The sequence below is a fragment of the Heterodontus francisci genome, unplaced genomic scaffold (genome assembly GCF_036365525.1).
Source record: "Heterodontus francisci isolate sHetFra1 unplaced genomic scaffold, sHetFra1.hap1 HAP1_SCAFFOLD_480, whole genome shotgun sequence".
In the NCBI taxonomy this organism is placed as follows: domain Eukaryota; kingdom Metazoa; phylum Chordata; class Chondrichthyes; order Heterodontiformes; family Heterodontidae; genus Heterodontus; species Heterodontus francisci.
In genome coordinates, this window is record NW_027141172.1 from 302,353 (window position 1) to 373,431 (window position 71,079).

Below are 71,079 nucleotides of genomic sequence, written 5' to 3' on the forward strand. Positions count from 1 at the left end.
CTGACACATCAACCACCTGCCCAGCCTGATTTCCCAAGAGGAGGTCGAGTGTTGCCCCTTCTCTAGTAGGGCCATCCATATACTGCTTCAGAAAACTATCCTGGACACACTTAACAAATGCTTCCCCATCTGATCCCTTAGCACTAAGGCAGTCCCAGTCACTTTGGAAGGAGTAACAGCAATGCAGAGTACTGGGCTAATGGGAAGATTCTTGGTAGTGTAGATGAGCAGAGAGATCTTGGTGTCCAGGTACATAAATCCCTGAAGGTTGCTACCCAGGTTAATAGGGCTGTTAAGAAGGCATATGGTGTGTTAGCTTTTATTAGTAGGGGGATCGAGTTTCGGAGCCACGAGGTCATGATGCAGCTGTACAAAACTCTGGTGCGGCCGCACCTGGAGTATTGCGTGCAGTTCTGGTCACCGCATTATAGGAAGGATGTGGAAGCTTTGGAAAGGGTGCAGAGGAGATTTACTAGGATGTTGCCTGGTATGGAGGGAAGGTCTTACGAGGAAAGGCTGAGGGACTTGAGGTTGTTTTCGTTAGAGAGAAGGAGGAGGAGAGGTGACTTAATAGAGACATATAAGATAATCAGAAGGTTAGATAGGGTGGATAGTGAGAGTCTTTTTCCTCGGATGGTGATGGCAAACACGAGGGGACATAGCTTCAAGTTGAGGGGTGATAGATATAGGACAGATGTCAGAGGTAGTTTCTTTACTCAGAGAGTAGTTGGGGCGTGGAACGCCCTGCCTGCAACAGTAGTAGATTCGCCAACTTTAAGGGCATTTAAGTGGACATTGGATAGACATATGGATGAAAATGGAATAGTGTAGGTCAGATGGTTTCACAGGTCGGCGCAACATCGAGGGCCGAAGGGCCTGTACTGCGCTGTAATGTTCTAATAGTTTCTAATAGTAATACTAGGGAAGTTAAAATCATCTACTATTACAACCCTATAATTCCTACACCTATCTGTGATTTCCCTACATATATGCTCCTCCACTTCCCTCTGACAATTGGGGGGCCTATAGTATAATCCCATCAAAGTGATCACCCCTTTCTTATTTCTAAGTTCTACCCATATGGCCTCGCTGGACATTCCCCCCGGGATATCCTAAGTACTACCGTGATGTTCTCCCTAATCAATAGTGCAACTCCCCCTCCTCTCTTACCTCCACCTCTGTCACGCCGGAAGCATCGGTACCCCGGAACATTGAGTTGCCAGTCCTGCCCATCCCTCAACCACGTTTCTGTAATAGCTATAATATCACAATCCCATGTACCGATCCATGCTCTGAGTTCATCTGCCTTACAACAAAGAACAAAGAACAGTACAGCACAGGAACAGGCCATTCGGCCCTCCAAGCCTGCGCCGATCTTGATGCCTGCCGAAACTAACACCTTCTGCACTTCCAGGGACCGTATCCCTCTATTCCCTTCCTATTCATGTATTTGTCAAGATGTCTCTTAACCGTCACTATCGTATCTGCTTCCAGCACCTCCCCTGACAGCAAGTTCCAGGCACTCACCACCCTCTGTGTAAAAGAACTTGCCTCGCACATCCCCTCTAAACTTTGCCCCTCGCACCTTAAACCTATGTGCCCTAGTAACTGACTCTTCCACCCTGGGAAAAAGCTTCTGACTATCCACTCTGTCCATGCCGCTTATAACTTTGTAAACCTCTATCATGTCGCCCCTCCACCTCCGTCGTTCCAGTGAAAACAATCCAAGTTTTTCCAACCTCTCCTCATAGCTAATGCCCTCCAGACCAGGCAACATCCTGGTAAACCTCTTCTGTACCCTCTCCAAAGCCTCCACGTCCTTCTGGTAGTGTGGCGACCAGAATTGCACGCAATATTCTAAGTGTGGCCTAACTGAGGTTCTGTACAGCTGCAGCATGACTTGCCAATTTTTATACTCCATGCCCCGACCGATGAAGGCAAGCATGCCGTATGCCCTCTTGACTACCTTATCCACCTGCGTTGCCACTTTCAGTGACCTGTGGACCTGTACGCCCAGATCTCTCTGCCTGTCAATACTCCTAAGGGTTCTGCCATTTACTGTATACTTCCCACCTGCATTAGACCTTCCAAAATGCATTACCTCACATTTGTCCGGATTAAACTCCATCTGCCATTTCTCCGCCCAAGTCTCCAACCGATCTACGTCCTGCTGTATCCTCTGACAATCCTCATCATTATCCGCAACTCCACCAACCTTTGTGTCGTCCGCAAACTTACTAATCAGACCAGCTACATTTTCCTCCAAATCATTTATATATACTACAAACAGCAAAGGTCCCAGCACTGATCCCTGCGGAACACCACTAGTCACATCCCTCCATTCAGAAAAACACCCATCCACTGTTACCCTCTGTCTTCTGTGACTGAGCCAGTTCTGTATCCATCTTGCCAGCTCACCTCTGATCCCATGTGACTTCACCTTTTGTATCAGTCTGCCATGAGGGACCTGTGAGGTTTCTTGCATTAAAGTAAATGCAGTTTAGCCTATCAGATCTTCCACACTCCCTGTCCTGCCCCTGCCCAGCCTGCCTACTGGACTTGCTTGATTTAACCTCTACATTTGCCTCAACTATCTCATTGGAGAGACTACTACTTTGGGTCCCACCCCCCTGCAAGACTATCTTAAACCCTCCCGAGAAGTACTAGCAAACCTTCCCGCAAGGATATTGGTCCCCTTCCAGTTCAGATGCAACCCGTCCTTCTTGCACAGGTCACCTCTACACCAGAAGAGATCCCAATGATCCAAGTAGCTGAAGCCCTCCTGCCTGCACCAGCTCTTCAGCCACACATTCATTTGCCTTATCCTCCTATTCCTACCCTCACTGGCACGTGGCACAGGGAGTAATCCTGAGATTACAACCCTAGAGGTCCTGCTTGTTAACCTTCTACCTAACTCCCTATATTCACTTTGCAGGACCTCATCTCTCTTCCTGCCTATGTCGTTAGTACCAATATGGACCACGACCTCTGGCTGCTCACCGTCCCCTTTCAGAATGTCCTTCAGCCGCTCCGAGACATCCCTGACCCGTGCACCTGGGAGGCAACATACCATTCGGGAGTCTCGTTTTCGACCACAGAACTGCCTATCTACTCCCCTTCCAATCGAATCCCCTACGACTATAGCCCTTCCACTCTTTTTCCCGCCCTTCTGAACAGCAGAGCCAGCCACGGTGCCATGAACCTGGCTACTGCTGCCTTCCCCTGGTGAGCCATCTCCCTCAACAGTATCCAAAACGGTATACTTGTTTTGGAGGGAGATGACCGCAGGGGACACCTGCGCTGCCTTCCTGCTCTTTCTCTGCCTTTTGGTCACCCAGTCCCTTTCTCCGTCAGCAATCCTAATCTGCGGTGTGACCAATTCGCTAAACGTGATATCCACGACCTCCTCAGCATCGCGCATGCTCCAAAGTGAGTCCATCCGCAGCTCGAGAGCCGTCATGCGGTCTAACAAGAGCTGCAGTTGGACACACTTCCTGCACGTGAAGGAGTCAGGGACATCAGCCATGTCCCTGAGCTCCCACATTGAGCAAGAGGAGCATGACACGGGTCTGAGATCTCCTGCCATTTTTAATCTTCAGCTTAATTTAGTCTTAAAACCAGGGCCATCTGATCCATGATGGGAATATCTGAACAGCATGTCAATTTAATGGGATATTACAGGGAAAGTCAGATTGCATCTTACCTGCAATTCCACTCAGCAAGGGAAAAACTAATCCCAGAGTCATGATCAAATCATCCATGGTCACTGAGCATGGGAATCCCAAGTTATCCTGAAAGGCAAAAAATCCATAGGTAACAGCCTGCTCCTTCCAGACTCATCCACCCCCTCCTCACACGCTCAGGGCTGAAATTTATCGAGCAATGGCTGCTCGCCTGCGTGGGCTGCACATCATGGAGCTGCTGCAGTATTAAGCACGGCAGCTCATTTAAATAGCCGGTGTCGGCCACCACCTGCCCCCCCGATCATGTGGAGGGGGTGGGCTATCCATCTGTGGCAATGGCGTCAGCTGCCTTTGTGCAAGTGTTGACACCATTTTTAAAGGGCTTTGAGCCCGAATGTTCCATTTAAATATTTAAAGAAACACTGAATAAAAAATACATTAATTTTGCCCCTCTCCCAATGCCTATAGAATTAATGACTTGTCCTCTCCCTCCCAAAACACTCACCTTGTCCATCTGACCTTCCCCTCCAAACTGTATAAACTTTAACCCAAAACCCTTCCCACCATCCCCTTCGTTGCTTTTCTTTGGCCTCCTTGTCTCGAGAGACAATGGGTAAGTGCCTGGAGGTGGTCAGTGGTGTGTGGAGCAGCGCCTGGAGTGGCTATAAAGGCCAATTCTGGAGTGACAGGCTCTTCCACGGGTGCTGCAGAAAAATTTGTTTGTCAGGGCTGTTGCACAGTTGGCTCTCTCCTTGCGCCTCTGTCTTTTTTCCTGCCAACTGCTAAGTCTCTTTGACTCGCCACACTTTAGCCCCGTCTTTATGGCTGCCCGCCAGCTCTGGCGATCGCTGGCAACTGACTCCAACATCTTGTGATCAATGTCACAGGACTTCATGTCGCGTTTGCAGACGTCTTTAAAGCGGAGACATGGACGGCTGGTGGGTCTGATACCAGTGGCGAGCTCGCTGTACAATGTGTCTTTGGGGATCCTGCCATCTTCCATGCGGCTCACATGGCCAAGCCATCTCAAGCGCCGCTGACTCAGTAGTGTGTATAAGCTGGGGATGTTGGCCGCCTCGAGGACTACTGTGTTGGAGATACGGTCCTGTCACCTGATGCCAAGGATTCTCCGGAGGCAGCGAAGATGGAATGAATTGAGACGTCGCTCTTGGCTGACATACGTTGTCCAGGCCTCGCTGCCATAGAGCAAGGTACTGAGGACACAGGCTTGATACACTCGGACTTTTGTGTTCCGTGTCAGTGCGCCATTTTCCCACACTCTCTTGGCCAGTCTGGACATAGCAGTGGAAGCCTTTCCCATGCGCTTGTTGATTTCTGCATCTAGAGACAGGTTACTGGTGATAGTTGAGCCTAGGTAGGTGAACTCTTGAACCACTTCCAGAGCGTGGTCGCCAATATTGATGGATGGAGCATTTCTGACGTCCTGCCCCATGATGTTCTTTTTCTTGAGGCTGATGGTTCGGCCAAATTCGTTGTAGGCAGCCGCAAACCTGTCGATGAGACTCTGCAGACACTCTTCAGTGTGAGATGTTAAAGCAGCATCGTCAGCAAAGAGGAGTTCCCTGATGAGGACTTTCCGTACTTTGGACTTCGCTCTTAGACGGGCAAGGTTGAGCAACCTGCCCCCTGATCTTGTGTGGAGGAAAATTCCTTCTTCTGAATACTTGAACGCGTGTGAAAGCAGCAGGGAGAAGAAAATCCCAAAAAGTGTGGGTGCGAGAACACAGCCCTGTTTCACACCACTCAGGATAGGAAAGGGCTCTGATGAGGAGCCACCATGTTGAATTGTGCCTTTCATATTGTCATGGAATGAGGTGATGATACTTAGTAGCTTTGGTGGGCATCCAATCTTTTCTAGTAGTCTGAAGAGACCACGTCTGCTGACGAGGTCAAAGGCTTTGGTGAGATCAATGAAAGCAATGTAGAGGGGCATCTGTTGTTTGCGGCATTTCTCCTGTATCTGACGAAGGGAGAACAGCATGTCAATGGTCGATCTCTCTGCACGAAAGCCACACTGTGCCTCAGGGTAGACGCACTCGGCCAGCTTCTGGAGCCTGTTTAGTGCGACTCGAGCAAAGACTTTCCCCACTATGCTGAGCAGGGAGATTCCACGGTAGTTGTTGCAGTCACCGTGGTCACCTTTGTTTTTATAGAGGGTGAAGATATTGGCATCGCGCATGTCCATCTGACCTTCCCCTCCAAACTGTATAAACTTTAACCCAAAACCCTTCCCACCATCCCCTACACCAATGATATTACTCTGACCCTGTTTCCCCACCCCCTCCCCTCTCCGACCCCACTCAGTATTCCACCTCTCTTCCCTGGACGGGGATCCGAAGGTGCAGGAGTGCCGGCCTGCGACTAGAATATCACAGGGATGGAAGGCAGACACGCAAGTATCATTAATGCATTAATTTTAAATGTATTTGCATATGTAAATGGGGGTCCCGTTGGCGGGCGGCGGGGGGGACATGGGTGCTGCCACCAGCAATATCAGGCCGATCCCTCCCGGCGTCGCGATTACTGATTGCCCTCCCCCAGAGACATTTTCCAGCACACCCCCCCCTCCCCTCTTCCCCCACCCAACCACGGACCCCGACCGGGGGATCTTTACAATTCAGCCCTCAGTCTGTAGCTCACACTTAGAGCTGAATTTAGTGAGCCTGCCTCAGGACCTGGTGGCAGACCCAGAAATGGGCCCCATTCCCACTGGTCAGCTGGACGACGATCCCACTGTGATCACACGGCTATTTTGCACATTTTTATTCGTCTGTGGGATGTGGGCTTCGCTGACTAGGCCAGCATTTATTGCTCATCTCGAATTGCCCTTGAACTGAGTGGCTTGCTAGGCCATTTCAGAGAGGAGTCAACCACATTGCTGTGGGTCTGGAGTCACATGTAGGTCAGACCAGCAGATTTCCTTCCCTAAAGGATGTTCATGAACCAGATGGGTTTTTACAACAATTGACAATGGTTTCATGATCACCATGAGAAAGATGTGCAGGGTTACAGGGAGAAGACAGGGGAATGGCACTAGGTGAATTGCTCATTCGATGAGCTGGTGCAGACATGGGCCGAATGGCCTCCTTCTGCACTGTAACAATTCTGTGATTCTGTGATTTATTAATTGAATTCAAATTTCACCATCTGCCGTGGTGGGATTTCAACCCATGTCCCCAGAGCATTAGCCTGGGCTCCGGATTATTGGTCCAGTGACATTATCACTGGAAGGTGTGGGGCCCATCCAATCACGTAGCAGGGCAGGATACGAGATGCTGAATATGGCGTCAGGTAACTCCGGAGTGGGTGCTGGCACCATATTAAAAGGCTGTCAGTCTAGCTGGATTGTTTCCTGGCAGTCACTTGATGCAAGCTCACCAAAACAGAGAGCCGTGTTGCAGTGACTCTGGAACTGCACCCCTCCACCACCGCCCCCCCCCCCCCCCCACCGAGGCTGACCCCGCAGGATGGCTCAGCTAAGGCACAGGGTGGTCCGACAGTTTAGCAATGCCTCACCTGAGATTGTCCTGCAGGCTGTAAGGGAAAGGCAAGAGGTCCTTTTCCCCAGCGACAGCAAGAACAGGTCCTCCCGCCTGACCAAGCAAGCCTGGATGGAGATCGCTGAGGAGGTCAACAGCCATGGGGTCAACCCTCCCCCTACTCCCCCAGAACTGGGTACAGGGTCACAAGAGTATCACTAGTCCCCTGCGTTCTGCCAAGGTGAGTGGTACACACCTCTCTTTCAGTGATAGCAAGTGGCTACACAGGGGGAACGAGGACATAGGAGGGAGGAACTACCACAGCCATGGCAGAGGGCGTTAAGTATCACCTCATCCTGACAGATGCATGGCTGCATCTTGATCACAGGCCACCCTCTTTCATAGTTCACCCCCATTAACCTCCCTGAGAGCCGACAGGAGGATGAGCTCAGGTATCAGTAGGACAGCATTTAGGGGATAGTGATCATTCTATCATAGGTTTAGGTTGACTATGGAAAAGGACAAAGAGCAATCCAGGGTAAGAATTATTAATTGGGGGAAGGCCAACTTCAGAGGGGTAAAAATGGAGCTGGGGTGAATAAACTGAAGTCAAATGCTGGCAGGAAACCGGTAACTGAAATACGCAGGATCACAGAATTGTTACAGCACAGGAGGCCATTCAGCCCATCGTGTCTGCACCAGCTCTCCAAAAGAAACATTCCCTCAGTCCCATTCCCCTGCCTTCTCCCCATAACCCTGCACATTCTTCCTTTTTATATAACTGTCTAATTCCCTTTTGAATGCTTCAATTGAATCTGCCTCCAACACGTTCTCAGGCAGCGCATTCCAGACTTTAACCACTCATTGTGTGAAAAAGTTTTTCCTCATGTCACTTTTGCTTCTCTTACCAAATACTTTAAATCTGTGCCCTCTCATTCTCGATCTTTTCACGAGTGGGAACAGTTTCTCTCTATCTACTCTGTCCAGACCCCTCATGATTTTGAATACCTCTATCAAATCACCTCTCAGCCTTCTCTTCTCCAAGGAAAACAATCCTAACTGCTCCAATCTATCTTCATAACTGAAATTCCTCATCCCTGGAACCATTCTCGTGAATCTTTTCTGTACTCTCTCCAATGCCTTCATGTCTCTCCTAAAGTGCGGTGCCCAGAACTGGACACAATACTCCAGCTGAGGCCGAACTAGTGTCTTATACAAGTTCAACATAACTTCCTTGCTCTTGTGCTCTATGCCTCTATTAATAAAGCCCAGGATACTTTCTGCTTTCTTAACCGCTCTCTCAACCTGTCCTGCCACCTGCAATGACTTATGCACATACACACCCAGGTCTCTCTGCTCCTGCACTCCTTTAGAATTGTACCCTTTATTCTATATTGTCTCTCCATGTTCTTCCAACCAGAATGAATCACTTCACATTTCTCTCCATTGAACTTCATCTGCCACCTGTCTGCCCATACCACCAAATTGTCTATATCCTTTTGAAGTTCTACACTATCCCGCTCACGGTTCACAATGCTTCCAAGTTTCGTATCATTCACAAACTTTGAAATTGTGCCCTGTCATTAATATATATCAGGAAAAACAAGGGTCCCAACACTGACCCCTGGGGAACTCCACTACAAACCTTCCTCCAACCCGAAAAACATCCATTATCCACTACTCTTTGTTTCCTGTCACTCAGCCAATTTCGTATCCATGTTGCTACCGTCCCTTTTATTCCATGAGTTACAAGTTTACTCACAAGTTTGTTGTGTGGCACTGTATCAAACACCTTTTGAAAGTCCATGTACACCACATCAACAGCATTGCCCTCATCAACCCTCTCTGTTACCTCATCAAAAAACTCCAGCAAGTTAGTTGAACATTATTTTCCCTTAAGAAATCCATGCGGGCTTTCCTTAATTAACTCACATTTGTCCATGTGACTATTCATTTTGTCCTGAATTATTTTTTCTAGAAGTCTTTACACCACTGAAGTTAAACTGACTGGTCTATAGTTGCTGGGCTTATCTTTACACCCTTTTTTGAACAAGGGTGTAATGTTTGCAATTCTCCAGTCCTCTGGCACCACCCCTGAGTCTAAGGAAAACTGAAAAATTATGGCCAGTACCTCTGTGATTTCCACCCTCACTTCTCTCAGTATCCTTGGATGCATCTCATCTGGCCCTGATGCTTTATCCACTTTCAGTACAGACAGCCTATCTAATACTTCCTCCTCATCAATTTTAAACCCCTCTAGTGTCTGACTTACCTCCTCTTTCAAAGGACATAGACAAGTTGGTGGAATGGGCAGACAGGTGGCAGATGAAGTTCAATGCAGAGAAATGTGAAGTGATTCATTTTGGTAGGAAGAACATGGAGAGACAATATAGAATAAAGGATACAATTCTAAAGGTGGTGCAGGAGCAGAGGGACCTGGGTAAATGTGTATAAGTCATTGAAGATGGCAGGACAGGTTGCCCTGATCATTGTCTTTAGGTTGTGGTGGTACCGCTCCAAAGCCCCTTGTGACTGTGGATGATAGGCTGAGGACATTAGCTGGGTTATGCCCAGATTACCCATGACCTTTTGAAAAATAGTGGACATAAATCTCATGCTCTGATTGGACTGGATCTCGGCAGGCAGCCCATATCGAGTGAAGAATTGGGTGAGCTCCACCACCACTACCGAGGCAGAAATCGTTCTTAGAGGGATAGCCTCTGGAAAGCGGGTAGTCACATCCATAATAACGAGAAGATAGTAGTAACCCCCTTTTGCTTTTGGCAGGGGCCCTACACTATCTACCAGTACTCTGCTGAACAGTTCCTCAAAAGACGGAATGGGAATTAGGGTGCAGGTTTTATTGCAGGTTGGGCCTTCCCCACAACCTGGCACATGTGGTAAGTTTTACAGAACTCCACCACATCCTCGTGGAGTTGTGGCCAGTGAAGATGCTGTCTTATGCAGGCTTGGATTTTTCTGATACTGACATGTCCAGCCATTGGAATCACCTGGGCTATTCTCAATATTTCCCTACTGTACCTCAACAGCACTATCCATTCTTCGTCCACTTCCTCATCAGCACCTCATTCTTTACAGAATAGCTCTCTAGAACTCCCTGTGCTTTTACTTCAGTTTGGGCAGTTGTAACTAACCTCTTGAACCCTGGGTCGGCTTGCTGAGCCTCAACCAAGGAAAACCTGCTTAACACTTACTTTACCTCCATTACCCCCACCACCTCGTCCCCGTCCCAGGGCACCTTCCCTTGCAATCACAGGAGGTGTAATACCTGCCCATTTACCTCCTCTCTCCTCACTATCCCAGGCCCCAAACACTCCTTTCAGGTGAAGCAGCGATTTACTTGTACTTCTTTCAATGTAGTATACTGTATTCGCTGCTCACAGTGTGGTCTCCTCTACATTGGGGAGACCAAGCGCAGACTGGGTGACCGCTTTGCGGAACATCTCCGCTCAGTCCGCAAGCAGGACCCTGAGCTTCCGGTTGCTTGCCATTTCAACACTCCCCCCTGCTCTCATGCTCACATCTCTGTCCTGGGATTGCTGCAGTGTTCCAGTGAACATCAACGCAAGCTCGAGGAACAGCATCTCATCTACCGATTAGGCACACTACAGCCTGCCGGACTGAAGATTGAGTTCAATAATTTCAGAGCATGACAGCCCCCCACTTTACTTTCATTTTTAGTCATTTTTAGTTATTTTTTCTTCCTTTTTTTTTTTGCATTCCTTTTTACATTTTTTACAATCTTTTTTTTGCATTTATTTCATTTCATCTTAGTTTGTTCAGTTTGCTTACCCACTGTTTTTTTTCAGGTGGTTTTTCTTCAGGTTTGCACTTGCTGATGTTCAATATTCAGTATATTCACACCTAATCTGTACTAATGCTTTGTCTTTCAACACACCATTAACATATTGTTTGCCTTTGCTCCGTGACCTTTTGGTCAGCTATGTGGCCTGGTCCAATCTGCACCTTCTCCTTTGTTATCTCTTGCCCCACCCCCACCTCACTTGTTTATAATCTGTGACTTTTCTAATATTTGTCAGTTCCGAAGAAGGGTCACTGACCCGAACCGTTAACTCTGCTTCTCTTTCCACAGATGCTGCCAGACCTGCTGAGTGAATCCAGCATTTCTTGTTTTTGTTTAACACTTACTTTGGTTCCTCTAAATTCCTGAAGAAGCTTTCGGATAATCAGACAGCAGGGTCATCTGTCTGCAGTGTCAGTTCAACCTCCTCTGATGGAGCTTGTTTGGCCATGGACTGGGTCACCACACAGTCAGGAAAACTGTCAGGGACCTTCTCCTGTAACTGCTCTGTCTCCCTGACCTCGTTCAGTCTCTCTAAAACCACTGGGGAAGCTACCACCTTCGCCCCGGTCAGATCATTACCCAGGAGCAGGTCAACCCTGTCCACAGGTAAACTAGGGACAATCCTCACGGTTACCGGTCCTGAAACAAGATCACACTCCAGGTGCACCCGGTATAAAGGTATGGGCATCTACTTTCCCCCAATACTGTTTACTAGCACTCTAGCATTCAATGCATTCTCTGGGGGAAAGGTCATGCCTGTTCCTAGCAGAAGGGATTGGGTGGCTCCTGTATCCCTAAGTAAGACTATGGGCTTAGCCACCTCAGTCGAGGGTATGGGGTCACTTTTCCTCTGGACACAAGATCCTGGTAACTCTCTGGGATTTTGTTAAGTTTTCCTGCACTCTCAGCAGTAGGGTTACTGGGTTTTACGGCCGCAGTTAAAGCCACAATCTGATCTGCTGTGCTTTCCATTAGGGCCCCTTTTCCCACACTTGTCTGTCTTCGGGTCTGTTAATGAATGTTAGTTCAAGGTAATTGGGCAAACAGGTGTTGGGTATTAATTAGTCAGTTGTATTCAATTATGTATATATAAAGAGCCAGCCAGTACTGGCTGCAGGTGTTGTTTGAAGAGCTGAAGAAAGATCTGTGGTAAGTGATAAACAATCTCCACCAAAGCATCCTAGTCTCAGTGTCTTCTTCACAAACAGGCTTGCAGATTTCTCTAACAGTCTGGTGTATCCTGACTAAACCTATGGGTTTTCCCTGTAACTTCCAGCTCGGAGATGATCTGCCTTGTTACAATGGAAACATACAGGCTTCCAGTTCTCAGCATCTTCCTTTTTGGCCTGAGGAGGCCCCACTGTGTTTCCAGCTCTCCCTTCTTGCTCATGGCTGTTCATCCTCCTATTTCCCTCCCACCTTCTATCGTTTTTGGAGGTGACTTTGGAAGGATTTCCCTTGGGGTAAAGGCTTGTGGATAAGCAAATTCATCAGCCAGGGTTGCTGCCTGCCTGACTCTTGGAACCTTTTGTTCCTCCACATGGGTTTTTGTGAAAAGAGGAGGATTGCCTCTCTGAGGTTTTCATAGGTGAACTCTATCTTAAATGCCTGTATCCATTGGTTGAAAGTGAGTTGCTTAACCCTTTCAAATTTGATGTTAGTTTGTTCCAACTGCTTTTGGAGAGTTTGGAGTTTTTGGTGGCACACCTCTGGTGCCAGCTCATATGTGCTCAGGATTGCATTTTTGGTCCTCTCATAGTCTGATGAGCTCTCTTTAGACAGTAGTGAATAAACCTCATGGGCTTTTCCTGTTAATTTTCTTTGCAGTAGCAGAGTCCAGCCCTCTGCTGGCCACTTCAACATTTTGCAAGCTTTTCAAATGAGATGAAAAATGCTTCCACACCCCCTCAAGTGAACTTTGGTATCAATTGGGAGTTTAACAGCTCAGCATTCTGTCCTGAGCTAGGGGTAGTTCCCTCGCTAGTGGTTCCTTCACTGGGTACATTGGCTCTTCGCCTATTCAGTTCGAGCTACCTTAACTTGAATTTCCTCTCTTCTGTCTGTCCCTGGAATTCTCTTTCTTTCTCCCGTTCCTGGAATTCTCTCTCTTTTTCTTTTTCTTTGAATTCTAGCTACAGTCTCTGCTGTTCCAGCTCTATCTTGGCTAATGTTGTTCTGTGTTTCAGATTCAAAGCCTTTCTCTGGTTCTTCAGTGTCAGTTTTAAAATGTCTGGCCACAAGTTTTAGCACTTCTGATTTCCTAGCTTTTGGATGGATATTTAACTCTAAGTGTAGAGCTATACTCCTTAACCCTTCAGCGGATAGGGCTGTTAAATTGTCCCAAGTTACTCAGTCTGTTGTAGGAAGGTACTGGTCTCGAATGTGGATATTTTAATACTCTAGCACTGAAAACCTGTACTGATGTTTTTAAATTATTGATATGCATCAATATGGTTTCCCACTTCCAATTTCTCATTTGTCTTTGGGTTTGATCCCAGACATGAGCGCCCAAATTTCTGTTATGATCAAGTGAGGAGGGGTCGAAGGGCCTTTTCCCTCTTTTCCCCCTCGTTGTTTGACGACAACAACAGGTTTAATTCTTTTTTTAAAGTGGTTGTACTAGCCAGTTCAGTGTGTTTTTGATTATTTGTATGCTATGATCATAAAAAGAACAAATTGGACAGGTTTTCTTTAGTTTAACAAAGAAAGAGGTTAGCTTTATTGTATTTAAACTGATCTAAGTAAAATAATAAACTACACTCCAACTTTCACTCACACTTGAGGTTTTCTCACACACACACAAATAGGTTCAGAATGGGGAAGGGTAGATTGGTCAAATTAGAGTCCATAGAAAAAATGGGTATACAGTCTGTGGAGTTTGGTGATTCGGCTGGCTTCTAGCTGAATTTGTTGGTCCTGAGGCTTCTGGTTTGAAGAGATAGATGGCTGATTTGGTAGATGTCTTGACGACAGTGATGCGGATGATTTCCTTCAAGGGGTCACTGGTTTCAGCCGGAGTACGCAGAGGTGGTCAGTCAGCAGGCAGGGTTCGAAGCTTGCAAGCTGGAATGGAGAGACCCTCACTTGGGTCTGTACTTGTCAGAGTCTAGATGCTTGTCAGCCAAGGTGGAGTGGCGTGGGGGAGAAGGACTAGTCACATGACAGTCACCCAGTGATTGATGCACGGTAGTTAGCAGTGTGTATTTCTTCTTGCAACGAAATCAGCCCATGTCTGGGGATTCCTTTCTCATAACCAGAGTCCCATTGTTTGTTATAGTCTTGATGCCTTGCTAATGGGAACAGGCAGTTCCCTAAAATTTCCCAGGTCATGGCTCTTGCTGGGAAGGGGCAGACATGTTGGCTCCACCTTGCAGGCCTTGCAATGTAGGATACAGTGTTGAAAATTAGATGGCCATCTTAAGCTGCAGAAAAGTCACCTTTCATCTATTCCTTTCCAATGTCTTTAAAAAAAAAAAAAAAATTCAGGTCTCCAGCCGGTGGATTAAAAAATTATCATTCAACATAGCACATTGGTGTGACAATGGGGAAAAACTGTTCCCACTCATGAAAGGATCACGAATGAGGGGGCACAAATTTAAGATAATTGACAAAATAACCAGAGGAAAAGATGAGAATTTTTTTTTTTTTACAGTGAGTTGTTGTGATCTGGAACACGCTGCCTGAAAGGGTGGTGGAAGCAGATTCGATAGCAACGTTCAAAAGGGAATTGGAGAAATAGATGGTTCTCGCAGAGACACAATGGACTTCTTTCTGTGCCTTAAACTTTCTATGATTCTAATAAACACTTGCAGGAACATGGGGGAAAAAACTGGGGGGGGGGGGATTGGAACTAATTGGATAGATCGACAAAAGTGATAGCACAGGCATGATGGGATGAATGGCCTCATTCTGTGCTGTATTGTTCTTTGGTTTCATGCTCTTTGTAGGATCTAAGCAGAAATTGGTTGCTGTGTTTCCTACATTACAACAGTGACTACTCTTCAAAAACACTTCATTGGCTGTAAAACTATTTGAGACATCCTGAGGTGGTAAAAAGGCGTTATAGAAATGTAGAAATACAAGTCTTTGTTGGCTCATCTGGAGGGAGGGGATATAGAGGTGGTGGATATAGCTTTGCAGCTAGCCTGGGTAGTGCTGTGATGATGGGAAATGTCACAGCTCCTCACTTTGGGTCAGTTTGGTGATACAATCACCAGTATTCTATCAGTATTGATAAGACAGTGATAGGAGAGAGAATGGACTTTGTACAGCTCGGAGAAATAGCCGAACAGAAACTGAAACAAAATAACGGACTGAATCTATTCCTGATTCAGCAGAAATGAAAACTGAAAAACATTTATTCACATGACAGAAATGAAAATAGATCATCATTAATAAACTTGTTGGACTAACTGGACTCTGCAAAGAGCTGACATGGACTCTACAGGCTGAATGGCCTCCTTCTGTGCTGGAAATGACTCTGACTCTATTTCCTCAGTAATATGACATATCAAATGAACAAATCTGGCAAAAATCTCGAGACACACATGGCTGGATTCTATTGCTACCCTTTAAACCTCAATGTATCCAAAACTCTGCTGCCCATGTCCTAACTCTCCCCAAGGCCCGTTCCCCTGTCACCCTGTGCTCGCTAACCTATATTGTCTCCTGGTCAAGCAATGTTCTGATTTTCAAATTCCTCCATAGCCTCACCTCTCCCTATCTCTTTAATCTCCTTCAGCCCACACCCTCCGAGATATCTGCGCTCCTGTAATTCCCACCTCTTGTGTCCCTGATTTTAATCGCTCCACCATTGGTGCCTTCAGTTGCCTTGGCCCCAAGCTCTGGAATACCCTCCCTCCACCTCTCCACCTCTCCATCTCTTCACCTTGCTTTCCTCCTTTAAACCTACCTCTTTGACCAAGCTTTTGGTCTTTGCCCGAATATCTCTACACATGGCTCACTGTCTCCATTCCTGTGGATCCTGAGGATGCTTAGTGAATGCTGAAGGGGTTGGGGAACTGACAGTTTCTTTACAGTGTGGCTGACCAACTCAGAGGGAGGGCAGGAGGGTTGGATAGATTTGTGATAGATTTCCAGCTGGAAAGGGTAAATAGGGCACATAGGGAGGTGGCAAAGGCTTTAAACTGGTGAGATCGGGGAGGGAAACATAGAAAATAGGAGCAGGAGTAGGCCATTCGGCCCTTCGAGCCTGCTCCACCACTCATTATGATCATGGCTGATCATCCAACTCAGTAAACTGTTCCTGCTTTCCCTCCATACCCTTTGATCCCTTTAGACCCAAGAGCTATATCTAACTCCTTCTTGAAAATATACAATGTTTTGGCCTCAACTGCTTCCTGTGGTAGCGAATTCCACAGGCTCACCACTCTCTGGGTGAAGACATTTCTCCTCATCTCAGTCCTGAAAGGTTTACCCCGTACCCTTAGACTATGACCCCTGATTCTGGACTCCCCCACCATCGGGAACATCCTTCCTGCATCTACCCTGTCAAGTCCTGTTAGAATTTTATAGGTTTCTGAGATTCGCCCCTCACTCTTCTGAACTCCAGCAAATATAATCCTAACCGACTCAATCTCTCCTCATATGTCAGTCCCACCATCCCAGGAATCAGTCTGGTAAACCTTCGCTGCACTCCCTCTATAGCAAGAACATCCTTCCTCAGATAAGGAGACCAAAACTGAACACAATATTCCAGGTGTGGCCTCACCAAGGCCCTGTATAATTGCAGCAAGACATCCCTGCTCCTGCACTCGAATTGTCTCGCTATGAAGGCCAACATACCATTTGCCTGTTTTACCGCCTGTTGCACCTGCATGCTTACCTTCAGCGACTGGTGTACGAGAACACCCAGGTCTTGCTGCATATTCAGATAATAATCTGCCTTTCTGTTTTTGCTACCAAAGTGGATAACCTCACATTTATCCACATTATTTTGCATCTGCCATGCATTTGCCCACTCACTCAACTTGTCCAAATCACCCTGAAGCCTCTCTGCATCCTCCTCACAACTCACCCTCCCACCCAGTTTGTGTCACCTGCAAATTTGGAGACATTACATTTAGTTCCCTCATCTAAATCATTAATATATATTGTGAATAGCTGGGGTCCCCATCCTCAATGATCCTCAATAACCTGCCCAGTGACGCTCAGTTGGTTTCCGCCAGGGCCATTCAGCCCCTGACCTCCTTCCAGCCTTGGTTCAAGCATGGACAAAAGAGCTGAACTCAAGAGGTGAGGTGAGTGTGATTAACATCTTCTTGTTTGGCCTCCTTGTCTCAAGAGACAATGGGTAAGCGCCTGGAGGTGGTCAGTGGTTTGTGGAGCAGCGCCTGGAGTGGCTATAAAGGCCAATTCTAGAGTGACAGACTCTTCCACAGGTGCTGCAGATAAAATTGGTTGTTGGGGCTGTTACACAGTTGGCTCTCCCCTTGTGCTTCTGTCTTTTTTCCTGCCAACTGCTAAGTCTCTTCGACTCGCCACAATTTAGCCCCACCTTTATGGCTGCCCGCCAGCTCTTGCGAACGCTGGCAACTGACTCCCACGACTTGTGATCAATGTCACAGGACTTCATGTCGCGTTTGCAGACGTCTTTAAAGCGGAGACATGGACGGCCGGTGGGTCTGATACCAGTGACGAGCTCGCTGTACAATGCGTCCTTGGGGATCCTGCCATCTTCCATATGGCTCACATGGCCAAGCCATCTCAAGTGCCGCTGACTCAGTAGTGTGTATAAGCTGGGGATATTGGCCACCTCGAGGACCTCTGCGTTGGAGATACGGTCCTGCCACCTGATGCCAAGGATTCTCCGGAGGCAGCGAAGATGGAATGAATTGAGACGTCGCTCTTGGCTGACATACGTTGTTCAGGCCTCGCCGATATTGATGGGTGGAGCATTTCTGATGTCCTGTCCCATGATGTTCGTTTTCTTGAGGCTGATGGTTAAGCCAAATTCGTTGCAGGCAGCCGCAATCCTGTCGATGAGTCTCTGCAGACAATCTTCTGTGTGGGATGTCAAAGCAGCATCGTCAGCAAAGAGGAGTTCCCTGATGAGGACTTTCCGTACTTTGGTCTTCACTCTAAGACGGGCAAGGTTGAACAACCTGCCATCTGATCTTGTGTGGAGGAAAATTCCTTCTTCAGAAGACTTGAACGCATGTGAGAGCAGCAGTGAAAAGAAGATGAACATTAAGTACCACATAAATGGCTGGTTAACAAAATTGAGGCTCATGGAATGGGAGGGTCAGTGTCCAATTGGATAAAAAATTGGCTTAAAGACAGAAAACAGCGAGTTATAATAAATGGTTGTTTTTCAGACGGGAGGATGGTAGATAGTGGTGTTCCCCCAGGGTCAGTGTTAGGACCACTGCTTTTTTTGCTATATATAAATGAATTGGATCTTGGAATACAGAGTAGAATCTCAAAATTTATCAATGATACCAAATGTGGAGGTGTGGCAAACAGTGAGGATGATATGAACTGCCTGCAACAGGACATAGATAGGCGAGCAGAATGGAAGAGAGGTGGCAGATGGAATTGAATACTGACAAATGTGAGGTGATGCATTTTAGCAGAAGGAATAGGGAGAGGCAAAATATACTTAATGTTACAGTTCTAAAGAGTGTGCAGGAAGAGAGGGGCCTGGGGGTTCATGTGCATCGATCTTTGAAGGTGGCAGGCGGAGGGATCATGCAGCGAGGCAATATGGGTGGAGCTCAGGAATAGGAAGGGTGCAGTCACGATGTTGGGGGTTTACTACAGGCCTCCCAACAGCCAGCGGGAGGTAGAGGAGCAGATATGTCGACAGATTTTGGAAAGATGTAAAGGTAACAGGGTTGTAGTGGTGGGTGATTTTAACTTCCCTGATATTGACTGGGACTCACTTAGAGCTAGGGGCTTGGATGGTGCAGAATTTGTGAGGAGCATCCAGGAGGGCTTCTTGAAACAATACGTAGATAGTCCAACTAGGGATGGTACTTGTGGATAAGGATAAGAGTAGTCCTCGGGTGAAGGTGCTAAATTGGGGGAAGGCTAATTATAATAATATTAGGCAGGAACTGAAGAATTTAGATTGGGGGCAGCTGTTTGAGGGTAAATCAACATCTGACATGTGGGACTCTTTCAAATGTCAGTTGATTAGAATCCAGGACTGGCATGTTCCTGTGAGGAAGAAGGATAAGTTTGGCAAGTTTCGGGAACCTTGGATAACACGGGATATTGTGAGCCTCGTCAAAAAGAAAAAGGAAGCATTCGTAAGGGCTGGAAGGCTAGGAACAGATGAAGCCCTTGAGGAATATAAAGAAAGTAGGAAGGAACTTAAGCAAGGAGTCAGGAGGGCTAAAAGAGGTCATAAAACATCATTGGCAAACAGGATTAAGGAGAATCCCAAGTTGTCTTATACGTATATAAAGAGCAAGAGGGTAACTAGGGAAAGGGTTGGCCCACTCAAGGACAGAGGAGGGAATCTATGTGGAGCCAGAGGAAATGGGCGAGGTACTAAATGAGTACTTTGCATCAGTATTCACCAAAGAGAAGGACTTGGTGGATGATGAGTCTAGGGAAGGGAATGTAGATAGTCTCAGTCATCTCATTATCAAAAAGGAGGAGGTGTTGGGTGTCTTGCAAAGCATTAAGGTAGATAAGTCCCCAGGGCCTGATGGGATCTATCCCAGAATACTGAGGGAGGGAAGGGAAGAAATTGCTGGGGCCTTGACAGAAATCTTTGCATCCTCATTGGCTACAGGTGAGGTCCCAGAGGACTGGAGAATAGCCAATGTTGTTCCTTTGTTTAAGAAGGGTGGCAAGGATAATCCAGGAAATTATAGGCCGGTGAGCTTTACGTCAGTGGTAGGGAAATTATTAGAGAGGATTCTTCGGGACAGGATTTACTCCCATGTGGAAACAAATGGACTTATTAGCGAGAGACAGCATGGTTTTGTGAAGGGGAGGTCGTGTCTCACTAACTTGAGTTTTTTGAGGAACTGACGAAGATGATTGATGAATGAAGAGCAGTGGATGTTATCTATATGGACTTTAGTAAAGCCTTTGACAAGGTCCCTCATGGCAGACTGGTACAAAAGGTGAAGTCACACGGGATCAGAGGTGAGCTGGCAAGTTGGATACAGAACTGGCTCTGTCATAGAAGACAGAGGGTAGCAGTGGAAGGGTGCTTTTCTGAATGGAGGGATGTGACTAGTGGTGTTCCGCAGGGATCAGTGCTGGGACCTTTGCTGTTTGTAGTATATATAAATGATTTGGAGGAAAATGTAGCTGGTCTGATTAGTAAGTTTGCGGACGACACAAAGGTTGGTGGAGTTGCGGATAGTGATGAGGATTGTCAGAGGATACAGCAGGATATAGATCGGTTGGAGACTTGGGCGGAGAAATGGCAGATGGAGTTTAATCCGGACAAATGTGAGGTAATGCATTTTGGAAGGTCTAATGCAGGTGGGAAGTATACAGTAAATGGCAGAACCCTTAGGAGTATTGACAGGGAGAGAGATCTGGGCGTACAGGTCCACAGGTCACTGAAAGTGGCAACGCAGGTGGATAAGGTAGTCAAGAAGGCATACGGCATGCTTGCCTTCATCGGTCGGGGCATAGAGTATAAAAATAGGCAAGTCATGCTGCAGCTGTACAGAACTTTAGTTAGGCCACACTTAGAATATTGCGTGCAATTCGGGTCGCCACACTACCAGAAGGATGTGGAGGCTTTGGAGAGGGTACAGCAGAGGTTTACCAGGATGTTGCCTGGTCTGGAGGGCATTAGCTATGAGGAGAGGTTGGAAAAACTCGGATTGTTTTCACTGGAACGACGGAGGTGGAGGGGCGACATGATAGGTTTACAAAGTTGAGCGGCATGGACAGAGTGGATAGTCAGAAGCTTTTTCCCAGGGTGGAAGAGTCAGTTACTAGGGGACATAGGTTTAAGGTGAGAGGGGCAAAGTTTAGAGGGGATGTGCAAGTTCTTTACACAGAGGGTGGTGAGTGCCTGGAACTTGTTGCCGGGGGAGGTGGTGGAAGCAGGAACCATAGAGACGTTTAAGAGGCATCTTGACAAATATATGAATAGGATGGGAATAGAGGGATACGGTCCCCGGAAGTGCAGAAGGTTTTAGTTTAGGCAGGCATCAAGATCGGCACAGGCTTGGAGGGCCGAATGGCCTGTTCCTGTGCTGTACTGTTCTTTGTTCTTTGACATATTGAGAGGGTGGTTAGTAAAGCATATGGGATCCTGGGCTTCATAAATAGTCAAGCCCCAACTGGAGTATTGCATCCAGTTCTGGTTGCCACAGTTTGGGCTGGATTTTATGTGCACGCTGAGGCAGTGTTAGAGGCAGGACACGGGCTGGAGGGCCCCTCGCCAAGTCATCATGCCGGGGGAGGGATAGACCGACAACGGCCTTCCTACCCAGAGGCCAACTGAGGCACTTAAGTGGCCTATTAATGACCACTTAATGGACTCTTCCCACTGCCGCTGGGACCTAACCAGCCGCAGGTGATGCCTCAGCCACGTGAGGAGCTCACTTTGTAAAAGGGGCATCCACCCTGCAGGCTTGGGGCAGGGCTGCCCCTCCTTTGTGGGCATTCTGTAGCCCACGGAGGATTCCAGCAAAAACTTTATGGACACCCCCTCCCCCTGGATTTCACTCCTACCCTCTCACTCCCCTTGCTGGGGCCTTCTGGACTGGCCCTGGTGACCCGGCCTCACTTACCTGAGATGTGGGTTTCCAGCACTAGGCCTGGGTCCAAGGCCTCTTCAGTACCGACAGTGGCCACCGTTCGCTGTGATTGGCCAACTGCTTTTGGAGGCAGGATCCCCATCTTTAAAGGGGCGGAGATCCTGACACCAGAAACTTCATCTCCAGAACAACGGAGGACTGTGCTGGGTGGGGGGGTAGGGTGTGGGGGGCACAAAAAGGCTGAGTCGGGGGTTTCCCCGCTTTTTCCGCCTGACACCAGGAGCCCCGCCTCCTCCACAAAATCCAGCCCTTCAGGAAGGATGTCAGTGTCCTTGAGAGGGAGCAGAGGAGATTTACCAGAATGGTTCCAGAGATGAGGGATTTCAGTAACAAGGTTAGGTTGGAGAAGCTAGGTTTGTTCTCCTTAGAACAAAGGAGATTGAGGGGAGATTTAATGGAGGTGTACAAGATTATGACCGGTTTAAATAAGTTAGACAAAGAAAAACCATTCTCATTAACTGATGGTACAAGTACCAGGTTACACAAATTGTAGGTTTTTGGGGCAAGAGGTGCAGGGGGCATATGAGGAAGAAGTTTTATTACACAGCGGGTGGTAATGACCTGGAACTCACTGTCCATGAGGGAGGTGGAAGTGGAGACAATCATTGACTTCAAGAGGAAGTTGGGTGGGCACTTGGAAGAAATGAACTTGCAAGGTTATGGGGAATTGAGCAAGGGAGTGGGACTGACTGGATTGCTCTTGGAGAGCCGGGATAGACTCGATGGGTCGAATGGCCTTCTTCTGTGTTGTAATGACTCTGGCAGGATGTTTTGTTGCCCTTGGTGGTTGGCACGGAGGCCAAGAGGGGGCACTGGGGGGGGGGCACCAAATAAAATGACATGGTGCACCATTGCTGGTGTTGCCTGGGCCCCTGCCATTTTGTCCGGGACCAAGAGGCCGAGGATGGCCTTTCTGCCCCAGGCCAATTAATGGTCCGTTAAGGCGTCTTCCTGCCTCCACCTCAATTTTATTGAAGGCAGAGAGCCAACACCACGGGGAGATGCCACCAGGGAAAGTTGGATGCCTTCTAGTGGGGTCGGAGCAATCCAGGGTCACCAGTGGCCCCCCAGCAGCAATGGCCACTGCCCCGGGAAGACTCCCCAACTTCCCACCCTCCCCCCACCCCACCCCATCCCATCACTGTGTCCTGCCTGATTGGTGTTGGGGTTGCTGAGCCCATTCAGCTGTCCCACAATCTTCTCCGTCTTCGGCATTACAGAGTTTCCTGTAGCACCAGTAGTGGGACCAATCCCAGTGATGCAACCTTCCGACTGGCCAGCAGCTGTGGAGGTGTGAGCTCATCCCCTAAAGGAACACCATCCCCAATGGCCAGTAGTTAACTGGCTGCCCACTGGAGATAGCAACTAGGGTCCAATGGAGGACTGAGGTGAGGTTGCCCCTCCTCCAGCCTGCTGCCAGGACCCCCATCCCCAGAATAAAATCTGGCCCTAGCACTCCATTACATCAAGGCAGCATCTGACCGAGTATGGCATCAAGGAGCCCTAGCAAAACTGAGGTCAATGGGAATCAGGGGGAAAACTCTCCGCTGGCTGGAGTCATACCTAGCGCAAGGGAAGATGGTTGTGGTTGTTGGAGATCAATCAACTGAGCTCCAGGACATCACTGCAGGAGTTCCTCAGGGTAGTGTCCTAGGCCCAACCAGCTGCTTCATCAATGACCTTCCTTCAATCATAAGGTCAGAAGTGGGGATGTTCGCTGATGATTGCACAATGTTCAGCACCATTCGTGACTCCTCAGATACTGAAGCAGTCCGTGTCGAAATGCAGCAAGACCTGGACAATATCCAGGCTTGGGCTGATAAGTGGCAAGTAACATTCAAAGAACAAAGAAAATTACAGCACAGGAACAGGCCCTTCGGCCCTCCAAGCCTGCGCCGATCCAGATCCTCTACCTAAACATGTCGCCTATTTTCTAAGGGTCTGTATCTCTTTGCTTCCTGCCCATTCATGTATCTGTCTAGATACATCTTAAAAGACGCTATCGTGCCCGCGTCTACCGCCTCCGCCGGCAATGCATTCCAGGCACCCACCACCCTCTGCGTAAAGAACTTTCCACGCATATCCCCCCCTAAACTTTTCCCCTCTCACTTTGAACTCGTGACCCCTAGTATTTGAATCCCCCACTCTGGGGAAAAAGCTTCTTGCTATCCACCCTGTCTATACCTCATGATTTTGTACACCTCAATCAGGTCCCCCCTCAACCTCCGTCTTTCTAATGAAAATAATCCTAATCTACTCAACCTCTCTTCATAGCCACACAATTGCCAGGCAATGACCATCTCCAACAAGAGAGAATCTAACCATCTCCCCTTGACATTCAATGGCATTACCATCGCTGAATCCCCCACTATCAACATCCTAGGGGCTACCATTGACCAGAAACTGAACTGGAGTAGCCATATAAATACCGTGGCTACAAGAGCAGGTCAGAGTCTAGGAATCCTGCGGTGAGTAACTCACCTCCTGACCCCCCAAAGCCTGTCCACCATCTACAAGGCACAAGTCAGGAGTGTGATGGAATACTCTCCATTTGCCTGGATGGGTGCAGCTCCAACAACACTCAAGAAGCTCGACACCATCCAGGACAAAGCAGCCCGCTTGATTGGCACCCCATCCACAAATATTCACTCCCTCCAACACCGACGCACAGTGGCAGCAGTGTGTACCATCTACAAGATGCACTGCAGCAATGCACCAAGGCTCCTTAGACAGCACCTTCCAAACCCGCGACCTCTACCAACTAGAAGGACAAGGGCAGCAAATACATGGGAACACCACCACCTGCAAGTTCCCCTCCAAGTCACACACCATCCTGACTTGGAACTATATCACCGTTCCTTCACTGTCACTGGGTCAAAATCCTGGAACTCCCTTCCTAACAGCACTGTGGGTGTACATACCCCACATGGACTGCAGTGGTTCAAGAAGGCAGCTCACCATCACCTTCTGAAGGGCAATTTAGGGATGGGCAATAAATGTTAGCCTAGCCAGCAACACCAACATCCCTTGAATGAATTTTTTTAAAAAAGAGGAGATTCGAACTTCAGGCAATGTTACGTTTAACATCCCCGTTCACTCACACTATCTCCTTGAACGCTAACCTTTACAAACCTCTCCCTCAGTGCCTCCCCACTCCCCCTCAGCTGTGATATTTGAATTGAAGTCCGACTCCTGCACTCAATGACAGTTTCTTGCTTCAGGAAGCAGCAGAGCCAGTGCAGATCACACTAGAATGAGTGTGTTAGGCAGGAGCAACTTTTCTGAGTTGTGTTACTTACAGTGTGAGGCACTTCCAGAAGACAGTGAATCGCAGATTAAAATGAAATTAAAGCATTGACTCTCTCGGATGCAGTTCCACTTTCACTGCTACTGCAGTTACTCCAGTCTCTGTGCAGAACCTGCAAGGAGATGCAAACAAGTTACAAATTACTTGTAATGTAACAAGAGTCTCCTGATTACAATAATGTGTGTCAGTGCAGAGAAATACAGGCAATGCATTAGACAACAAAATTTTCCCATTTACACACACATAACCCACACTTACTGACTTAGACTGACAGACACGACCCTCACATTCAATTACCCGAACCGTGACTGTTGCTGACTGTTAGGCACCGTGCAGTCGGGCACAGTGAGGTCAGGTGCAGTCGGGCACCGTGCAGTCGGGCACAGTGCAGTCATGCGCAGTCGGGCACAGTGCAGTCGGTCACTGTGCAGTCGGGCACAGTGCAGTCGGGCACAGTGCAGTCAGGTGCAGTCGGGCACAGTGCAGTCGGTCACCTTGCAGTCAGGTGCAGTCGGGCACAGTGCAGTCGGGCACAGTGCAGTCAGGTGCAGTCGGGCACAGTGCAGTCGGTCACTGTGCAGTCGGGCACAGTGCAGTCGGGCACAGTGCAGTCGGGCACAGTGCAGTCGGGCACAGTGCAGTCAGGTGCAGTCGGGCACAGTGCAGTCGGGCACAGTGCAGTCAGGTGCAGTCGGGCACAGTGCAGTCGGTCACTGTGCAGTCGGGCACAGTGCAGTCGGGCACAGTGCAGTCAGGTGCAGTCGGGCACAGTGCAGTCGGTCACCTTGCAGTCAGGTGCAGTCGGGCACAGTGCAGTCGGGCACAGTGCAGTCAGGTGCAGTCGGGCACAGTGAGGTCAGGCACCGTGCAGTCGGGCACAGTGAGGTCAGGCACCGTGCAGTCGGTCACCGTGCAGTCAGGTGCAGTCGGGCACAGTGCAGTCGGGCACAGTGAAGTCAGGTGCAGTCAGGTACGGCGCAGGCAGGTGTGGTCATAGAGTCATACAGTCATAGAGTCGTACAGCATAGAAACAGACCCGTCGGCCCACCGCATCCATGCCGACCATAATGCCTATCTATACAATTCACACCTGCCTGCATTAATTCCATATCCCTCGGGCATAGTGCAATCAGGAGCAGTTGGGCACAGTGCAGTCAGGCACCGTGCAGTCGGGCACAGCTCAGTTGGGCACAGTGTACCCGGCTACCGTGCAGTTGGGCACAGTGCAGTCAGTTTCAGTCGCACACAGTGCAATCCGGTGCAGTCTTGCACCGTACATTCCGGTGCAGTCGGGCACCTATCAAGTGGGCACAGTGCAGTCAGGCACCATCCAGTGGGGCACAGTACAGTCGGGCACAGTGCAGTCAGGTGCAATAGGGCACAGTGCAGTTGGGCACTTTCCAGCAGGCAAAGTGCAGGCAGACACAGTGCAGTCGGGCACATTGCAGTCTGGTGCAGTCAGGCACCGTGCAATAGGGCACTGTGCAGTTGGGCACAGTGCAGTCAAGTGCAGTGCAGTCAGGCACCATGCAGTCGGGCACAATGCAGTCAGGTGCAGTCGGGCACAATGCAGTCGGACACCGTGCAGTCGGGCACATTGCAGTCAGGTATGGAGCAGGCAGGTGTAATCGGGCAATGAGCAGTCGGGCACAGTGCAGTCAGTTGCAGTCAGTCACGTTGCAGTCAGTCACGTTGCAGTCAGTCACGTTGCAGTCAGTCACGTTGCAGTCAGTCACGTTGCAGTCAGTCACGTTGCAGGCAGTCACGTTGCAGGCAGTCACAGTGCAGCCTGGTGCAGTCGGGCACAGTGCAGCCTGGTGCAGTCGGGCACAGTGCAGTCGGGCACAGTGCAGTCAGTCACAGTGCAGTCAGTCACAGTGCAGTCTGGTGCAGTCGGGCACAGTGCAGTCGGTCACAGTGCAGTCGGGCACAGTGCAGTCTGGTGCAGTCGGGCACAGTGCAGTCTGGTGCAGTCGGGCGCAGTGCAGTCGGGCGCAGTGCAGTCGGGCGCAGTGCAGTCGGGCGCAGTGCAGTCGGGCACAGTGCAGTCGGGCGCAGTGCAGTCGGGCACAGTGCAGTCAGTGGCAGTCAGTCACAGTGCGGTCGGGCGCAGTGCGGTCGGGCGCAGTGCGGTCGGGCGCAGTGCGGTCGGGCGCAGTGCAGTCGGGCACAGTGCAGTCGGGCACAGTGCAGTCAGTCACAGTGCAGTCAGTCACAGTGCAGTCTGGTGCAGTCGGGCACAGTGCAGTCTGGTGCAGTCGGGCACAGTGCAGTCGGGCACAGTGCAGTCGGGCACAGTGCAGTCAGTCACAGTGCAGTCTGGTGCAGTCGGGCACAGTGCAGTCTGGTGCAGTCGGGCACAGTGCAGTCTGGTGCAGTCGGGCACAGTGCAGTCGGGCACAGTGCAGTCGGGCACAGTGCAGTCAGTCACAGTGCAGTCTGGTGCAGTCGGGCACAGTGCAGTCTGGTGCAGTCGGGCACAGTGCAGTCAGTCGCAGTCGGGCACAGTGCAGTCGGGCACAGTGCAGTCGGGCACAGTGCAGTCGCAGTCGGGCACAGTGCAGTCGGGCACAGTGCAGTCACAGTGCAGTCAGTCACTGTGCAGTCAGTTGCAGGCAGTCAGTGGCAGTCAGTCACACTGCAGTCGGGCACAGTGCAGTCTGGTGCAGTCGGGCGCAGTGCAGTCGGGCGCGGTGCAGTCGGGCACAGTGCAGTCGGGCACAGTGCAGTCAGGTGCAGTCGGGCACAGTGCAGTCGGGCACAGTCGGGCACAGTGCAGTCGGGCACAGTTGGGCACAGTCGGGCACAGTGCAGTCGGGCACAGTGCAGTCGGGCACAGTGCAGTCGGGCACAGTGCAGTCGGGCACAGTCGGGCGCAGTCGGGCGCAGTCGGGCACAGTGCAGTCGGGCACAGTGCAGTCTGGTGCAGTCGGGCACAGTGCAGTCGGGCACAGTGCAGTCGGGCACAGTGCAGGCAGTCACAGTGCAGGCAGTCACAGTGCAGTCAGTCACTGTGCAGTCGGGCACAGTGCAGTCGGGCACAGTGCAGTCGGGCACAGTGCAGTCTGGTGCAGTCAGTCACAGTGCGGTCAGTCACAGTGCAGTGCAGTCACAGTGCAGTGCAGTCGCAGTGCAGTCGCAGTGCAGTCAGTCGCAGTGCAGTCAGTCACAGTGCAGTGCAGTCACAGTGCAGTGCAGTCACAGTGCAGTGCAGTCGCAGTGCAGTCGCAGTGCAGTCAGTCGCAGTGCAGTCAGTCACAGTGCAGTCAGTCGCGTCCGGCGAGGGAGAGCACGGAGAGACCGGCGGGGAGGATAATAAACAGCCCGGAGAGGGAGAGCACGGAGAGACCAGCGGGGAGGATAATAAACAGCCCGGAGAGGGAGAGCACGGAGAGACCGGCGGGGAGGATAATAAACAGCCCGGAGAGGGAGAGCACGGAGAGACCAGCGGGGAGGATAATAAACAGCCCGGAGAGGGAGAGCACGGAGAGACCAGCGGGGAGGATAATAAACAGCCCGGAGAGGGAGAGCACAGTGAGAGCAAAGTGCAGAAATGCAGTTGTCGGAGATTCCGTATTCGACCGGACCGATTGGCCTTTCCATAACAGTTATCTTGTGTCCCTTGTGGTGTGTTGTCTCCCTGGTGCCAGGGTAAAGGACATCATGGGTACCGTGCAGGATATTCTGCAGCAGGAAGGGATTGAGCCAGAAGATGTGGTACACGTTGGTAATAAGTGCAGTTCTCTCTAGGGTCAGATTTTCAGGATCTTGGAGGTAGTAATTTCTGGATTGCTCCCAGTGCCACATGCTCGCGAGAGCAGAAATAGGAAGTTAGAGAGGGTCAATGCGTGGCTTGAAGCATGGTGCTGGAGGGAGAGCTTCAGATTCTTGGCGCAATGGAACCAGTTCTGGGGCAGGGGGCACCTATTCAAAAGGGTTGGGTTGCACCTCAACACAAGTGGGACCAATGTCCACGTGGGGAGATTCACTAGTGTGGTTGTGTTGGGTTTAAACTAAATTGGCAGGGGGATGGACGCCAGCATATCGAAGTAGAAAAGAGGAATAAGGTGTATAATGAGAGTGTGTTAGACAGTACTAGAGAAGGGAGTAGTTCCATATTGGATGGAAGCAGACTGAGAAGGACTACGAGGAATGCAAAGACAGGATTACAATGCATGTGTGTAAATGCACAAAGGTCACTGAGCTACAAACAGAAATAATAGTATGGGAATCTGATGTAGTGGCAATAATGGAAACGTGGCTTAAAAATGGTGAAGACTGGGCGCTTAATATGCAAGGATATAAAGTGTTCAGAAAAGAGAGAAGGAATAAAGGGAGGTGGGGTTGGCAGTAGTGATTCGGGAAGACATTGTAGTGTTGGCAAAGACCGAATCCATTTGGTTAGAGATGCGAAGCAAAAAGGGTGATGATGACACTACTGGGGGTATTCTATAGGTCTCCAAATAGAGAGAGGAGCAAATCTGCAGGGAAATCAGAGAGATGTGCAAGAACTATAGAGTGGTGATATTGGGGGACTTTAATTACCCAAATATCGGTTGGGATAATGTTAGAGTAAAGGGTAAGGAGGGGGATGAATTTCTAAAATGTGTTCAGGCGAACTTCCTTGATCAGTATGTTCTCAGCCCAACAAGAAAGGAGACATTACTGGATCTGGTGCTGGGAAATGAGGTAGGTCAAGTGGACCAAGTGTCTGTGGGGAGCACTTGGGGAAGAGTGATCATTGTATCATAAGGTTTAGACTAGTAATGCAGAAAAGCAAGGAATGATATCAGGTAGAGTGACTAGATTGGAAGAGGGCTAATTTCAATGTGATGTGAAGGGATCTAGCCGGGAATCAACGATTGACACAAATTTTATATACCTCTATCATGTCCCCTCTCAGCCTCCTTCGCTCCAGGGAAAACAGACTCAGCCTATCCAATCTCTCTTTATAACTCAAGCCCTCCAAACCAGGCAACATCCTTGTGAATCTTTTCTGCACCCTCTCTAGCTTAATCACATCTTTCCAGTAGTGCGGCGACCAGAACTGCACACAGAACTCCAAATGCGGCCTAACCAACGTCATGTACAACTGTAACTAGCAAAAAGAGAATCTGAGAATAGAATGGCAGTTAACATAAAAGGGAACCCAAAGAGCTTCCATTTTATCCTGGAGAGATTGCTTCTCGTCATGTTGAAATTAGCCCTCTTCCAATCCAGATGTTCTTCCTGGTTCCGTTCCATGCTTGTCTGCATTACTGGTCGAAACCTGATGATACGATAATCACTCTTACCCAAGTGCCCTCTCAGAAACTTGATAGTGGGGTCTATTAGAGACAAAGACAGTAATATATGCTAAGAGGTGCAGGAGAAGGCAAGAATACTGAATGAGAACTTGGCATCGGTGTTTACTACATGTTACTATGAGATGGGAGGAGTGCACTGTTTTTCTCTCGTTTCACTTCTCCACAGGTCATAACATAGATTTAAATGTTTTACCGAGTGTCAGGTAAACCCGCCCACTTGCCAAGACACATGAATATTAAAACTTAAAATTGCAAGCCCCTGATTGGAAAGACATTTGCATAGTAACTAGCAGAGTTGGATCAAGGGACAAAGGACCACGCCCTGACCATTCAACCAACAAAGGACCTTTGATTACCAGGTGCTGAAGGTGGGGGGAGCGAGCATTCCAGGTTGACTTTTTTTTAATCCATTCATGGGGTGCGGGCGTCACTGGCCAGGCCAGCATTTATTGCCCGTCCCTAATTGCCCTTGAGAAGGTGGTGGTGAGCTGCCTTCTTGAACCGCTGCAGTCCATGTGGGGTAGGTACACCCACAGTGCTGTTAGGAAGGGAGTTCCAGGATTTTGACCCAGTGACGGTGAACGAACGGCGATATAGTTCCAAGTCAGGATGGTGCGTGACTTGGAGGGGAACTTGCAGGTGCTGGTGTTCCCATGTATTTTCTGCCCTTGTCTTTCTAGTTGGTAAAGGACGCGGGTTTGGAAGGTGCTGTCGAAGGAGCCTTGGTGCATTGCTGCAGTGCCTCTTAGAATTAGAACATTACAGCGCAGTACAGGCCCTTCGGCCCTCGATGTTGCGCCGACCTGTGAAACCATCTGACCTACACTATTCCATTTTCATCCATATGTCTATCCAATGACCACTTAAATGCCCTTAAAGTTGGCGAGTCTACTACTGTTGCAGGCAGGGCGTTCCACGCCCCTACTACTCTCTGAGTAAAGAAACTACCTCTAACATCTGTCCTATATCTATCACCCCTCAACTTAAAGCTATGTCCCCTCGTGTTTGCCATCACCATCCGAGGAAAAAGACTCTCACTATCCACCCTATCTAACCCTCGGATTATCTTATATGTCTCTATTAAGTCACCTCTCCTCCTCCTTCTCTCCAACGAAAACAACCTCAAGTCCCTCAGCCTTTCCTCGTAAGACCTTCCCTCCATACCAGGCAACATCCTAGTCAATCTCCTCTGCACCCTTTCCAAAGCTTCCACATCCTTCCTATAATGCGGTGACCAGAACTGCACGCAATACTCCAGGTGCAGTCTCACCAGAGTTTTGTACAGCTGCAGCATGACCTCGTGGCTCCGAAACTCGACCCCCCTACTAATAAAAGCTAACACACCATATGCCTTCTTAACAGCCCTATTAACCTGGGTAGCAACCTTCAGGGATTTATGCACCTGGACACCAAGATCTCTCTGTTCATCTACACTACCAAGAATCTTCCCATTAGCCCAGTATTCTGCAATCCTATTACTCCTTCCGAAGTGAATCACCTCACACTTTTCCGCATTAAACTCCATTTGCCATCTCTCAGCCCAGCTCTGCAGCCTATCTATGTCCCTCTGTACCCTACAACATCCTTCGGCACTATCCACAACTCCACCGACCTTAGTGTCATCCGCAAATTTACTAACCCACCCTTCTACACCCTCTTCCAGGTCATTTATAAAAATGACAAACAGCAGTGGCCCCAAAACAGATCCTTGCGGTACACCACTAGTAACTAAACTCCAGGATGAACATTTGCCATCAACCACCACCCTCTGTCTTCTTTCAGCTAGCCAATTTCTGATCCAAAGCATTAAATCACCTTCAATCCCATACTTCCGTATTTTCTGCAATAGCCTACCGTGGGGAACCTTATCAAACGCCTTACTGAAATCCATATACACCACATCCACTGCTTTACCCTCATCCACCTGTTTGGTCACCTTCTCGAAAAACTCAATAAGGTTTGTGAGGCACGACCTACCCTTCACAAAACCGTGCTGACTATCTCTAATGAACTTATTCTTTTCAAGATGATTATAAATCCTGTCTCTTATAACCTTTTCCAACATTTTACCCACAACCGAAGTAAGGCTCACAGGTCTATAATTACCAGGGCTGTCTCTACTCCCCTTCTTGAACAAGGGGACAACATTTGCTATCCTCCAGTCTTCCGGCACTACTCCTGTGGACAATGACGACATAAAGATCAAGGACAACGGCTCTGCAATCTCCTCCCTAGCTTCCCCAGAGAATCCTAGGATAAATCCCCTCTGGCCCAGGGGACTTATCTATTTTCACACTTTCCAAAATTGCTAACACCTCCTCCTTGTGAACCTCAATCCCATCTAGCCTAGTAGTCTGTATCTCAGTATTCTCCTCGACAACATTTTCTTTCTCTACTGTAAATACTGACGAAAAATATTCATTTAACGCTTCCCCTATCTCCTCTGATTCCACACACAACTTCCCACTACTATCCTTGATTGGCCCTAATCTAACTCTAGTCATTCTTTTATTCCTGATATACCGATAGAAAGCCTTAGGGTTTTCTTTGATCCTATCCGCCAATGACTTCTCGTGTCCTCTCCTTGCTCTTCTTATCTCTCCCTTTAGATCCTTCCTGGCTAGCTTGTAACTCTCAAGCGCCCTAACTGAGCCTTCACGTCTCATCCTAACATAAGCCGCCTTCTTCCTCTTGACAAGCTCTTCAACTTCTTTAGTACAAAAGAACAAAGAACAAAGAAAATTACAGCACAGGAACAGGTCTTTCGGCCCTCCAAGCCTGCGCCGATCCAGATCCTCTATCTAAACATGTCGCCTATTTTCTAAGTAAACCACGGCTCCCTCGCTCGACAACTTCCTCCCTGCCTGACAGGTACATACTTATCAAGGACACGCAGTAGCTGCTCCTTGAATAAGCTCCACATTTCGATTGTTCCCATCCCCTGCAGTTTCCTTCCCCATCCTACATCGACGATGGTTTCATGGCCATCATTAGACTAGCTTTTAATTACAGATTTATTAAATTCAAATTCCACCTTCTGCTGTGGTGGGATTCGAACCCGTGTCCCCAGAGAAATACCCTGGGTCTCTGGGTTACTAGTCCAGTGATAATACCACTATGCCACCGCCTACCCTTCCTAAGATAGCAGAATCCACAAACACAGAAGAAGTGATCAGACCAGTTTTAGTCACATGACTAGCTGGCTGTTGAGATTTGAACTTCCAACAGGGGATTTGAACTGAGAAAGCTGTGTGCTCTCAGTTGGAACAGAACCTCCTCTCCAGTCCTGTCTGCCTCCATCTCTTTCCTATGGAATTGAATCTTGTGAAAACAAGTGAACCTCAAAGAGAGAAAAGTGTCCTATGTGAACAAGATTTAAGAAGAATACTGGGCCCCGATGAACTGCAAGACTACCTACAATCGAGTGAGCTCTAAGCACAGTAAACAAGAAACACTTCTGATATTGCCTCAAACCCCTCTCTGCTATATTTTTTCTCCTCTTTTCTGTCCCTCTTTGTATGTGTGTGCATGCTAGCGTGGGCACGTTGTATATCCACAAGTATTAGAGTTTAAGTTTTAATAAAATTTCGTCTTTTTTCTTTAAACCTCAGCAAACCTGTGTGAGTTGTTTTTCTGTCTCATAATTGGAAAGCTGTGAATAAGGATTCACAAAGAGGGAGCTCAAAATACAGTGTGTTTAAAATCAAACCCTGTTACAATAAGATCAGGTGAAGATAGTAACAGACCCCTAGACATGTACCTGGTCATAATAGAAACTTGGGTACTAGTGTCCGGAATTGACCGACAGACGAATGAGTGAAATTGGAAGTGGGAAGCCAAATTGTTCCCATACGAAAAAGAGCAAAATATCAGTCCAGGTTTTCTTGTGGTTGCGTGTGATTGAATACTAACATGTCTGCGACTGAAGCTTGTAACTCCCCAAGCCAGGGTGAAGTAACTTGGGATAAGTTAAAAACACTGTCTATGGAGGAGCTGAGGAAAATGGCTGAGCAGTGTGGGATCACTGTACGTGGCAAGGCTAGGAAGTCTGAACTCCTAAGACCAGTGGCCAACCATTTTTCCCTTGAATCTGAAGAAGCAGAAACGGTGTTAGACGCAGACTCAGACAGGGTACTGCTTGCAAAGATACAACAGGAACAGAGGAAACTTGAATTAGAGGAAAGGGAAAAAGAAAGAGAGAGGCAGGAGAGGGAGAAAGAGAGAGCCTTCCAAAAGGAACATGAAGAAAATGAAAGGCAGGAAAGAGAGAGAGAAAGATAGGAGAAGGAAAAAGAGAGAGAAGAGAGAGAGAGAGAAAGAATATTCCAGAAAGAATCCGAAGAGAATGAGCTGAAGCGGCTTGAATTAACTAGAGGGTGACAGAGTAACCCCAGTGAAAGCATGGCCAATATGGAGGAGTCGAATTCAGGGCAGGGTACAAGATTGCTAAAACTCACTCACTTAATTCCAAAATTCAATGAGGAAGATGTGGAAAAGTTTTTTGTGTCTTTTGTGAAACTGGCAAGGCAGCTAAAATGGCCAGCTGAGACCGGGTCTCTTTTACTGCAAAGCAAACTAACTGGAAAAGCCCATGAGGTTTATTCCTTGTTGCCAGATGAGACTTCATCAAATTATGAACTGACCAAAAATGCTATCCTCGGGGCATATGAATTAGTACCCGAAGACTATCGCCAAAAGTCTAGAACCCTCAAAAAGCACGTCAATCAAACTTATCTGGAGTTTGAAAGAAGTAAGCAGCAGGCTTTTGACCAGTGGCTGAGGGCTTTAAAAATACAACTCAGCTCTGAGACTCTCAGAGAAATAATCCTGTCAGAGGAATTTAAATACTCTCTCCCATTCTCAATAAAGACCCATGTAGAGGAGCAGCGGGTTCAGGGAGCCCAGCAAGCGGCCGTTCTGGCCAATGAGTTTGCTTTAATTTATAAGTCGGTTTCCCAGGGGAGAACCTTTCCTAGTCACCCCCCACAAATCCAAAAAGGACAAAGGGTTGGAAGTTGATATCTGCCCAGGCAGTCCTGGAAGAGAAAGGAAAGCAGGTGACACAGGGGGCCCTCCTCCAGCCAAAAGGGAAGGTGCTGTGAGCAAAGCTGAGACCTGGAGACGTGTCTGCTTCCATTGTAATAAGGCAGGGCATCTAAAAGCTGACTGCTGGAAACTAAAGGGAAAACCAGTAGGGTTAACCAGGGCACACCTGCTCAGTGAGGGTGCAACCCAGGAAGCATACTACGGCCAGTGTAGGAAAAGTTAATAGGATTCCTGAAGGTTATCAGGGATTTGTGTCTGAAGGGAAAGTAACCCCATATCCCTTGAGTGTGGCAATCAAACCCATCGTAATTCTCAGGGACACAGGGGGCACTAGATCCTTTTCAATGGGAAAAGGCCTGACCTTTCCCCCAGAGAGTGCAGTGACAACCAGAATGGTGGTGAATGGTATTGGAGGGCAGTGTATGTCTGTACCTGTACACCAGGTGCACCTGGAGTGTGACCTAGTTTCGAGACCGGTGACCGTAGGGATCGTTGCTAGTTTGCCTGTGAACAGGGTTGACCTGCTCCGAGGTAATGATGGGGGTGAAGGTGGTAGCCCCCCACCCCCAGTAGTGAAAGAAAGACTGCAGGAGGTCAGAGAGACAGGGCAGTGGCAGGAGACGGTCCCCTGCAGTGTCCCTGAATGCCACCTCCGCTGGCAACGCGTTCCAGGCACCCACCACCCTCTGCGTAATGAAGTTTCCACGCATATCCCCCCTAAACTTTTCCCCTTTCACTTTGAACTCATGACCCCTAGTAATTGAATCCCCCACTCTGGGAAAAAGCTTCTTGCTATCCACCCTGTCTATACCTCTCATGATTTTGTACATCTCAATCAGGTCCCCCCTCAACCTCCGTCTTTCTAATGAAAATAATCCTAATCTGCTCAACCTCTCTTCATAGCTAGCGCCCTCCATACCAGGCAACATCCTGGTGAACCTCCTCTGCACCCTCTCCAAAGCATCCACATCCTTTTGGTAATGTGGCGACCAGAACTGCGCGCAGTATTCCAAATGTGGCCGAACCAAAGTCTTATACAACTGTAACATGACTTGCCAACTCTTGTACTCAATACCCCGTCCGATGAAGGAAAGCATGCCGTATGCCTTCTTGACCACTCTATTTACCTGCGTTGCCACCTTCAGGGAACAATGGACCTGAACACCCAAATCTCTCTGTACATCAATTTTCCCCAGGATTTTTCCATTTACTGTATAATTCACTCTTGAATTGGATCTTCCAAAATGCATCACCTCGCATTTGCCCTGATTGAACTCCATCTGCCATTTCTCTGCCCAACCCTCCAATCTATCTATATTCTGCTGTATTCTCTGACAGTCCCCTTCACTATCTGCTACTCCACCAATCTTAGTGTCGTCTGCAAACTTGCTAATCAGACCACCTATACTTTCCTCCAAATCATTAATGTATATCACAAACAACAGTGGTCCCAGCACGGATCCCTGTGGAACACCACTGGTCACACGTCTCCATTTTGAGAAACTCCCTTCCACTGCTACTCTCTGTCTCCTGTTGCCCAGCCAGTTCTTTATCCATCTAGCTAGTACACCCTGGACCCCATGCGACTTCACTTTCTCCATCAGCCTACCATGGGGAACCTTATCAAACGCCTTACTGAAGTCCATGTATATGACATCTACAGCCCTTCCCTCATCAATCAACTTTGTCACTTCCTCAAAGAATTCTATTAAGTTGGTAAGACATGACCTTCCCTGCACAAAACCATGTTGCCTATCACTGATGAGCCCATTTTCTTCCAAATGGGAATAGATCCTATCCCTCAGTATCTTCTCCAGCAGCTTCCCTACCACTGACGTCAGGCTCACCGGTCTATAATTACCTGGATTATCCCTGCTACCCTTCTTAAACAAGGGGACAACATTAGCAATTCTCCAGTCCTCCGGGACCTCACCCGTGTTTAAGGATGCTGCAAAGATATCTGTTAAGGCCCCAGCTATTCCCTCTCTCGCTACCTTAGCGACAGGCAGGGACAGGTACATACCGCAGGGCAAAAATTATAGCTGGGGAAAGGAAATTATGATGCGATTAGGCAAGATTTAGGATGCGTAGGATGGGGAAGGAAACTGCAGGGGATGGGAACAATCGAAATGTGGAGCTTATTCAAGGAGCAGCTACTGCGTGTCCTTGATAAGTATGTACCTGTCAGGCAGGGAGGAAGTTGTCGAGCGAGGGAGCCGTGGTTTACTAAAGAAGTTGAAGCGCTTGTCAAGAGGAAGAAGGCAGCTTATGTTAGGATGAGACGTGAAGGCTCAGTTAGGGCGCTTGAGAGTTACAAGCTAGCCAGGAAGGATCTAAAGGGAGAGCTAAGAAGAGCAAGGAGAGGACACGAGAAGTCATTGGCGGATAGGATCAAGGAAAACCCGAAGGCTTTCTATCGGTATATCAGGAATAAAAGAATGACTAGAGTTAGATTAGGGCCAATCAAGGATAGTAGTGGGAAGTTGTGTGTGGAATCAGAGGAGATAGGGGAAGCGTTAAATGAATATTTTTCGTCAGTATTTACAGTAGAGAAAGAAAATGTTGTCGAGGAGAATACTGAGATACAGACTACTAGGCTAGATGGGATTGAGGTTCACAAGGAGGAGGTGTTAGCAATTTTGGAAAGTGTGAAAATAGATAAGTCCCCTGGGCCAGAGGGGATTTATCCTAGGATTCTCTGGGAAGCCAGGGAAGAGATTGCAGAGCCGTTGTTGTTGATCTTTATGTCGTCATTGTCGACAGGAGTAGTGCCGGAAGACTGGAGGATAGCAAATGTTGTCCCCTTGTTCAAGAAGGGGAGTAGAGACAGCCCTGGTAATTATAGACCTGTAAGCCTTACTTCGGTTGTGGGTAAAATGTTGGAAAAGGTTATAAGAGACAGGATTTATAATCATCTTGAAAAGAATAAGTTCATTAGCGATAGTCAGCACGGTTTTGTGAAAGGTAGGTCGTGCCTCACAAACCTTATTGAGTTTTTCGAGAAGGTGACCAAACAGGTGGATGAGGGTAAAGCCGTGGATGTGGTGTATATGGATTTCAGTAAGGCGTTTGATAAGGTTCCCCACGGTAGGCTATTGCAGAAAATACGGAAGTATGGGGTTGAAGGTGATTTAGAGCTTTGGATCAGAAATTGGCTAGCTGAAAGAAGACAGAGGGTGGTGGTTGATGGCAAATGTTCATCCTGGAGTTTAGTTACTAGTGGTGTACCGCAAGGATCTGTTTTGGGGCCACTGCTGTTTGTCATTTTTATAAATGACCTGGATGAGGGTGTAGAAGGGTGGGTTAGTAAATATGCGGATGACACGAAGGTCGGTGGAGTTGTGGATAGTGTCGAAGGATGTTGTAGGGTACAGAGGGACATAGATAGGCTGCAGAGCTGGGCTGAGAGATGGCAAATGGAGTTTAATGCGGAGAAGTGTGAGGTGATTCACTTTGGAAGGAGTAACAGCAATGCAGAGTACTGGGCTAATGGGAAGATTCTTGGTAGTGTAGATGAGCAGAGAGATCTTGGTGTCCAGGTACATAAATCCCTGAAAGTTGCTACCCAGGTTAATAGGGCTGTTAAGAAGGCATATGGTGTGTTAGCTTTTATTAGTAGGGGGATTGAGTTTCGGAGCCACGAGGTCATGCTGCAGCTGTACAAAACTCTGGTGAGGCCGCACCTTGAGTATTGCGTGCAGTTCTGGTCACCGCATTATAGGAAGGATGTCGAAGCTTTGGAAAGGGTGCAGAGGAGATTTACTAGGATGTTGCCTGGTATGGAGGGAAGGTCTTACGAGGAAAGGCTGAGGGACTTGGGGTTGTTTTCGTTAGAGAGAAGGAGGAGGAGAGGTGACTTAATAGAGACATATAAGATAATCAGAGGGTTAGATAGGGTGGATAGTGAGAGTCTTTTTCCTCGGATGATGATGGCAAACACGAGGGGACATAGCTTTAAGTTGAGGGGTGATAGATATAGGACAGATGTCAGAGGTAGTTTCTTTACGCAGAGAGTAGTAGGGGCGTGGAACGTCCTGCCTGCAACAGTAGTAGACTCGCCAACTTTAAGGGCATTTAAGTGGTCATTGGATAGACATATGGATGAAAATGGAATAGTTTAGGTCAGATGGTTTCACAGGTCGGCGCAACATCGAGGGCCGAAGGGCCTGTACTGCGCTGTAATGTTCTAAATCTAAATCTAAATTTAATTAACGTAAGACATGTGACTTCCAGTAAGTGTTTGTTTTTCAGCAAAGTCCCAAGTGTCCTTCCAGTGACCCTTTTAAAAAAGCAAATTCTATGGAATCTCTTCAGTCTTTCAAATTTATTTTTTTTAATTTAGAGATACAGCACTGAAACAGGCCCTTTGGCCCACCGAGTCTGTGCTGACCAACAACCACCCATTTATACTAACCCCATATTCCCTATCACCTACCTACACTAGGGGCAATTTACAACAGGCAATTTACCTATCACCTGCAAGTCTTTGGCTGCAGGAGGAAACCGGAGCACCCGGGGAAAACCCACGCAGACACGGAGAACTTGCAAACTGCACACAGGCAGTACCCAGAATTGAACCTGGGTCCCTGGAGCTGTGAGGCTGCGGTGCTAACCACTGCGCCAATTTCCGCAATCTTCTAAACATAAGTCCTCAAAAACATATTAGTAATGGAAGCACGTTCATAACATAAGGAAGCGGAATCTAACAGAATATCAGTTGAGGGGAGAGAGTAGAGGCAATAGATAGGGTAAAACCTGAGATGGGGCAGGTACTGGAAAGGCTGGCTATGCTTAGGGTAGATAAGTCACCTGGTTCAGATGGCTTGCATCCCAGGTTGCTAAAAGAAGTGAGGATGACGATAGCGGAAGGGCTTGTCATAAACTTCCAATCTTCCCTGGATAAGGGGGAGGTGCCAGAGGATTGGAGAGTGGCAAATCTGACACCCTTATTGAAGAAAGGGTGTAAGGACAGTCCTAGCAACTACAGGCCAGTTAGTTTAACTTCAATGATGGGTAAGGTGTCAGAAGCAATAATTGGAAAGGTTTGAGTTAATTAGAACATAGAACATAGAACATTACAGCGCAGTACAGGCCCTTCAGCCCTCGATGTTGCGCCGACCTGTGAAACCATCTGACCTACACTATTCCATTTTCATCCATATGTCTATCCAATGACCACTTAAATGCCCTTAAAGTTGGCGAGTCTACTACTGTTGCAGGCAGGGCGTTCCACGCCCCTACTACTCTCTGCGTAAAGAAACTACCTCTCACATCTGTCCTATATCTATCACCCCTCAACTTAAAGCTATGTCCCCTCGTGTTTGCCATCCTCATCCGAGGAAAAAGACTCTCACTATCCACCCTATCTAACCCTCTGATTATCTTATATGTCTCTATTAAGTCACCTCTCCTTCTCCTTCTCTCTAACGAAAACAACCTCAAGTCCCTCAGCCTTTCCTCGTAAGACCTTCCCTCCATACCAGGCAACATCCTAGTAAATCTCCTCTGCACCCTTTCCAAAGCTTCCACATCCTTCCTATAATGCGGTGACCAGAACTGCACGCAATACTCCAGGTGCGGCCGCACCAGAGTTTTGTACAGCTGCAGCATGACCTCGTGGCTCCGAAACTCGACCCCCCTACTAATAAAAGCTAACACACCATATGCCTTCTTAACAGCCCTATTAACCTGGGTAGCAACTTTCAGGGATTTATGTACCTGGACACCAAGATCTCTCTGTTCATCTACACTACCAAGAATCTTCCCATTAGCCCAGTACTCTGCATTCCTGTTACTCCTTCCAAAGTGAATCACCTCACACTTTTCCGCATTAAACTGTGGGGTTTATTTCGGGGAGGGATTTATTTCGGGGTGGGGTTTATTTCGGGGAGGGGTTTATTTCGGGGTGGGGTTTATTTCAGGGAGGGGTTTATTTCAGGGAGGGGTTTATTTCGGGGAGGGATTTATTTCGGGGAGGGATTTATTTCGGGGAGGGGTTTATTTCGGGGTGGGGTTTATTTCGGGGTGGGGTTTATTTCGGGGAGGGGTTTATTTCGGGGTGGGGTTTATTTCAGGGAGGGGTTTATTTCGGGGAGGGGTTTATTTCGGGGAGGGGATTATTTCGGGGTGGGGTTTATTTCGGGGAGGGGTTTATTTCGGGGTGGGGTTTATTTCAGGGAGGGGTTTATTTCGGGGTGGGGTTTATTTCGGGGTGGGGTTTATTTCAGGGAGGGGTTTATTTCTGGGTGGGGTTTATCTCGGGGTAGGGTTTATTTCGGGGTAGGGTTTATTTCGGGGTAGGGTTTATTTCGGGGAGGGGTTTATTTCGGGGTGGGGTTTATTTCGGGGTGGGGTTTATTTCGGGGTGGGGTTTATTTCAGGGAAGGATTTCTTTCGGGGTGGGGTTTATCTCGGGGAGGGGTTTATCTCGGGGAGGGGTTTATTTCGGGGAGGGGTTTATTTCGGGGTGGGGTTTATCTCGGGGAGGGGTTTATTTCGGGGAGGGGTTTATTTCGGGGAGGGGTTTATTTCGGGGAGTGGTTTATCTCGGGGAGGGGTTTATTTCGGGGAGGGGTTTATTTCGGGGAGGGGTTTATTTCGGGGAGTGGTTTATCTCGGGGAGGGGTTTATTTTGGGGAGGGGTTTATTTTGGGGAGGGGTTTATTTTGGGGAGGGGTTTATTTTGGGGCGGTGTTTATTTCGGGGCGGTGTTTATTTCGGAGAGTGGTTTATTTTGGGGCGGTGTTTATTTCGGGGCGGTGTTTATTTCGGGGAGGGTTTTATTTTGGGGCGGTGTTTATTTCGGAGAGTGGTTTATTTCGGGGAGGGGTTTATTTCGGGGAGGGGTTTATTTTGGGGTGGGGTTTATCTCGGGGTGGGGTTTATCTCGGGGTGGGGTTTATCTCGGGGTGGGGTTTATCTCGGGGAGGGGTTTATTTCGGGGTGGGGTTTATTTCGGGGCAGGGTTTATTTCGGGGAGGGGTTTATCTCGGGGAGGGGTTTATTACGGGGGGGGTTATGTCGGGGTGGGGTTTATGTCGGGGTGGGGTTTATGTCGGGGTGGGGTTTATTTCGCGGAGGAGTTTATTTCGGGGAGGGGTTTATTTCGGGGAGGGGTTTATCTCTGGGAGAGTTTTATTTCGGGGAGGGGTCTATGTCGGGGAGGGGTTTATGTCGGGGAGGGGTTTATTTCGGGGTGGGTTTTATTACGGGGTGGGGTTTATTTCGGGGTGGGGTTTATTTCGGGGTGGGGTTTATATCGGGGAGGGGTTTATTACGGGGTGGGGTTTATTTCGGGGTGGGGTTTATTTCGGGGTGGGGTTTATTTCGGGGAGGTGTTTATCTCGGGGCGGGGTTTATTTTGGGGAGGGGTTTATATCGGGGAGGGGTTTATTACAGGGAGGGGTTTATTACGGGGTGGGGTTTATTTCGGGGTGGGGTTTATTTCAGGGAGGGGATTATCTTGGGGTGAGGTTTATTTCGGGGATGGGTTTATCTTGGGGAGGGGTTTATTTCGGGGAGGGGTTTATCTCGCGGAGGGATTTATCTCGGGCGGGGTTTATTTCGGGGAGGGGTTTATCTCGGGGCAGGGTTTATTTCGGAGAGTGGTTTATTTCGGGGAGGGGTTTATTTCGGGGCGGGGTTTATTTCGGGGAGTGGTTTATCTCGGGGCGGGGTTTATCTCGGGGCGGGGTTTATCTCGGGGCGTGGTTTATTTCAGGGAGGGGTTTATTTCGGGGAGGGGTTTATTTTGGGGCGGTGTTTATTTCGGGGCGGTGTTTATTTCGGGGAGGGTTTTATTTCGGGGCGGTGTTTATTTCGGAGAGTGGTTTATTTCGGGGAGGGGTTTATTTCGGGGCGGGGTTTATTTCGGGGAGGGGTTTATCTCGGGGAGGGGTTTATCTCGGGGCGGGGTTTATCTCGGGGCGTGGTTTATTTCAGGGAGGGGTTTATTTCGGGGAGGGGTTTATCTCGGGACGGGGTTTATTCCGGGGAGGGGTTTATCTCGGGGAGGGGTTTATCTCGGGGAGGGGTTTATTTTGGGGTGGGGTTTATTCGGGGAGGGGTTTATCTCCTGGAGGGGTTTATCTCGGGGAGGGGTTTATTTCAGGGAGGGGTTTATCTTGGGGTGAGGTTTATCTTGGGGAGGGGTTTATCTTGGGGAGGGGTTTATTTCGGGGAGGGGTTTATCTCGGGCGGGGTTTATTTCGGGGAGGGGTTTATCTCGGGGCAGGGTTTATCTCGGGGAGGGGTTTATCTCGGGGAGGGGTTTATTTCAGGGAGGGGTTTATTTCGGGTAGGGGTTTATCTCAGGCGGGGTTTATTTCTGGGAGAGTTTTATTTCGGGGAGGGGTTAATTTCGGGGAGGGGTTTATTTCGGGGAGGGGTTTATTTCAGGGTGGGTTTTATTTCGGGGTGGGTTTTATTTCGGGGTGGGGTTTATATCGGGGAGGGGTTTATTACGGGGTGGGGTTTATTTCGGGGTGGGGTTTATTTCGGGGTGGGGTTTATCTCGGGGCGGGGTTTATTTTGGGGCGGGGTTTATTTTGGGGCGGGGTTTATTTTGGGGAGGGGTTTATTTCGGGGAGGGGTTTATTACGGGGTGGGGTTTATTTCGGGGAGGTGTTTATTACGGGGTGGGGTTTATTTCGGGGTGGGGTTTATTTCGGGGAAGGGTTTATTTCGGGGAGGGGTTAATTACGGGGTGGGGTTTATTTCGGGGTGGGGTTTATCTCGGGTGGGGTTTATTTCGGGGAGGGGTTTATTTCGGGGAGGTGTTTATTTCGGGGTGGGATTTATTTCGGGGAGGGGTTTATCTCGGGGTGGGGTTTATTTCAGGGAGGGGTTTATTTCGGAGTGGGGTTTATTTCGGGGTGGGATTTATTTCGGGGAGGGGTTTATCTTGGGGAGGGGTTTATCTTGGGGAGGGGTTTATTTCGTGGAGGGATTTATTTCGGGGAGGGGTATATTTCGGGGTGGGGTTTATTTCGGGGTGGGGTTTATTTCGGGGAGGGGTTTATTTCGGGGTGGGGTTTATCTCGGGGAGGGAATTATTTCGGGGAGGGAATTATTTCGGGGAGGGGTTTATTTCGGGGAGGGGTTTATTTCGGGGTGGGGTTTATCTCGGGGTGGGGTTTATCTCGGGGTGGGGTTTATCTCGGGGTGGGGTTTATTTTGGGGAGGGGTTTATTTAGGGGTGGGGTTTATCTCGGGGTGGGGTTTATCTTGGGGTGGGGTTTCTTTTGGGGTGGGGTTTCTTTTGGGGGGGGTTTATTTCGGGGAGGGGTTTATTTCGGGGAGGGGTTTATTTTGGGGTGGGGTTTATCTCGGGGTGGGGTTTATCTCGGGGAGGGATTTATTTCGGGGTGGGGTTTATTTCGGGGCAGGGTTTATTTCGGGGAGGGGTTTATCTCGGGGAGGGGTTTATTACGGGGGGGGGTTTATGTCGGGGTGGGGTTTATGTCGGGGTGGGGTTTATTTCGGGGAGGGGTTTATTTCGGGGAGGGGTTTATTTCGGGGAGGGGTTTATCTCTGGGAGAGTTTTATTTCGGGGAGGGGTTTATGTCGGGGAGGGGTTTATTTCGGGGTGGGTTTTATTACGGGGTGGGGTTTATTTCGGGGTGGGGTTTATTTCGGGGTGGGGTTTATTTCGGGGTGGGGTTTATTTCGGGGTGGGGTTTATATCGGGGAGGGGTTTATTACGGGGTGGGGTTTATTTCGGGGTGGGGTTTATTTCGGGGAGGTGTTTATCTCGGGGCGGGGTTTATTTTGGGGAGGGGTTTATATCGGGGAGGGGTTTATTACGGGGAGGGGTTTATTACGGGGTGGGGTTTATTTCGGGGTGGGGTTTATTTCGGGGTGGGGTTTATTTCGGGGTGGGGTTTATCTCGGGGCGGGGTTTATTTTGGGGAGGGGTTTATTTCGGGGAGGGGTTTATTTCGGGGAGGGGTTTATTTCGGGGAGGGGTTTATCTTGGGGTGAGGTTTATTTCGGGGAGGGGTTTATCTTGGGGAGGGGTTTATTTCGGTGAGGGGTTTATCTCGGGGAGGGATTTATCTCGGGCGGGGTTTATTTCGGGGAGGGGTTTATCTCGGGGCAGGGTTTATTTCGGGGAGTGGTTTATCTCGGGGAGGGGTTTATTTCAGGGAGGTGTTTATTTCGGGGAGGGGTTTATCTCAGGCGGGGTTTATTTCGGGGAGGGGTTTATCTCGGGGCAGGGTTTATTTTGGGGAGGGGTTTATCTCGGGGAGGGGTTTATTTCGGGGAGGGATTTATTTCGGGGTGGGGTTTATTTCGGGGTGGGGTTTATCTCGGGGCAGGGTTTCTTTCGGGATGGGGTTTATTTCGGGGAGGTTTTAATCTCGGGGCGGGGTTTCTTTCGGGGAGGGATTTATTTCGGGGTGGGGTTTATCTCGGGCGGGGTTTCTTTCGGGGTGGGGTTTATTTCGGGGAGGTTTTTATCTCGGGGAGGGGTTTAATTCGGGGAGGGATTTATTTCGGGGTGGGGTTTATTTCGGGGTAGGGTTTATTTCGGGGTGGGGTTTATTTCGGGGTGGGGTTTATTTCGGGGCAGGGTTTATTTCGGGGAGGGGTTTATCTCGGGGAGGGGTTTATCTCGGGGAGGGGTTTATTTCGGGGTGGGGTTTATTTCGGGGTGGGGTTTATTTCGGGGCAGGGTTTATTTCGGGGAGGGGTTTATCTCGGGGAGGGGTTTATCTCGGGGAGGGGTTTATTTCGGGGAGGGGTTTATTTCGGGGCGGGGTTTATTTCGGGGTGGGGTTTATTTCGGGGTGGGGTTTATTTCGGGGCAGGGTTTATTTCGGGGAGGGGTTTATCTCGGGAAGGGGTTTATCACGGGGTGGGGTTTATGTCGGGGAGGGGTTTATATCGGGGAGGGGTTTATTTCGGGGTGGGGTTTATTTCGGGGTGGGGTTTATTTCGGGGAGGGGTTTATTTCGGGGCGGGGTTTATTTCAGGGCGGGGTTTATTTCAGGGCGGGGTTTATTTCGGGGTGGGGTTTATTTCGGGGAGGGGTTTATTTCTGGGAGGGGTTTATTTCTGGGAGTGGTTTATTTCTGGGAGGGGTTTATTACGGGGTGGGGTTTATTTCGGGGTGGGGTTTATCTCGGGTGGGGTTTATTTCGGGGAGGGGTTTATTTCGGGGAGGGGTTTATTTCGGGGTGGGATTTATTTCGGAGTGGGATTTATTTCGGGGAGGGGTTTATCTCGGGGTGGGGTTTATTTCAGGGAGGGGTTTATTTCGGAGTGGGGTTTATTTCGGGGTGGGATTTATTTCGGGGAGGGTTTTATTTCGGGGAGGGGTTTATTTCGGGGATGGGTTTATCTTGGGGAGGGGTTTATTTCGGGGAGGGATTTATTTCGGGGAGGGGTATATTTCGGGGTGGGGTTTATTTCGGGGAGGGTTTTATTTCGGGGAGGGGTTTATTTCGGGGAGGGGTTTATTTTGGGGAGGCATTTATTTCGGGGAGGGGTTTATTTCGGGGTGGGGTTTATTTTGGGGAGGCATTTATTTCGGGGAGGGGTTTATTTCGGGGAGGGGTTTATTTCGGGGTGGGGTTTATCTCGGGGTGGGGTTTATTTTGGGGAGGGGTTTATTTAGGGGTGGGGTTTATCTCGGGGTGAGGTTTATTTCGGGGAGGGGTTTATCTTGGGGAGGGGTTTATTTCGGTTAGGGGTTTATCTCGTGGAGGGATTTATCTCGGGCGGGGTTTATTTCGGGGAGGGGTTTATCTCTGGGAGAGTTTTATTTCGGGGAGGGGTTTATTTCGGGGAGGGGTTTATTTCGGGGAGGGGTTTATTTCGGGGAGGGGTTTATTTCGGGGAGGGGTTTATTTCGGGGTGGGGTTTATATCGGGGTGGGGTTTATATCGGGGAGGGGTTTATTACGGGGTGGGGTTTATTACGGGGTGGGGTTTATTTCGGGGTGGGGTTTATTTCGGGGTGGGGTTTATTTCGGGGAGGTGTTTATCTCGGGGCGGGGTTTATTTTGGGGAGGGGTTTATATCGGGGAGGGGTTTATTACGGGGTGGGGTTTATTTCGGACTGGGGTTTATTTCGGGGTGGGGTTTATCTCGGGGTGGGGTTTATTTTGGGGAGGGGTTTATTTCGGGGAGGGGTTTATTACGGGGTGGGGTTTATTTCGGGGTGGGGTTTATTTCGGGGAGGTGTTTATCTCGGGGTGGGGTTTATTTTGGGGAGGGGTTTATTTAGGGGTGGGGTTTATCTCGGGGTGGGGTTTATTTCAGGGAGGGGTTTATCTTGGGGTGAGGTTTATTTCGGGGAGGGGTTTATCTTGGGGAGGGGTTTATTTCGGTTAGGGGTTTATCTCGGGGAGGGATTTATCTCGGGCGGGGTTTATTTCGGGGAGGGGTTTATGTCTGGGAGAGTTCTATTTCGGGGAGGGGTTTATTTCGGGGAGGGGTTTATTTCGGGGTGCGTTTTATTACGGGGTGGGGTTTATTTCGGGGTGGGGTTTATCTTGGGGAGGGGTTTATTTCGGTTAGGGGTTTATCTCGGGGAGGGATTTATCTCGGGCGGGGTTTATTTCGGGGAGGGGTTTATCTCTGGGAGAGTTTTATTTCGGGGAGGGGTTTATTTCGGGGAGGGGTTTATTTCGGGGAGGGGTTTATTTCGGGGTGGGGTTTATATCGGGGTGGGGTTTATATCAGGGAGGGGTTTATTACGGGGTTGGGTTTATTTCGGGGTGGGGTTTATTTCGGGGAGGTGTTTATCTCGGGGCGGGGTTTATTTTGGGGAGGGGTTTATATCGGGGAGGGGTTTATATCGGGGAGGGGTTTATTACGGGGTGGGGTTTATTTCGGACTGGGGTTTATTTCAGGGTGGGGTTTATCTCGGGGCGGGGTTTATTTTGGGGAGGGGTTTATTTCGGGGAGGGGTTTATTACGGGGTGGGGTTTATTTCGGGGTGGGGTTTATTTCGGGGAGGTGTTTATCTCGGGGTGGGGTTTATTTTGGGGAGGGGTTTATTTAGGGGTGGGGTTTATCTCGGGGTGGGGTTTATTTCAGGGAGGGGTTTATCTTGGGGTGAGGTTTATTTCGGGGAGGGGTTTATCTTGGGGAGGGGTTTATTTCGGTTAGGGGTTTATCTCGGGGAGGGATTTATCTCGGGCGGGGTTTATTTCGGGGAGGGGTTTATGTCTGGGAGAGTTTTATTTCGGGGAGGGGTTTATTTCGGGGAGGGGTTTATTTCGGGGTGCGTTTTATTACGGGGTGGGGTTTATTTCGGGGTGGGGTTTATTTCGGGGTGGGGTTTATATCGGGGAGGGGTTTATTACGGGGTGGGGTTTATTTCGGGGTGGGGTTTATTTCGGGGAGGTGTTTATCTCGGGGCGGGGTTTATTTTGGGGAGGGGTTTATAGCGGGGAGGGGTTTATTACGGGGTGGGGTTTATTTCGGGGTGGGGTTTATTTCGGGGAGGTGTTTATCTCGGGGCGGGGTTTATTTTGGGGAGGGGTTTATATCGGGGAGGGGTTTATTACGGGGTGGGGTTTATTTCGGGGTGGGGTTTATTTCGGGGTGGGGTTTATCTCGGGGCGGGGTTTATTTTGGGGAGGGGTTTATTTTGGGGAGGGGTTTATTTTGGGGAGGGGTTTATTTCGGGGAGGGGTTTATTACGGGGTGGGGTTTATTTCGGGGAGGTGTTTATTTCGGGGAGGTGTTTATCTCGGGGTGGGGTTTATTTTGGGGAGGGGTTTATTTAGGGGTGGGGTTTATCTCGGGGTGGGGTTTATTTCAGGGAGGGGTTTATCTTGGGGTGAGGTTTATTTTGGGGAGGGGTTTATCTTGGGGAGGGGTTTATTTCGGTTAGGGGTTTATCTCGGGGAGGGATTTATCTCGGGCGGGGTTTATTTCGGGGAGGGGTTTATCTCTGGGAGAGTTTTATTTCGGGGAGGGGTTTATTTCGGGGAGGGGTTTATTTCGGGGTGGGTTTTATTACGGGGTGGGGTTTATTTCGGGGTGGGGTTTATTTCGGGGTGGGGTTTATATCGGGGAGGGGTTTATTACGGGGTGGGGTTTATTTCGGGGTGGGGTTTATTTCGGGGAGGTGTTTATCTCGGGGCGGGGTTTATTTTGGGGAGGGGTTTATATCGGGGAGGGGTTTATTACGGGGTGGGGTTTATTTCGGGGTGGGGTTTATTTCGGGGTGGGGTTTATCTCGGGGCGGGGTTTATTTTGGGGAGGGGTTTATATCGGGGAGGGGTTTATTATGGGGTGGGGTTTATTTCGGGGTGGGGTTTATTTCGGGGCGGGGTTTATTTCGGGGCGGGGTTTATTTTGGGGCGGGGTTTATTTTGGGGAGGGGTTTATTTCGGGGAGGGGTTTATTTCGGGGAGGGGTTTATTTCAGGGAGGGGTTTATCTTGGGGTGAGGTTTATTTCGGGGAGGGGTTTATCTTGGGGAGGGGTTTATTTCGGGGAGGGGTTTATCTCGGGGAGGGATTTATCTCGGGTGGGGTTTATTTCGGGGAGGGGTTTATTTCTGGGAGGGGTTTATTTCTGGGAGTGGTTTATTTCTGGGAGGGGTTTATTTCGGGGTGGGGTTTATCTCGGGTGGGGTTTATTTCGGGGAGGGGTTTATTTCGGGGAGGGGTTTATTTCGGGGTGGGATTTATTTCGGAGTGGGATTTATTTCGGGGAGGGGTTTATCTCGGGATGGGGTTTATTTCAGGGAGGGGTTTATTTCGGGGTGGGGTTTATTTCGGGGTGGGATTTATTTCGGGGTGGGATTTATTTCGGGGAGGGGTTTATTTCGGGGAGGGGTTTATTTCGGGGAGGGGTTTATCTTGGGGAGGGGTTTATTTCGGGGAGGGATTTATTTCGGGGAGGGGTATATTTCGGGGTGGGGTTTATTTCGGGGAGGGGTTTATTTCGGGGAGGGGTTTATTTCGGGGAGGGGTTTATTTTGGGGAGGCATTTATTTCGGGGAGGGGTTTATTTCGGGGTGGGGTTTATTTTGGGGAGGCATTTATTTCGGGGAGGGGTTTATTTCGGGGAGGGGTTTATTTCGGGGTGGGGTTTATCTCGGGGTGGGGTTTATTTTGGGGAGGGGTTTATTTAGGGGTGGGGTTTATCTCGGGGTGGGGTTTATTTCAGGGAGGGGTTTATCTTGGGGTGAGGTTTATTTCGGGGAGGGGTTTATCTTGGGGAGGGGTTTATTTCGGTTAGGGGTTTATCTCGGGGAGGGATTTATCTCGGGCGGGGTTTATTTCGGGGAGGGGTTTATCTCTGGGAGGGGTTTATTTCGGGGAGGGGTTTATTTCGGGGAGGGGTTTATTTCGGGGTGGGTTTTATTTCGGGGTGGGGTTTATTTCGGGGTGGGGTTTATTTCGGGGTGGGGTTTATATCGGGGAGGGGTTTATTACGGGGTGGGGTTTATTTCGGGGTGGGGTTTATTTCGGGGTGGGGTTTATTTCGGGGAGGTGTTTATCTCGGGGCGGGGTTTATTTTGGGGAGGGGTTTATATCGGGGAGGGGTTTATTACGGGGTGGGGTTTATTTCGGGGTGGGGTTTATTTCGGGGTGGGGTTTATCTCGGGGCGGGGTTTATTTTGGGGAGGGGTTTATTTCGGGGAGGGGTTTATTACGGGGTGGGGTTTATTTCGGGGAGGTGTTTATTTCGGGGAGGTGTTTATCTCGGGGTGGGGTTTATTTTGGGGAGGGGTTTATTTAGGGGTGGGGTTTATCTCGGGGTGGGGTTTATTTCAGGGAGGGGTTTATCTTGGGGTGAGGTTTATTTCGGGGAGGGGTTTATCTTGGGGAGGGGTTTATTTCGGTTAGGGGTTTATCTCGGGGAGGGATTTATCTCGGGCGGGGTTTATTTCGGGGAGGGGTTTATCTCTGGGAGAGTTTTATTTCGGGGAGGGGTTTATTTCGGGGAGGGGTTTATTTCGGGGTGGGTTTTATTACGGGGTGGGGTTTATTTCGGGGTGGGGTTTATTTCGGGGTGGGGTTTATATCGGGGAGGGTTTTATTACGGGGTGGGGTTTATTTCGGGGTGGGGTTTATTTCGGGGTGGGGTTTATATCGGGGAGGGGTTTATTACGGGGTGGGGTTTATTTCGGGGCGGGGTTTATTTCGGGGCGGGGTTTATTTTGGGGCGGGGTTTATTTTGGGGAGGGGTTTATTTCGGGGAGGGGTTTATTTCGGGGAGGGGTTTATTTCAGGGAGGGGTTTATCTTGGGGTGAGGTTTATTTCGGGGAGGGGTTTATCTTGGGGAGGGGTTTATTTCGGGGAGGGGTTTATCTCGGGGAGGGATTTATCTCGGGTGGGGTTTATTTCGGGGAGGGGTTTATTTCTGGGAGGGGTTTATTTCTGGGAGTGGTTTATTTCTGGGAGGGGTTTATTTCGGGGTGGGGTTTATCTCGGGTGGGGTTTATTTCGGGGAGGGGTTTATTTCGGGGAGGGGTTTATTTCGGGGTGGGATTTATTTCGGAGTGGGATTTATTTCGGGGAGGGGTTTATCTCGGGATGGGGTTTATTTCAGGGAGGGGTTTATTTCGGGGTGGGGTTTATTTCGGGGTGGGATTTATTTCGGGGTGGGATTTATTTCGGGGAGGGGTTTATTTCGGGGAGGGGTTTATTTCGGGGAGGGGTTTATCTTGGGGAGGGGTTTATTTCGGGGAGGGATTTATTTCGGGGAGGGGTATATTTCGGGGTGGGGTTTATTTCGGGGAGGGGTTTATTTCGGGGAGGGGTTTATTTCGGGGAGGGGTTTATTTTGGGGAGGCATTTATTTCGGGGAGGGGTTTATTTCGGGGTGGGGTTTATTTTGGGGAGGCATTTATTTCGGGGAGGGGTTTATTTCGGGGAGGGGTTTATTTCGGGGTGGGGTTTATCTCGGGGTGGGGTTTATTTTGGGGAGGGGTTTATTTAGGGGTGGGGTTTATCTCGGGGTGGGGTTTATTTCAGGGAGGGGTTTATCTTGGGGTGAGGTTTATTTCGGGGAGGGGTTTATCTTGGGGAGGGGTTTATTTCGGTTAGGGGTTTATCTCGGGGAGGGATTTATCTCGGGCGGGGTTTATTTCGGGGAGGGGTTTATCTCTGGGAGAGTTTTATTTCGGGGAGGGGTTTATTTCGGGGAGGGGTTTATTTCGGGGTGGGTTTTATTTCGGGGTGGGGTTTATTTCGGGGTGGGGTTTATTTCGGGGTGGGGTTTATATCGGGGAGGGGTTTATTACGGGGTGGGGTTTATTTCGGGGTGGGGTTTATTTCGGGGAGGTGTTTATCTCGGGGCGGGGTTTATTTTGGGGAGGGGTTTATATCGGGGAGGGGTTTATTACGGGGTGGGGTTTATTTCGGGGTGGGGTTTATTTCGGGGTGGGGTTTATCTCGGGGCGGGGTTTATTTTGGGGAGGGGTTTATTTCGGGGAGGGGTTTATTACGGGGTGGGGTGTATTTCGGGGTGGGGTTTATTTCGGGGAGGTGTTTATCTCGGGGTGGGGTTTATTTTGGGGAGGGGTTTATTTAGGGGTGGGGTTTATCTCGGGGTGGGGTTTATTTCAGGGAGGGGTTTATCTTGGGGTGAGGTTTATTTCGGGGAGGGGTTTATCTTGGGGAGGGGTTTATTTCGGTTAGGGGTTTATCTCGGGGAGGGATTTATCTCGGGCGGGGTTTATTTCGGGGAGGGGTTTATCTCTGGGAGAGTTTTATTTCGGGGAGGGGTTTATTTCGGGGAGGGGTTTATTTCGGGGTGGGTTTTATTACGGGGTGGGGTTTATTTCGGGGTGGGGTTTATTTCGGGGTGGGGTTTATTTCGGGGTGGGGTTTATATCGGGGAGGGGTTTATTACGGGGTGGGGTTTATTTCGGGGTGGGGTTTATTTCGGGGAGGTGTTTATCTCGGGGCGGGGTTTATTTTGGGGAGGGGTTTATATCGGGGAGGGGTTTATTACGGGGTGGGGTTTATTTCGGGGTGGGGTTTATTTCGGGGAGGTGTTTATCTCGGGGCGGGGTTTATTTTGGGGAGGGGTTTATATCGGGGAGGGGTTTATTACGGGGTGGGGTTTATTTCGGGGTGGGGTTTATTTCGGGGTGGGGTTTATCTCGGGGCGGGGTTTATTTTGGGGAGGGGTTTATTTTGGGGAGGGGTTTATTTCGGGGAGGGGTTTATTACGGGGTGGGGTTTATTTCGGGGTGGGGTTTATTTCGGGGAGGTGTTTATCTCGGGGTGGGGTTTATTTTGGGGAGGGGTTTATTTAGGGGTGGGGTTTATCTCGGGGTGGGGTTTATTTCAGGGAGGGGTTTATCTTGGGGTGAGGTTTATTTCGGGGAGGGGTTTATCTTGGGGAGGGGTTTATTTCGGTTAGGGGTTTATCTCGGGGAGGGATTTATCTCGGGCGGGGTTTATTTCGGGGAGGGGTTTATCTCTGGGAGAGTTTTATTTCGGGGAGGGGTTTATTTCGGGGAGGGGTTTATTTCGGGGTGGGTTTTATTACGGGGTGGGGTTTATTTCGGGGTGGGGTTTATTTCGGGGTGGGGTTTATATCGGGGAGGTGTTTATTACGGGGTGGGGTTTATTTCGGGGTGGGGTTTATTTCGGGGAGGTGTTTATCTCGGGGCGGGGTTTATTTTTGGGAGGGGTTTATATCGGGGAGGGGTTTATTACGGGGTGGGGTTTATTTTGGGGTGGGGTTTATTTCGGGGTGGGGTTTATCTCGGGGCGGGGTTTGTTTTGGGGAGGGGTTTATTTCGGGGAGGGGTTTATTTCGGGGAGGGGTTTATCTTGGGGAGGGGTTTATTTCGGGGAGGGGTTTATCTCGGGGAGGGATTTATCTCGGGCGGGGTTTATTTCGGGGCGGGGTTTATTTCGGGGAGGGGTTTATTTCAGGGAGGGGTTTATCTCGGGGCAGGGTTTATTTCGGGGAGTGGTTTATCTCGGGGAGGGGTTTATCTCGGGGAGGGGTTTATTTCAGGGAGGTGTTTATTTCGGGGAGGTGTTTATCTCAGGCGGGGTTTATTTCGGGGAGGGGTTTATCTCGGGGCAGGGTTTATTTTGGGGAGGGGTTTATCTCGGGGAGGGGTTTATTTCGGGGAGGGATTTATTTCGGGGTGGGGTTTATTTCGGGGTGGGGTTTATCTCGGGGCAGGGTTTCTTTCGGGGTGGGGTTTATTTCGGGGAGGTTTTAATCTCGGGGCGGGGTTTCTTTCGGGGAGGGATTTATTTCGGGGTGGGGTTTATCTCGGGGAGGGGTTTATTACGGGGTGGGGTTTATTTCGGGGTGGGGTTTATTTCGGGGAGGTGTTTATCTCGGGGCGGGGTTTATCTCGGGGCGGGGTTTATTTTGGGGAGGGGTTTATATCGGGGAGGGGTTTATTACGGGGTGGGGTTTATTTCGGGGTGGGGTTTATTTCGGGGTGGGGTTTATCTCGGGGCGGGGTTTATTTTGGGGAGGGGTTTATTTCGGGGAGGGGTTTATTACGGGGTGGGGTTTATTTCGGGGTGGGGTTTATTTCGGGGAGGTGTTTATCTCGGGGTGGGGTTTATTTTGGGGAGGGGTTTATTTAGGGGTGGGGTTTATCTCGGGGTGGGGTTTATTTCAGGGAGGGGTTTATCTTGGGGTGAGGTTTATTTCGGGGAGGGGTTTATCTTGGGGAGGGGTTTATTTCGGTTAGGGGTTTATCTCGGGGAGGGATTTATCTCGGGCGGGGTTTATTTTGGGGAGGGTTTTATCTCTGGGAGAGTTTTATTTCGGGGAGGGGTTTATTTCGGGGAGGGGTTTATTTCGGGGTGGGTTTTATTACGGGGTGGGGTTTATTTCGGGGTGGGGTTTATTTCGGGGTGGGGTTTATATCGGGGAGGGGTTTATTACGGGGTGGGGTTTATTTCGGGGTGGGGTTTATTTCGGGGAGGTGTTTATCTCGGGGCGGGGTTTATTTTGGGGAGGGGTTTATATCGGGGAGGGGTTTATTACGGGGTGGGGTTTATTTCGGGGTGGGGTTTATTTCGGGGTGGGGTTTATCTCGGGGCGGGGTTTATTTTGGGGAGGGGTTTATTTCGGGGAGGGGTTTATTTCGGGGAGGGGTTTATTTCAGGGAGGGATTTATCTTGGGGTGAGGTTTATTTCGGGGAGGGGTTTATTTCGGGGAGGGGTTTATCTCGGGGCAGGGTTTATTTCGGGGAGTGGTTTATCTCGGGGAGGGGTTTATTTCAGGGAGGTGTTTATTTCGGGGAGGGGTTTATCTCAGGCGGGGTTTATTTCGGGGAGGGGTTTATCTCGGGGCAGGGTTTATTTTGGGGAGGGGTTTATCTCGGGGAGGGGTTTATTTCGGGGAGGGGTTTATTTCGGGGAGGGATTTATTTCGGGGTGGGGTTTATTTCGGGGTGGGGTTTATCTCGGGGCAGGGTTTCTTTCGGGGTGGGGTTTATTTCGGGGAGGTTTTAATCTCGGGGCGGGGTTTCTTTCGGGGAGGGATTTATTTCGGGGTGGGGTTTATCTCGGGCGGGGTTTCCTTCGGGGTGGGGTTTATTTCGGGGAGGTTTTTATCTCGGGGAGGGGTTTAATTCGGGGAGGGATTTATTTCGGGGTGGGGTTTATTTCGGGGTAGGGTTTATTTCGGGGTGGGGTTTATTTCGGGGTGGGGTTTATTTCGGGGCGGGGTTTATTTCGGGGAGGGGTTTATCTCGGGGAGGGGTTTATCTCGGGGAGGGGTTTATTTCGGGGCGGGGTTTATTTCGGGGCAGGGTTTATTTCGGGGAGGGGTTTATCTCGGGGAGGGGTTTATCTCGGGGAGGGGTTTATTTCGGGGAGGGGTTTATTTCGGGGAGGGGTTTATTTCGGGGCGGGGTTTATTTCGGGGCAGGGTTTATTTCGGGGAGGGGTTTATCTCGGGAAGGGGTTTATTACGGGGTGGGGTTTATGTCGTGGAGGGGTTTATATCGGGGAGGGGTTTATTTTGGGGTGGGGTTTATTTCGGGGTGGGGTTTATTTCGGGGAGGGGTTTATTTCGGGGCGGGGTTTATTTCAGGGCGGGGTTTATTTCAGGGCGGGGTTTATTTCGGGGCGGGGTTTATTTCGGGGTGGGGTTTATTTCGGGGAGGGGTTTATTTCTGGGAGTGGTTTATTTCTGGGAGGGTTTTATTTCGGGGAGGGGTTTATTTCGCGGTGGGTTTTATTTCGGGGAGGGGTTTATTACGGGGTGGGGTTTATTTCGGGGTGGGGTTTATCTCGGGTGGGGTTTATCTCGGGTGGGGTTTATTTCGGGGAGGGGTTTATTTCGGGGAGGGGTTTATTTCGGGGTGGGATTTATTTCGGAGTGGGATTTATTTCGGGGAGGGGTTTATCTCGGGGTGGGGTTTATTTCGGGGAGGGGTTTATTTCGGAGTGGGGTTTATTTCGGGGTGGGATTTATTTCGGGGAGGGGTTTATTTCGGGGAGGGGTTTATTTCGGGGAGGGGTTTATCTTGGGGAGGGGTTTATTTCGGGGAGGGATTTATTTCGGGGAGGGGTATATTTCGGGGAGGGGTATATTTCGGGGTGGGGTTTATTTCGGGGAGGGGTTTATTTCGGGGTGGGGTTTATTTTGGGGAGGCGTTTATTTCGGGGAGGGGTTTATTTCGGGGAGGGGTTTATTTCGGGGTGGGGTTTATCTCGGGGTGGGGTTTATTTTGGGGAGGGGTTTATTTAGGGGTGGGGTTTATCTCGGGGTCGGGTTTATTTCAGGGAGGGGTTTATCTTGGGGTGAGGTTTATTTCGGGGAGGGGTTTATCTTGGGGAGGGGTTTATTTCGGTTAGGGGTTTATCTCGGGGAGGGATTTATCTCGGGCGGGGTTTATTTCGGGGAGGGGTTTATCTCGGGGCAGGGTTTATGTCGGGGAGGGGTTTATCTCGGGGAGGGGTTTATTTCAGGGAGGTGTTTATTTCGGGGAGGGGTTTATCTCAGGCGGGGTTTATTTCGGGTAGGGGTTTATCTCGGGGCAGGGTTTATTTTGGGGAGGGGTTTATCTCGGGGAGGGGTTTATTTCGGGGAGGGATTTATTTCGGGGTGGCGTTTATTTCGGGGTGGGGTTTATCTCGGGGCGGGGTTTCTTTCGGGGTGGGGTTTATTTCGGGGAGGTTTTAATCTCGGGGCGGGGTTTCTTTCGGGGAGGGATTTATTTCGGGGTGGGGTTTATCTCGGGGCGGGGTTTCTTTCGGGGTGGGGTTTATTTCGGGGAGGTTTTTATCTCGGGGAGGGGTTTAATTCGGGGAGGGATTTATTTCTGGGTGGGGTTTATTTCGGGGCAGGGTTTATTTCGGGGCAGGGTTTATTTCGGGGTGGGGTTTATTTCGGGGTGGGGTTTATTTCGGGGAGGGGTTTATCTCGGGGAGGGGTTTATTTCGGGGTGGGGTTTATTTCGGGGTGGGGTTTATTTCGGGGTGGGGTTTATTTCAGGGCGGGGTTTATTTCGGGGCAGGGTTTATTTCGGGGAGGGGTTTATCTCGGGGAGGGGTTTATTTCGGGGCGGGGTTTATTTCGGGGTGGGGTTTATTTCGGGGTGGGGTTTATTTCGGGGCAGGGTTTATTTCGGGGAGGGGTTTATCTCGGGAAGGGGTTTATTACGGGGTGGGGTTTATGTCGGGGAGGGGTTTATATCGGGGAGGGGTTTATATCGGGGAGGGGTTTATTTCGGGGTGGGGTTTATTTCGGGGTGGGGTTTATTTCGGGGCGGGGTTTATTTCGGGGCGGGGTTTATTTCGGGGCGGGGTTTATCTCGGGTGGGGTTTATTTCGGGGAGGGGTTTATTTCGGGGAGGGGTTTATTTCGGGGAGGGGTTTATTTCGGGGAGGGGTGTATTTCGGGGTGGGATTTATTTCGGGGTGGGATTTATTTCGGGGTGGGATTTATTTCGGGGAGGGGTTTATCTCGGGGTAGGGTTTATTTCAGGGAGGGGTTTATTTCGGAGTGGGGTTTATTTCGGGGAGGGGTTTATTTCGGGGAGGGGCTTATCTTGGGGAGGGGTTTATTTCGGGGAGGGGTTTATTTCGGGGAGGGGCTTATCTTGGGGAGGGGTTTATTTCGGGGAGGGATTTATTTCGGGGAGGGATTTATTTCGGGGAGGGATTTATTTCGGGGAGGGGTATATTTCGGGGTGGGGTTTATTTCGGGGTGGGGTTTATTTCGGATTGGGGTTTATCTCGGGGTGGGGTTTATTTTGGGGAGGGATTTATTTCGGGGAGGGGTTTATTTCGGGGAGGGATTTATTTCGGGGTGGGGTTTATTTCGGGGAGGTTTTTATCTCGGGGAGGGGTTTATTTCGGGGAGGGATTTATTTCGGGGAGGGATTTATTTCGGGGAGGGATTTATTTCGGGGTGGGGTTTATTTTGGGGAGGGGTTTATATCGGGGAGGGGTTTATTACGGGGTGGGGTTTATTTCGGGGTGGGGTATATCTCGGGGCGGGGTTTATTTTGGGGATGGGTTTATTTCGGGGAGGGGGTTATTTCGGGGAGGGGTTTATTTCAGGGAGGGGTTTATCTTGGGGTGAGGTTTATTTCGGGGAGGGGTTTATCTTGGGGAGGGGTTTATTTCGGGGAGGGGTTTATCTCGGGGACGGGTTTATCTCGGGCGGGGTTTATTTCGGGTAGGGGTTTATCTCGGGGCAGGGTTTATTTCGGGGAGGGGTTTATCTCGGGGAGGGGTTTATTTCAGGGAGGTGTTTATTTCGGGCAGGGGTTTATCTCAGGCGGGGTTTATTTCGGGGAGGGGTTTATCTCGGGGCAGGGTTTATTTTGGGGAGAAGTTATCTCGGGGAGGGGTTTATTTCGGGGAGGGGTTTATTTCGGGGAGGGGTTTATTTCGGGGAGGGGTTTATTTCGGGGAGGGATTTATTTCGGGGAGGGATTTATTTCGCGGTGGGTTTTATTTCGGGGAGGGGTTTATTACGGGGTGGGGTTTATTTCGGGGTGGGGTTTATCTCGGGTGGGGTTTATTTCGGGGAGGGGTTTATTTCGGGGAGGGGTTTATTTCGGGGTGGAATTTATTTCAGAGTGGGATTTATTTCGGGGAGGGGTTTATCTCGGGGTGGGGTTTATTTCAGGGAGGGGTTTATTTCGGAGTGGGGTTTATTTCGGGGTGGGATTTATTTCGGGGAGGGGTTTATTTCGGGGAGGGGTTTATCTTGGGGAGGGGTTTATTTCGGGGAGGGATTTATTTCGGGGAGGGGTATATTTCAGGGTGGGGTTTATTTCGGGGAGGGGTTTATTTCGGGGTGGGGTTTATCTCGGGGTGGGGTTTATTTTGGGGAGGCATTTATTTCGGGGAGGGGTTTATTTCGGGGAGGGGTTTATTTCGGGGTGGGGTTTATCTCGGGGTGGGGTTTATTTTGGGGAGGGGTTTATTTAGGGGTGGGGTTTATCTCGGGGTGGGGTTTATTTCAGGGAGGGGTTTATCTTGGGGTGAGGTTTATTTCGGGGAGGGGTTTATCTTGGGGAGGGGTTTATTTCGGTTAGGGGTTTATCTCGGGGAGGGATTTATCTCGGGCGGGGTTTATTTCGGGGAGGGGTTTATCTCGGGGCAGGGTTTATTTCGGGGAGGGGTTTATCTCGGGGAGGGGTTTATTTCAGGGAGGTGTTTATTTCGGGGAGGGGTTTATCTCAGGCGGGGTTTATTTCGGGTAGGGGTTTATCTCGGGGCAGGGTTTATTTTGGGGAGGGGTTTATCTCGGGGAGGGGTTTATTTCGGGGAGGGATTTATTTCGGGGTGGCGTTTATTTCGGGGTGGGGTTTATCTCGGGGCAGGGTTTCTTTCGGGGTGGGGTTTATTTCGGGGAGGTTTTAATCTCGGGGCGGGGTTTCTTTCGGGGAGGGATTTATTTCGGGGTGGGGTTTATCTCGGGGCGGGGTTTCTTTCGGGGTGGGGTTTATTTCGGGGAGGTTTTTATCTCGGGGAGGGGTTTAATTCGGGGAGGGATTTATTTCTGGGTGGGGTTTATTTCGGGGCAGGGTTTATTTCGGGGTGGGGTTTATTTCGGGGTGGGGTTTATTTCGTGGCAGGGTTTATTTTGGGGAGGGGTTTATCTCGGGGAGGGGTTTATCTCGGGGAGGGGTTTATTTCGGGGTGGGGTTTATTTCGGGGCAGGGTTTATTTCGGGGAGGGGTTTATCTCGGGGAGGGGTTTATTTCGGGGCGGGGTTTATTTCGGGGTGGGGTTTATTTCGGGGCAGGGTTTATTTCGGGGAGGGGTTTATCTCGGGAAGGGGTTTATCACGGGGTGGGGTTTATGTCGGGGAGGGGTTTATATCGGGGAGGGGTTTATTTCGGGGTGGGGTTTATTTCGGGGTGGGGTTTATTTCGGGGTGGGGTTTATTTCGGGGAGGGGTTTATTTCGGGGCGGGGTATATTTTGGGGTGGGGTTTATCTCGGGTGGGGTTTATTTCGGGGAGGGGTTTATTTCGGGGAGGGGTTTATTTCGGGGTGGGATTTATTTCGGGGTGGGATTTATTTCGGGGAGGGGTTTATCTCGGGGTGGGGTTTATTTCAGGGAGGGGTTTATTTCGGAGTGGGGTTTATTTCGGGGAGGGGTTTATTTCGGGGAGGGGCTTATCTTGGGGAGGGGTTTATTTCGGGGAGGGGTTTATTTCGGGGAGGGGCTTATCTTGGGGAGGGGTTTATTTCGGGGAGGGATTTATTTCGGGGAGGGTTATATTTCGGGGTGGGGTTTATTTCGGGGAGGGGTTTATTTCGGGTTGGGGTTTATCTCGGGGTGGGGTTTATTTTGGGGAGGGATTTATTTCGGGGAGGGGTTTATTTCGGGGAGGAGTTTATTTCGGGGTGGGGTTTATCTCGGGGTGGGGTTTATTTTGGGGAGGGGTTTATTTAGGGGTGGGGTTTATCTCGGGGTGGGGTTTATCTTGGGGTGGGGTTTCTTTTGGGCTGGGGTTTCTTTTGGGGAGGGGTTTATTTCGGGAGGGGTTTATTTCGGGGTGGGGTTTATTTCGGGGTGGGGTTTATTTAGGGGTGGGGTTTATCTCGGGGAGGGGTTTATCTCGGGGAGGGGTTTATTTTGGGGTGGGGTTTCTTTTGGGGAGGGGTTTATTTCGGGGAGGGGTTTATTTCGGGGAGGGGTTTATTTCGTGGTGGGGTTTATTTCGGGGTGGGGTTTATTTAGGGGTGGGGTTTATCTCGGGGAGGGGTTTATTTCGGGGTGGGGTTTATCTCGGGGAGGGGTTTATTTCGGGGAGGGGTTTATTTCGGGGAGGGGTTTATTTCGGGGAGGGGTTTATTTCGGGGAGGCATTTATTTCGGGGAGGGGTTTATTTCGGGGTGGTGTTTATTTCGGGGAGGCGTTTATTTCGGGGAGGGGTTTATTTCGGGGAGTGGTTTATCTCGGGGAGGGGTTTATTTCGGGGAGGTGTTTAATTCGGGGTGGGTTTCATTTCGGGGTGGGTTTCATTTCGGGGAGGGGTTTATTTTGGGGAGGGGTTTATCTCGGGGAGGGGTTTATTTTGGGGAGGGGTTTATTTTGGGGAGGGGTTTATTTTGGGGCGGTGTTTATTTCGGGGCGGTGTTTATTTCGGGGCGGTGTTTATTTCGGGGAGTGGTTTATTTCGGGGAGTGGTTTATTTCGGGGAGGGGTTTATTTCGGGGAGGGGTTTATTTCGGAGAGTGGTTTATTTTGGGGCGGTGTTTATTTCGGGGCGGTGTTTATTTCGGGGAGTGGTTTATTTCGGGGAGTGGTTTATTTCGGGGAGGGGTTTATTTCGGGGTGGGGTTTATCTCGGGGCGGGGTTTCTTTCGGGGTGGGGTTTATTTCGGGGAGGTTTTTATCTCGGGGAGGGGTTTAATTCGGGGAGGGATTTATTTCTGGGTGGGGTTTATTTCGGGGCAGGGTTTATTTCGGGGCGGGGTTTATTTCGGGGTGGGGTTTATTTCGTGGCAGGGTTTATTTTGGGGAGGGGTTTATCTCGGGGAGGGGTTTATCTCGGGGAGGGGTTTATTTCGGGGTGGGGTTTATTTCGGGGTGGGGTTTATTTCGGGGCAGGGTTTATTTCGGGGAGGGGTTTATCTCGGGGAGGGGTTTATTTCGGGGCGGGGTTTATTTCGGGGTGGGGTTTATTTCGGGGCAGGGTTTATTTCGGGGAGGGGTTTATCTCGGGAAGGGGTTTATCACGGGGAGGGGTTTATATCGGGGAGGGGTTTATTTCGGGGTGGGGTTTATTTCGGGGTGGGGTTTATTTCGGGGTGGGGTTTATTTCGGGGAGGGGTTTATTTCGGGGCGGGGTTTATTTCGGGGCGGGGTTTATCTCGGGTGGGGTTTATTTCGGGGAGGGGTTTATTTCGGGGAGGGGTTTATTTCGGGGTGGGATTTATTTCGGGGTGGGATTTATTTCGGGGAGGGGTTTATCTCGGGGTGGGGTTTATTTCAGGGAGGGGTTTATTTCGGAGTGGGGTTTATTTCGGGGAGGGGTTTATTTCGGGGAGGGGCTTATCTTGGGGAGGGGTTTATTTCGGGGAGGGGTTTATTTCGGGGAGGGGCTTATCTTGGGGAGGGGTTTATTTCGGGGAGGGATTTATTTCGGGGAGGGTTATATTTCGGGGTGGGGTTTATTTCGGGGAGGGGTTTATTTCGGGTTGGGGTTTATCTCGGGGTGGGGTTTATTTTGGGGAGGGATTTATTTCGGGGAGGGGTTTATTTCGGGGAGGGGTTTATTTCGGGGTGGGGTTTATCTCGGGGTGGGGTTTATTTTGGGGAGGGGTTTATTTAGGGGTGGGGTTTATCTCGGGGTGGGGTTTATCTTGGGGTGGGGTTTCTTTTGGGCTGGGGTTTCTTTTGGGGAGGGGTTTATTTCGGGAGGGGTTTATTTCGGGGTGGGGTTTATTTCGGGGTGGGGTTTATTTAGGGGTGGGGTTTATCTCGGGGAGGGGTTTATCTCGGGGAGGGGTTTATTTTGGGGTGGGGTTTCTTTTGGGGAGGGGTTTATTTCGGGGAGGGGTTTATTTCGTGGTGGGGTTTATTTCGGGGTGGGGTTTATTTAGGGGTGGGGTTTATCTCGGGGAGGGGTTTATTTCGGGGAGGGGTTTATTTCGGGGAGGGGTTTATTTCGGGGAGGCATTTATTTCGGGGAGGGGTTTATTTCGGGGTGGTGTTTATTTCGGGGAGGCGTTTATTTCGGGGAGGGGTTTATTTCGGGGAGTGGTTTATCTCGGGGAGTGGTTTATCTCGGAGAGGGGTTTATTTCGGGGAGGTGGTTAATTCGGGGTGGGTTTCATTTCGGGGTGGGTTTCATTTCGGGGAGGGGTTTATTTTGGGGAGGGGTTTATCTCGGGGAGGGGTTTATTTTGGGGAGGGGTTTATTTTGGGGAGGGGTTTATTTTGGGGCGGTGTTTATTTCGGGGCGGTGTTTATTTCGGGGCGGTGTTTATTTCGGGGAGTGGTTTATTTCGGGGAGTGGTTTATTTCGGGGAGGGGTTTATTTCGGGGTGGGGTTTATTTCGGAGAGTGGTTTATTTTGGGGCGGTGTTTATTTCGGGGCGGTGTTTATTTCGGGGAGTGGTTTATTTCGGGGAGTGGTTTATTTCGGGGAGGGGTTTATTTCGGGGAGGGGTTTATTTCGGGGAGGGGTTTATTTCGGGGCGGGGTTTATTTCGACAGGGGTTTATTTCGGGGAGGGGTTTATCTCGGGGAGGGGTTTATCTCGGGGAGGGGTTTATCTCGGGGCGGGGTTTATTTCGGGGAGGGGTTTATTTCGGGGAGGGGTTTATCTCGGGACGGGGTTTATCTCGGGGAGGGGTTTATCTCGGGGAGGGGTTTATTTTGGGGTGGGGTTTATTCGGGGAGGGCTTTATCTCGGGGAGGGGTTTATTTCAGGGAGGGGTTTATCTTGGGGTGAGGTTTATTTCGGGGCGGGGTTTATTTCGGGGAGGGGTTTATTATGGGGAGGGGTTTATCTCGGGGAGGGGTTTATCTCGGGGCGGGGTTTATTTCGGGGAGTGGTTTATTTCGGGGAGAGGTTTATCTCGGGACGGGGTTTATCTCGGGGAGGGGTTTATCTCGGGGAGGGGTTTATTTTGGGGTGGGGTTTATTCGGGGAGGGGTTTATCTCGGGGAGGGGTTTATTTCAGGGAGGGGGTTATCTTGGGGTGAGGTTTATTTCGGGGAGGGGTTTATCTCGGGGAGGGGTTTATCTCAGGCGGGGTTTATTTCGGGGCGGGGTTTATCTCGGGGCAAAGTTTATTTCGGCGAGGGGTTTATCTCGGGGAGGGGTTTATTTCGGGGAGGGGTTTATTTCGGGGAGGGGTTTATCTCGGGGAGGGGTTTATTTCGGGGAGGGGTTTATCTCGGGGAGGGGTTTATCTCGGGGAGGGGTTTATTTCGGGGAGGGGTTTATCTCGGGGAGGGGTTTATCTCAGGCGGGGTTTATTTCGGGGCAAAGTTTATTTCGGCGAGGGGTTTATCTCGGGAAGGGGTTTATTTCGGGGAGGGGTTTATCTCGGGGAGGGGATTATTTCGGGGCGGGGTTTATTTCGGGGTGGGGTTTATTCGGGGAGGGCTTTATCTCGGGAAGGGGTTTATTTCGGGGAGGGGTTTATCTCTGGGAGGGGATTATTTCGGGGCGGGGTTTATTTCGGGGTGGGGTTTATTTCGGGGAGGGGTTTATCTCGGGGAGGGGATTATTTCGGGGCGGGGTTTATTTCGGGGTGGGGTTTATTTCGGGGTGAGGTTTATCTCGGGGAGGGGTTTATTTCGTGGAGGGGTTTATTTCGGGGAGGGGTTTATTTCGGGGAGGGGTTTATTTCGGGGAGGGGTTTATTTCGGGGAGGGGTTTATTTCGGGGAGGTTTTAATCTCGGGGCGGGGTTTCTTTCGGGGAGGGATTTCTTTCGGGGTGGGGTTTATTTCGGGGAGGGGTTTATTTCGGGGAGGGGTTTATTTCGGGGAGGGGTTTATTTCGGGGAGGGGTTTATTTCGGGGAGGGGTTTATTTCGGGGAGGTTTTAATCTCGGGGCGGGGTTTCTTTCGGGGAGGGATTTCTTTCGGGGAGGGATTTCTTTCGGGGTGGGGTTTATCTCGGGGTGGGGTTTATTTCGGGGCAGGGTTTATTTCGGGGCAGGGTTTATTTCGGGGAGGGGTTTATCTCGGGGAGGGGTTTATTTCGGGGTGGGGTTTATTTCGGGGTGGGGTTTATCTCGGGGAGGGGTTTATCTCGGGGAGGGGTTTATTTCGGGGTGGGGTTTATTTCGGGGTGGGGTTTATTTCGGGGAGGGGTTTATCTCGGGGAGGGGTTTATTTCGGGGTGGGGTTTATTTCGGGGTGGGGTTTATTTCGGGGTGGGGTTTATCTCGGGGAGGGGATTATTTCGGGGAGAGGTTTATCTCGGGGAGGGGTTTATCTCGGGGAGGGGTTTATCTCGGGGAGGGGTTTAATTCGGGGAGGGATTTATTTCGGGGTGGGGTTTATCTCGGGGAGGGGATTATTTCGGGGAGGGCTTTATTTCGGGGAGTGGTTTATTTCGGGGAGAGGTTTATCTCGGGGAGGGGTTTATCTCGGGGAGGGGTTTATCTCGGACGGGGTTTATTTCGGGGCAGGGTTTATTTCGGGGTGGGGTTTATTTCGGGGCGGGGTTTATTTCGGGGAGAGGTTTATCTCGGGGAGGGGTTTATCTCGGGGAGGGGTTTATCTCGGACGGGGTTTATTTCGGGGCAGGGTTTATTTCGGGGTGGGGTTTATTTCGGGGCGGGGTTTATTTCGGGGCAGGGTTTATTTCGGGGCGGGGTTTATTTCGGGGTGGGGTTTATTTCGGGGCAGGGTTTATCTCGGGGAGGGGTTTAATTCGGGGAGGGATTTATTTCGGGGTGGGGTTTATTTCGGGGAGGGGTTTATTTCAGGGCGGGGTTTATTTCGGGGTGGGGTTTATTTCGGGGTGGGGTTTATTTCGGGGCAGGGTTTATTTCGGGGAGGGGTTTATCTCGGGGAGGGGTTTATCTCGGGGAGGGGTTTATTTCGGGGTGGGGTTTATTTCGGGGTGGGGTTTATTTCGGGGCAGGGTTTATTTCGGGGAGGGGTTTATCTCGGGGAGGGGTTTATCTCGGGGAGGGGTTTATTTCGGGGTGGGGTTTATTTCAGGGAGGGGTTTATTTCGGGGTGGGGTTTATTTCGGGGTGGGGTTTATTTCGGGGCAGGGTTTATTTCGGGGAGGGGTTTATCTCGGGGAGGGGTTTATCTCGGGGAGGGGTTTATTTCGGGGTGGGGTTTATTTTGGGGAGGGGTTTATCTCGGGGAGGGGTTTATTTTGGGGAGGGGTTTATCTCGGGGAGGGGTTTATTTCGGGGCGGGGTTTATTTCGGGGCGGTGTTTATTTCGGGGCGGTGTTTATTTCGGGGAGTGGTTTATTTCGGGGAGTGGTTTATTTCGGGGCGGGGTTTATTTCGACAGGGGTTTATTTCGGGGAGGGGTTTATCTCGGGGAGGGGTTTATCTCGGGGAGGGGTTTATCTCGGGGCGGGGTTTATTTCGGGGAGGGGTTTATTTCGGGGAGGGGTTTATCTCGGGACGGGGTTTATCTCGGGGAGGGGTTTATCTCGGGGAGGGGTTTATTTTGGGGTGGGGTTTATTCGGGGAGGGCTTTATCTCGGGGAGGGGTTTATTTCAGGGAGGGGTTTATCTTGGGGTGAGGTTTATTTCGGGGCGGGGTTTATTTCGGGGAGGGGTTTATTATGGGGAGGGGTTTATCTCGGGGAGGGGTTTATCTCGGGGAGAGGTTTATCTCGGGACGGGGTTTATCTCGGGGAGGGGTTTATCTCGGGGAGGGGTTTATTTTGGGGTGGGGTTTATTCGGGGAGGGGTTTATCTCGGGGAGGGGTTTATTTCAGGGAGGGGGTTATCTTGGGGTGAGGTTTATTTCGGGGAGGGGTTTATCTCGGGGAGGGGTTTATCTCAGGCGGGGTTTATTTCGGGGAGGGGTTTATCTCGGGGCAAAGTTTATTTCGGCGAGGGGTTTATCTCGGGGAGGGGTTTATTTCGGGGAGGGGTTTATCTCGGGGAGGGGTTTATTTCGGGGAGGGGTTTATCTCGGGGAGGGGTTTATCTCGGGGAGGGGTTTATTTCGGGGAGGGGTTTATCTCGGGGAGGGGTTTATTTCGGGGTGGGGTTTATTTCGGGGAGGGGTTTATCTCGGGGCAAAGTTTATTTCGGCGAGGGGTTTATCTCGGGAAGGGGTTTATTTCGGGGAGGGGTTTATCTCGGGGAGGGGATTATTTCGGGGTGGGGTTTATTTCGGGGAGGGGTTTATCTCGGGGAGGGGTTTATTTCGGGGCAGGGTTTATTTCGGGGAGGGGTTTATCTCGGGAAGGGGTTTATCACGGGGAGGGGTTTATATCGGGGAGGGGTTTATTTCGGGGTGGGGTTTATTTCGGGGTGGGGTTTATTTCGGGGTGGGGTTTATTTCGGGGAGGGGTTTATTTCGGGGCGGGGTTTATTTCGGGGCGGGGTTTATCTCGGGTGGGGTTTATTTCGGGGAGGGGTTTATTTCGGGGAGGGGTTTATTTCGGGGTGGGATTTATTTCGGGGTGGGATTTATTTCGGGGAGGGGTTTATCTCGGGGTGGGGTTTATTTCAGGGAGGGGTTTATTTCGGAGTGGGGTTTATTTCGGGGAGGGGTTTATTTCGGGGAGGGGCTTATCTTGGGGAGGGGTTTATTTCGGGGAGGGGTTTATTTCGGGGAGGGGCTTATCTTGGGGAGGGGTTTATTTCGGGGAGGGATTTATTTCGGGGAGGGTTATATTTCGGGGTGGGGTTTATTTCGGGGAGGGGTTTATTTCGGGTTGGGGTTTATCTCGGGGTGGGGTTTATTTTGGGGAGGGATTTATTTCGGGGAGGGGTTTATTTCGGGGAGGGGTTTATTTCGGGGTGGGGTTTATCTCGGGGTGGGGTTTATTTTGGGGAGGGGTTTATTTAGGGGTGGGGTTTATCTCGGGGTGGGGTTTATCTTGGGGTGGGGTTTCTTTTGGGCTGGGGTTTCTTTTGGGGAGGGGTTTATTTCGGGAGGGGTTTATTTCGGGGTGGGGTTTATTTCGGGGTGGGGTTTATTTAGGGGTGGGGTTTATCTCGGGGAGGGGTTTATCTCGGGGAGGGGTTTATTTTGGGGTGGGGTTTCTTTTGGGGAGGGGTTTATTTCGGGGAGGGGTTTATTTCGGGGAGGGGTTTATTTCGTGGTGGGGTTTATTTCGGGGTGGGGTTTATTTAGGGGTGGGGTTTATCTCGGGGAGGGGTTTATTTCGGGGAGGGGTTTATTTCGGGGAGGGGTTTATTTCGGGGAGGCATTTATTTCGGGGAGGGGTTTATTTCGGGGTGGTGTTTATTTCGGGGAGGCGTTTATTTCGGGGAGGGGTTTATTTCGGGGAGTGGTTTATCTCGGGGAGTGGTTTATCTCGGGGAGGGGTTTATTTCGGGGAGGTGTTTAATTCGGGGTGGGTTTCATTTCGGGGTGGGTTTCATTTCGGGGAGGGGTTTATTTTGGGGAGGGGTTTATCTCGGGGAGGGGTTTATTTTGGGGAGGGGTTTATTTTGGGGAGGGGTTTATTTTGGGGCGGTGTTTATTTCGGGGCGGTGTTTATTTCGGGGCGGTGTTTATTTCGGGGAGTGGTTTATTTCGGGGAGTGGTTTATTTCGGGGAGGGGTTTATTTCGGGGTGGGGTTTATTTCGGAGAGTGGTTTATTTTGGGGCGGTGTTTATTTCGGGGCGGTGTTTATTTCGGGGAGTGGTTTATTTCGGGGAGTGGTTTATTTCGGGGAGGGGTTTATTTCGGGGAGGGGTTTATTTCGGGGAGGGGTTTATTTCGGGGCGGGGTTTATTTCGACAGGGGTTTATTTCGGGGAGGGGTTTATCTCGGGGAGGGGTTTATCTCGGGGAGGGGTTTATCTCGGGGCGGGGTTTATTTCGGGGAGGGGTTTATTTCGGGGAGGGGTTTATCTCGGGACGGGGTTTATCTCGGGGAGGGGTTTATCTCGGGGAGGGGTTTATTTTGGGGTGGGGTTTATTCGGGGAGGGCTTTATCTCGGGGAGGGGTTTATTTCAGGGAGGGGTTTATCTTGGGGTGAGGTTTATTTCGGGGCGGGGTTTATTTCGGGGAGGGGTTTATTATGGGGAGGGGTTTATCTCGGGGCGGGGTTTATTTCGGGGAGTGGTTTATTTCGGGGAGAGGTTTATCTCGGGACGGGGTTTATCTCGGGGAGGGGTTTATTTCAGGGAGGGGGTTATCTTGGGGTGAGGTTTATTTCGGGGAGGGGTTTATCTCGGGGAGGGGTTTATCTCAGGCGGGGTTTATTTCGGGGAGGGGTTTATCTCGGGGCAAAGTTTATTTCGGCGAGGGGTTTATCTCGGGGAGGGGTTTATTTCGGGGAGGGGTTTATCTCGGGGAGGGGTTTATTTCGGGGAGGGGTTTATCTCGGGGAGGGGTTTATCTCGGGGAGGGGTTTATTTCGGGGAGGGGTTTATCTCGGGGAGGGGTTTATCTCAGGCGGGGTTTATTTCGGGGAGGGGTTTATCTCGGGGCAAAGTTTATTTCGGCGAGGGGTTTATCTCGGGGAGGGGTTTATCTCGGGAAGGGGTTTATTTCGGGGAGGGGTTTATCTCGGGGAGGGGATTATTTCGGGGCGGGGTTTATTTCGGGGTGGGGTTTATCTCGGGGAGGGGTTTATCTCGGGAAGGGGTTTATTTCGGGGAGGGGTTTATCTCGGGGAGGGGATTATTTCGGGGCGGGGTTTATTTCGGGGTGGGGTTTATTCGGGGAGGGCTTTATCTCGGGAAGGGGTTTATTTCGGGGAGGGCTTTATCTCGGGGCGGGGTTTATTTCGGGGTGGGGTTTATTTCGGGGAGGGGTTTATCTCGGGGAGGGGATTATTTCGGGGCGGGGTTTATTTCGGGGTGAGGTTTATCTCGGGGAGGGGTTTATTTCGTGGAGGGGTTTATTTCGGGGTGGGGTTTATTTCGGGGTGGGGTTTATTTCGGGGTGAGGTTTATCTCGGGGAGGGGTTTATTTCGTGGAGGGGTTTATTTCGGGGAGGGGTTTATTTCGGGGAGGGGTTTATTTCGGGGAGGGGTTTATTTCGGGGAGGGGTTTATTTCGGGGAGGGGTTTATTTCGGGGAGGTTTTAATCTCGGGGCGGGGTTTCTTTCGGGGAGGGATTTCTTTCGGGGTGGGGTTTATCTCGGGGAGGGGTTTAATTCGGGGAGGGATTTATTTCGGGGTGGGGTTTATCTCGGGGAGGTTTTTATCTCGGGGAGGGGTTTATTTCGGGGCAGGGTTTATTTCGGGGTGGGGTTTATTTCGGGGTGGGGTTTATTTCGGGGCAGGGTTTATTTCGGGGAGGGGTTTATCTCGGGGAGGGGTTTATTTCGGGGTGGGGTTTATTTCGGGGTGGGGTTTATTTCGGGGTGGGGTTTATTTCGGGGTGGGGTTTATCTCGGGGAGGGGTTTATTTCGGGGTGGGGTTTATTTCGGGGTGGGGTTTATCTCGGGGAGGGGTTTATCTCGGGGAGGGGTTTATTTCGGGGTGGGGTTTATTTCGGGGTGGGGTTTATTTCGGGGTGGGGTTTATCTCGGGGAGGGGATTATTTCGGGGAGGGGTTTATCTCGGGGAGGGGTTTAATTCGGGGAGGGATTTATTTCGGGGAGGGGTTTAATTCGGGGAGGGAT